This window comes from Oryx dammah, unplaced genomic scaffold (assembly GCF_014754425.2).
Source record: "Oryx dammah isolate SB20612 unplaced genomic scaffold, SCBI_Odam_1.1 HiC_scaffold_2, whole genome shotgun sequence".
Taxonomy (NCBI): Eukaryota; Metazoa; Chordata; class Mammalia; order Artiodactyla; family Bovidae; genus Oryx; species Oryx dammah.
The window spans coordinates 181,218,946-181,291,034 of NW_024070186.1; positions in this window are offsets into that span (position 1 = coordinate 181,218,946).

Genomic DNA, 72,089 nt, shown 5'->3' on the forward strand with positions numbered 1-72,089 from the left:
TGAACTGTGACATCAGTAAAATGGCAGCCTGGGCAGCCGCAAGCTCTGTCCTCTGAAACAGACATCAAAACACAAGCAGCAGCCGTCAGAACCAGCTTGGTCAGGACTTTGGAAAATGATCAGAAGTTTATAGCGACCAAGTGAATGCAGAATCAAGAAAAAGTTTAAGATGGTAGGAGCTTGCACCTCCTCTTGTCCCACTCTGATTAAACGGCTGTGCCTTGGTCACACAAAGGTACTTGTAGCACCTTCTGACACCAACTCCTTACTATTCAAAGTAGGAGTTCCTTAAAACATTGAAACTAGAGCTACTATATGACCCTGCAATTCCATCTCTGGGCATATATCTGGAAAAAAACATAATTCAAAAATATACTTGCATTCCAGTGTTCATTACAGCACTATTTACAATAGCCCAGCCATGAAAGCAATCTAGATATCCATGGATGGAGGAATCAATAAAGAAGATGTGGTACATATATACAGTGGAATATTGCTCAGCCATAAAAAGGAATGAAATAATGCCACTTGCAGCAACATGGATGGACCCAGATATAGTCATACTGAGTTATAGGAGTCAGACAAAGACAAATATCGGATGATGTCACTTATTAATATATGTGGGATCTAGAAAAATGATACAAATGAACTTATTTACAAAACAGATATAGAGTCACAGATGTAGAAAACAAACTTATACCAGGGGGAAAGTGGGTGTGAGGAGTGGGATAAATAAGGAGACTGGGATTGACAAATACACACTTCCATATATAAAATAGATAACTAATAAGGAGGGAGCTCTACTCAACACTCTGTAATGACCTGTATGGGAAAAGAAACCCCACCAAAAATGAATATATGTATGAAAAAAAAAAAGTGAGTGTTAGTCATACAGTCATGTTCAACTTTTTGTGACCCCATGAAATGTAGCCTGTCAGGCTTCTTTGTCCATGGAGTTCTCCAGGCAAGAATACTGGATTGGGTAGACATTCACTTCTCCAGGGGACCTTCCCAATCCAGGGACTGAACATGGATCTCCTGATTTGCAGGCAAATTCATTACAGTCTGAGCCACCAGGGAAGTCAGAATATATGTATGAATATAATTGATTCACTTTGCTCTGCAGTGGAAACAAATACAACATTGTAAATAAACTGTACTCTAATAAAATTAAAAAAAAAAACAAATAGAAACAAACCAGAAACAAACAGAAAACAAAGTGGGAGCAAAAGAAAAATCACTATAATGGAAGGAGTGAAGGGTGAAACTTCCAATCCTGATATCTTTTCCTTAAGTTTCTCCTTCTTGATCTTGACCTTGAAGATCATCATTTCTCCCCACCTCCTGAGTGCATGCTAAGTCACTGCAGTTGTGTCTGACTCTTTGAAAGTCTATGAACTGTAGCCTACCAGGCTCCTCTGTCCATGGGATTCTCCAGGCAAGAATACTGGCATGGGTTGTCATTTCCTCCTCCAGGGGATCTTCGATGCAGGATCAAACCTGTATCTCTTATGTCTCCTGCGCTGACAGGCAGGTTCTTTACAACTAGAGCCAGCTGGGAAGCACAACATCCCCTGACCCCCAGTTTTCCTTTTATCATCAGTCAGGTCTAAGCATGGGCATGGACCCTTCCCTACAGAATGGTTGGCATGGGGTTAAACCACATCAAGTAGACACTATGATTACTTTTATCTTACCAGTGAGTAAACTGAGGCTCAAAGAGTCCCCCACCTACTAAGTGGTGAATCCAGGAATCTGTCTGACTCCAGAGCTAATGTTCTTTAGCACAAAATTTAATGGCACCCTTATCAACATTGAGAAGCAGTGCTTTGTGCAAATACATTGTACCTGAATATAAATTGATCATTTTCCAAGAAAATGGAAGCCTGTTTCACATGAGAACATTTATTTATGGAGACAAGAGTGAAGTGCAGAGTGTCTCCAGAACAGCATCTCAGCCTTCCCTCCATTCATCCTTTGTTCTCCCCATGATGACAAAAAAAAAAAAAAACCTTTTACAGACAAAGAGTTTAAAAAAAAAAAAAGCTTCCTGCAAAATCCAGTCTTGTCAAAACAACAGCCACATCAGTCATTCTCAGCCTTGTAGGCATGCAAGGTGACTGTACTGAGACTTGTCCAAGGCTTTGAGCCAGGCAGACCTAGGGTGGAATCCCACCTCCAACACTTTTGATTCAGGCCAAGTTTGAAGCCTGGCAAGCTATGGTCCATGAGGTTGCAAAGAGTCAAACACAACAGAAGAGATTTAACACATTAGCACAAATTTCTTAACCTTTCAGGGCCTCGGCTTTCTCATGTCACTCATTCATTCACCAGATACTGACTGGTGCCATCCGACTCTGTTCAACTTTGGCTAAGTGCTGTCATCCGCTAGGTCCTGGGGTTTTATAAGAGGATCAGGGGAGAAGGAGATGAAGATGCGCCATAGAGGAGGAGAGAGAGCACAGAAGAGTATTAAGAGTAGTAACTGCTTTGACTCTGATGCAAACCTAGACCTAACCTACTGCCTGTATTAACTGCACTCACTCATCTGCCAAAAAAAAGAGCAAGCGGAAAGCCCTAGGGTGGCCATGGAATGTGATGAATAGATGCACCTTCTCTGGACAGATTCTCTGGGTCCAAATCCTGGATCTCCTAGTAATGGGTCCTCTGATCCTGGGCAAGTAATACAGCTTCCCTGAGCTTCATTTTCTACTTTGAAAACCCAGGGTGCTGACCATAATAATTTCCATCTCATAGAGTGGTTTTGGAAAAAAAATAAAATGAGTTAATTCATGTCAGCCACTTACCTTGTCTGTGGAGAGCTGATTATTTTCAGGACTGAGCTAGGACTTTTTACATCCATGGTTCTGTTTAATTTCACATTGACCACAGTAAGTAGATTTTGTCCATTTGACAAGTAGGAAGCTGAATTCCAGAGTGGTGAAGTGAAAGTCTGCTGACTAATGTTAAAGAACTTGTCACAGAATCAGTAGGTGTAGAAATGAGATTCAGACCCTTATGAGTCAGCCTCCAAGACTTTAGTCTTTTCCCCCACACCCAATGACTCTCCTAAAAAAGGAAATGGGGTGAGTCACCTATGATGTCTTTTGATAATCGTCATTTTCCTTTCTGAGTGTCCACTTCCCTTTGTAGGCCAGTCAAGGATGCCATTGGTTAGAGTAACCATGTTAGTAATAGATGGCCTCTAAGTCTTTCTCAGCTCCCCCTTCTCTTCCATCCTTTATGTTCTGGGCATTCTATCTCTTAAATATCTCTTCCCATTCCCCTCTCCTCTCCAAGGTGGGAAGGGAGGTCATTGCTCACCTGTAGGTCAAAGTAGGCCCCTGTCTGGTCTTCCCAGTTCCAGGTTCTCACCCCTTCTATTTATCTTCACAACAGCTTCCATGTAAACTTCAAAGATGCAGTTATGACTAGTCCTCTCCCTGCCAAGCACCTTGCCCTCAGCTCTGGCTTGCCCTCAGCTCTGGCTATCAGATTTCTTCAACATCTGTCCTCTAAGACATGCCTTGGGAATTTACCTTCATCCCCATTTCCAAGAGCACATCTTGCCAAACCATTACAGGGCTTCAAAACACTAGCTACTGAAAGGATCCTGGGATTGCTAACTCTGAAACATTTAAATGGGTAACTCAGTCTGCCTTGAACAGACAACACCATCTTATATCTTCCACCAGTTCACTTCCTGAAACTCTAAGTGTTCAGCTGAAGATTCACCTCCTCCAGGATGTCTTCTTTGGTTACACTGGTTTAGGTACCCTGCCTTCATGCCCCGCCACAGTGCCCTTTGTTACATCTATCTGCTTATTCCTCCTGCAAAACTTTGAAATAGTTTTAAAGCAAATATTTACTCTCTTTGCCTTCCAGTATATGTGAGGGGAAACAGATCCCTGCCCCACTGATGCTGGCTTGGCCAATAGGATAATAGTAGATGTGAGGCAAGAAGAGGCTTACTTGTGCTTGCCTGGTTAAGCTTGCACTCTTGTGCTCCTATGATCCACTAGGGGAAGAGACTGCCCTGGATAATTGCTGACCTTTCAAACTGGCTTCAAAATGAATATATGGAGAACAGACTTGGAACCAAGCCCTCACACTGGAGCAAAATGCAGCTGATTGGCACCTAAAGCAAAGATGACCATCTGAGCCCAGCCCTAGCCATGTTGCAAGCATGAGAACAAATATTCCTTATTAGTGGTTGATTACACAGCATTGTATGGCAATAATGATGAAGATTTTCTTTTTTAATTGCTTCCCCCCGCCCCTTCAAAACTGTGAGCAACTGAAGGGCAGAGACTGTCTCTTAACATATAAATCTACACCCCTCCCCCCACTTTCAACATATGATTTGCACAAGGAAAATGTCCAATGTATGTTTGAGGAAAGAAAAGAAGAGGAAAGCAGAGAAGGAGGGAGTCAGAGAGGGCAACAGGAAGGAAAGAAAGAAGAAAAAAATAAATGATGATATTCTCAGTAAAGCACAAAAGCCTTTGCTAAAACTGCATTTTATTGGCACCTGAATTTAATGATTAAGCCCCATGCCAATGAAACTGTCAGGAAAGATTCAGGAAAAAAAAAAAAACAGAATGAAATGTTACTGAAATGACCATCTATCAACCTAAATTCATTTTAGAAAGAATGGAACTAGGATACTTCACCATCTTTGAGGCTGTCCAACTCCTATGAAGATGAAATTACTCCTGGCAGTGGCTAGACATTGATTGATACAATGACATTCCTTGAAGGAGATGAAGGGGGTGACAGGAAAGAACGGACGAGAGCCATGAATATGGCTTCCTGCTTCCTTCTCACCACCCCTGCTCATTTGGAGATTATTATGGAATTGGGTGCCATATACAAAAGTTAAGCAGAAGTCAGGGAGAGGAAATTTCTGATAGGTGGATAGCTGTGTGAGAAGTTAGAATTTCGCCCACTGATAACTTGACATGAACCATCTTCCTGAGCCTTTCCATTTGTATAAATAATTTTTACTTTTTATTTTCCTCTTTGCTGACATCTCAGAGAATACCAAGAGAGGTTTCAGATTGCAGATTCAAACGTTTTTCCATTCCCAGGGCTATAATCTCTTGGCCAGAAAGAAGAAAAGCTATTCTAGCCCCCTTTGGAGATTTCATAACTAATATCAAGAATCCAGTAATAATTACCCTGTCTTGAGCACTTAGGTTATGCACTTTACATCAGTTATCTCCTTTAATTGTCACAACAATTAGGGAGACTATGAGGTGGAGATGAGAGGAGGGATAGGTACCACTATTTTCAGATGAGGAAATAGAGGCTCAGAGAGTCAAGTAACTTTCCCTTGATCATATACTTGAGAACAGACAGAACTAAAATTTAAACACAGGACTGTTGAAAGCCAACAGTCAAGTTCATTTCATGATACAAACACCAGCTCTCATCACTGGCTTCAGTCCTTCCTTACGAGGAGATGCTCTTGCCAGCCTGAAGCCGAGTTGAGAAGTTTAGAATGTTCACTTTCTCCAAAACTTAGCATGGCACAAATCTTTTCTTGCCTATGATGACTCTAGTCTCCAGGGAAACAGTGTTATAATGCTATGCCACAGGCAGTAGACAAAACCTGCGTGCAGGTGGATTGCTAAATGCTCAAGCTGGATATAGGAGCAAGCACTGCCCTAGGAATGAGAATGTGAGGTTGCTTATTTCAACTCTGCTGTGTGACCTCAGCAAGTTGCCTGGACTGTCTCAGCCTCACTCTGTTTCTGCCTTTGAAAAATGGAAACGAGAATTTTTGCTCCACATATTCTATGTAGGAAAAGAATTTGAAACAGCATAAATGCCCAACAGCAGGAGACTGGCTGAATTATGACATGCCCATGCAATGACATATCATAGCCATTAAGAAATGACTTGGTGAAATACAAATCTATTTAATATTTGACTATAATCCAGGCAATGTGCTTTCCATGTATCAGCTCATTAAAATTTCCCAAAAATCTATGAGGTTCTTATCAAACCCATTTTATAGATGAGGTAAAGGAATTTGTCTAAAGTCAGAGTTGATGTGTGAAACTGGAATTAAAACTCAGGAAATCTGACCCAGAACTTACTCTTAACCACAACATAATTACATAGAAATATGATCTAATTTTAAGCTTTAAAATGCAAGTTATAAAATGGAACAATTACCAGTTATTTATCACGATATAATTAACCATGCCAAAAAAGTAACAGATTAAAGTAACAACCATTTTTATTGCACTTTATAGCATTTTTGCAGTTCTGCAATCCAGACTGGGCCCAGCTGGGTGGTTCTTCTGGGGGCTTGCTAGTAGACTTTTGCATGGGTGCATTCACAGGGCAGGGCAAAGCAGGTCGGGGCTGGGATCAGCTGGGAGGCTGGACAGACTGGGCCTCTCTCTTCATGAAGTCTCAGGACCTCTTCTTTCCCAAAGTGGTTTCTCAGCAACATATACTTCCTATGTAGTGGCTCAGAGCTCCCAAGAAAGCTACAGTAGAAGTTGCCCAATTTTCTTAATGCTGTGGCCTGGAGTTGTCACAGCCTCATTAGGCAGCATCCTATCGGTTAAAGCAAGTCACAGGACCAGCCCAGAGGCCAGGGGAGGAAACCACACAGTACATAATACAGGACGCACGCTGCACTCTGGGCCACCAATGTAACATACCACCACAGTGTGTGTTAATGGAATCCTAGTTACCAAAAAGCATGTTTATGGAAGAGGTACCCCCAGGGAATACAAGTTAACACATTAACAATGTTTGTCTGGCACAGGGAGAGATTATAAGTAGGATTTTCCTTCTTATATTGATCTATCTGTATTTTCAATATTTAGAATGAATATGTACTAGTTTTATGTAAGTAAAATAATCAAAGATAACTTTTTCTCCTAGGAATAAGAAAATAATTCCTGGTCTGTGTGGTCCAGTCAGAAATAATCACTATCTGCTGCTGCTGCTGCTGAGTCGCTTCAGTCGTGTCCGACTCTGCACGACCCCACAGATGGCAGCCCACCAGGCTCCCCCATCCCTGGGATTCTTCAGGCAAGAACACTGGAGTGGGTTGCCGTTTCCTTCTCCATTGCATGAAAGTGAGAAGTGAAAATGAAGTGGCTCAGTTGTGTCCGACTCAGCGACCCCATGGACTGAAGCCTACCAGGCTCCTCCACCCATGGGATTTTCCAGGCAAGAGTACTGGAGTGGGTTGCCACTTACTATCTAGCGCCTACTATATGCTCACATATATTAACTCTTTTAATTCTTCTGGCCACTACGAAGTAAACCCTATTATTATTCCCATTTTACAGATGCACAAGCTGAGGCACAGTGAGGTCAGATAACTGTCTAAGACTACAGAGTTGGTAACAACTAAAATCAAGACCAGGCAGCCTGGCTCCAGAGCAAGTCTCAGTTCTCAGGTTTCCTTGAGTCTTTTGGATGCATATACTAATATCTAGAGCTTCTTTTCCTGCAAAGTTCCCTTCCCTTTGTGTGAACAGTGTGGTTCACTTACCTATTTTAGGAAACTGAAATCCAGGAACGTCTCCCCCATCCTAGGAAGTCTCCTTAATTTCAGCTGTTCTGGTTGGGATCAGGATGCACAGGTGGACCTCAAATTAGAAATCTCCAGACCCTGGTTGATTGTTTTCCTGCATTTGTTATGAACCATATTAGCCAACAGACAAGCTGAGAATTCCCTCCTCCAATCACGGCACTCAACTACAAAAGTGCATTTATGCACGTGTGAGCTTAGACATGCAGGTATCCGTGTTCGTGCAGTTCGTGCAGTTATGTGCCTGAGGTGGTTTGCACATCCATGCACAAACAAGTCCATCTGGGAAGGCGTAAGCATACATCCACATATCAAGTGAAATCACATGCGTATATATATCATGTACATACATGCAGTCATTTCTAGGAAGAAAAATGGATATATATGTGTGCATTCCCACTCTGATTTAAACGCACATGCATTTACATGCTGTGTGCACCCATGAATGTGCAAGTACATGCATTTGTACATACTTTTAGACCTACCTATGCAGCCATGCAAATCCCTATCCTTGCTCATCTTTTAGGCCAGTTAACTCCCAGAGAATCTCAAATGCAGACAGACTGAAATATTCCTTACCTTCATGGAATAAAAGCAGAAGTCCACCTCTAGGTCTCTAGAAATGATTTTAATAGATTGGTTAATTCATTCACTCAACAAACATTTATTGAATGCTTACTATGTGTCAGGCTTAGTTCTGGGTCTTGAGTATTCAAAAGTGTGAATAAAACATACAAACAACACCTTTCCTTGAGGAACTTACATTCTTAGTTCCCAGATGCATGCAGATAGAGCCAAAGAGATTCACCTTAGCCTTCAGAACATTGTCTCATGGGTACTGCCAGTGACGTTTACTCTCCCAAGACTGTATCCAACTCAGCAGGTATGTCAACGTCAGATAAGGGCATTCTGAAACTATGGAAGTTTGGAACCTTCTCCCATAGCCCCAGTAGAATTCATTTGTGGACACAACCCAATCTATAGGAAGGCTGACACTGGTGGATAAGGCTGGGCAGGGTTGAAGTCCAGGCTGAGAGTGGAACACCAGCCAGTTGGGGAAAGGAAGTGAGGGATCATGACAAAATTGCAGAGATGGGCAGCAGTGCAAACAGGGCTCTGTGACAGGATAACGGAAGCAAAAAAGAGGTGTTTTTTTTTTTTTATCCTTCCTCTGCCTAGTATATAAATACTCTTCACTAGGACCCACGGGAGCTGCTGAGACAGAAAACAAGAAGCGAAATAAGCAGGTAATTGATAAGAACTATGTGTGGGCTGCCTAGATTAACCTCCTGCAACACGGCTATACATTTATGCCCTTTGGGATGATCCAGACCAAACTGATTTCACCTTCCTGGAAGGTATCCTTTTAGTTCAAAAGCACAATTTGACAAGCTCTGTGCTTCAAAGAGTCTAGCATATGCCAGGCATCAGCAAAGATAGTTGAATGAATGAAAGAATGAATGAAAATAAATGAATGGGATTAACAATTTAATAATGCTAATTGAGCCCTTATTTTGTACCAGACACTTAAAATGCTATATGTGAAAATTACATTATTAATATTTCCTGTAATGTTTACAACTGCCCTTTGAAGGTAAAGAAACCAAGACACAGAAATGTTAAATAACTTTCCTAAATTTCTGCTAAGTAGATGGATGGATGCATGGGTGGATGGATGAATGGATAAAGAAACAGTACATAAAAAATGATAGAGATGAACACTGTAAGGCGTTTCATCTAGTTGAGATTGTACACTCCTGCCTGTTCCAGAAATATTTCACTCCCTAGTTCTGAAACACCATTTATTTTAAGATGTGCCATGGATTTATTAACAGCTTTGCAGAGGAAAACAAACAACAGATCAACACACAAGTACACACACACAACTTCAATCACATCAAATACATACATTAATTGTTAGAGAAATCCTGATGCAGAAAGCTTAAATGTGGGAAAATGCGTCTTTGACATTGAGGCCTTGCCCATCAGAAGCCTAATAAACAAGCAACACTGGCAGGTACTCAGCTAACCACACACCTCTAGATTCTGCTTCCACACTCTACCTGGGACCTGACTTGCTGCTGCTCTCTCTCCGCTTGTTTCAAGGCTCACCTCTTGTTTTCTGTGTTTCCAGCTAATCACCTTAAGATACCCTGCTGATGGTTGGGGGTTCTATAACTTTGGGCTAGTTATAACCCCCAGCAGACCAGGGCACAGACTGAAAAGGGGAAGAAAGACCACTCCCTTAGTTGAGAAGGAAATGGCAACCCACCCCAGTATTCTTGCCTGGAGAATCCCATGGACGGAGGAGCTTGTTGGGCTACAGTCCACGGGTCGCAAAGAGTAGGACAGGACTGAGCGACTTCACTCTCACTTAGTTGAGAAATGTAACCTTTTCAAGTTAGGATTTGTGATAAGCGGCTTGTATCTTTAAGCATCCTCTGAGTCCCAGCCCATTCATTTGTGATGCAAATCAAGGAATGTCAAAAAGATAAATGCTTCTCTATACCTGGCCCCCAAATAAGGATCAGAACCTTCTCTCTCTTTTGTGCAGATATGGGAAAGGGGCGGGGATGTTTAATTCTGGGGTTTATTAAATCTTTGTGATGTCACTTTTGCATGCAGACTTCTTATCTTTTTGTTAAAGGAAAACGTTTCCTAAATTTCTGAACACCAATCCTGCACTGATTTACTCCAAAGCTCTCCAAAGGACAACCCTGCTTGAAAAAGAGGTACTAGCACCTGGGATATACCTGACAAAAATTCTCACTTTGATCAAATTCAGGCTCCTCTGAACTGTCTTCTCAACTAGACCCTGATTTGGGGGCTTCTCTGTTTGCCTCTGATTATCTAATTTTAGCAAGACTCCTGCTAAATCGGTTTTGCCAGAATACCCACCCTCAATATCTGATTGGGTTCCTCATCCTGCACTTTCTCCCAGGCGATGGCTAATCACCTTGGGATTCCACCAGCAAGAATCCTGTTAGGTAGGTTTAGCCAGCACCCCTCTTTACCGTGGTGTTTCCCCTTAGCAATCATCCGTCCCTTAAGCCCCTGCCCAGCTCCTTGGCTATAATTTCCCACTGTTCCTTGTTATATTGGGAGGGTGAGATCAATCTCCCACCCCTCGGCCCCCACACTGCCAAGCCCCACTGCAGTGGTCCCTGTACCTCTTGTGATGATTATGAATAAAGTCTGCCTTACAGTTCTTTAACAAAGTCATGAAAGATTCAGTCATTATTTTTCTTTAGCATATTTGATACATCCTAAGGGCTTCCCTTGTGGCTCAGCTGGTAAAGAATCTGCCTGCAATGTGGGAGACCTGGGTTCAGTCCCTGGGTTGGGAAGATCCCCTGGAGAAGGGAAAGGCTACCCATTCCAATATTCTGGCCTGGAGAATTTCATGGACTGTACAGTCCATGGGGTCGCAAAGAGTCGGACACAACTGAGCAACTTTCACTTTCACTTTGGGGCTTCCCTTGTAGCTCACTCAGTAAAGAATCTGCCTGCAGTGCATGAGACCAGGGTTCGATCCCTGGGTTGGGAAGATCCCCTGGAGAAGGAAATGGCAACCCACTCCAGTATCCTTGCCTGGAAAATCTCATGGACAGAGGAGCCTGGTGGGCTGCAGTCCATGGGGTCCCAGAATTGGGCATGACTGAGTGACTAACGCTTAACTTACACTTCTGTAAGTAGCTTCAATTTTAGTTTTCTTAGGACTGGCCCAAGAGGAGGCCACTTTCTGACATATAAATCAGGACACATAAAACAGCACCACAGTTTTCCCCTGATTTCTGAGTAGAGATATGTGAATTTTGTTCAAAAGACTTAGAAGTCAAATCACCTTTCTATGTGGGCTCTTTTTACCCTAAATACCACTGCATGATAAAAATGATTCTAGGTACACACTGCTATATTTAAAATAGATAACCAACAAGGACCTACTATACAGCACAGGAAATTCTGCTCAATGTTATACGGCAGCCTGGATGGGAGGGGAGTTTGGGGGAGAAAGAATACATGTATGTATGTTAGAGTCACACGTTCCGGGAAACAAACTCACTCAGAAGGACAATGCAGAGAGTGAAGTGCAGTTTATTACACTGGTGGGCCCAAGGCAGAGTTTCCTCTTAGCCAAGGACTCCAAACAGCATTTGTGAAAATCTTTTATACTCCATGTGTACGTGTCCGAACCCACCACTCCAAATTCCTAGAGACTTACATAAACAAAGGAAGGGTAAATACAACCCCAATAACCCCATCATTCACATGTTATGTGTTCAAACAGTTAGGCAATTGGCCAATAATCAATAAGCCAGAGGTTACATTCTGATAGGTACAGAAAAATGTATGGCCTATCCGGAGGCAGGGGTGATTCAGTTCAGTTCAGTTCAGTTCAGTCATGCAGTCGTGTCCGACTCTTTGCAACCCCATGAAGCACATCACGCCAGGCCTCCTTGTCCATCACCAATTCCCGGAGTTCACTCAAACTCATGTCCATAGAGTTGGTGATGCCATCCAGCCATCTCATCCTCTGTTGTCCCCTTCTCCTCCTGCCCCCAATCCCTCCCAGCATCAGTGTCTTTTCCAATGAGTCAACTCTTCGCACGAGGTGGCCAAAGTATTGGAGTTTCAGCTTTAGCATCAGTCCTTCCAATGAACACCCAGGACTGATCTCCTTTAGAATGGACTGGTTGGATCTCCTTGCAGTCCAAGGGACTCTCAACAATCTTCTCCAACACCACAGTTCAAAAGCATCAATTCTTCGGCGCTCAGCCTTCTTCACAGTCCAACTCTCACATCCATATATGACCACAGGAAAAACCATAGCCTTGACTAGACGGACCTTTGTTGGCAAAGTAATGTCTCTGCTTTTGAATATGCTATCTAGGTTGGTCATAACTTTCCTTCCAAGAAGTAAGCATCTTTTAATTTCATGGCTGCAGTCACCATCTGCAGTGATTTTGGAGCCCAGACAAATAAAGTCAGCCACTGTTTCCACTGTTTCCCCATCTATTTCCCATGAAGTGATGGAACTGGATGCCATGATCTTCGTTTTCTGAATGTTGAGCTTTAAGCCAACTTTTTCACTCTCCTCTTTCACTTTCATCAAGAGACTCTTTAGTTCTTCTTTCCTTTCTGCCATTAGGGTGGTGTCATCTGCATATTTGAGATTACTGATATTTCTCCCAGCAATCTTGATTCCAGCTTGTGCTTCTTCCAGGCCAGCATTTCTCATGATGTACTCTGCATATAAGTTAAATAAGCAGAGTGATAATATACAGCCTTGACATACTCCTTTTCCTATTTGGAACCAGTCTGTTGTTCACGTCCAGTTCTAACTGTTGCTTCCTGACCTGCATACAGGTTTCTCAAGACGCAAGTCAGGTGGTCTGGTATTCCCATCTCTCTCAGAATTTTCCACAGTTTATTGTGATCCACACAGTTAAAGGCTTTGACATAACTCTCTTGCTTTTTCCATGATCCAGTGGATGTTGGCAATTTGATCTCTGGTTCCTCTGCCTTTTCTAAAACCAACTTGAACATCTGGGAGTTCACAGTTCACATACTGCTGAAGCCTGGCTTGGAGAATTTTAAGCATTATTTTACTAGTGTGTGAGATGAGTGCAATTGTGTGGTAGTTTGAGCATTCTTTGGCATTGCCTTTCTTTGGAATTGGAATGAAAACTGACCTTTTCCAGTCCTGTGGCCACTGCTGAGTTTTCCACATTTGCTGGCATATTGAGTGCAGCACTTTCACAGCATCATCTTTCAGGATTTGAAACAGCTCAATTGGAATTCCATCACCTCTACTAGCTTTGTTCGTAGTGATGCTTTCTAAGGCCCACTTGACTTCATATTCCAAGATGTCAGGCTCTAGGTGAGTGATCACACCATCGTGATTATCTGGGTTGTGAAGATCTTTTTGTACAGTTCTCCTGTGTTTTCTTGCCACCTCTTCTTAATATCTTCTGCTTCTGTTAGGTCCCTACGATTTCTGTCCTTTATTGAGCCCATCTTTGCATAAAATGTTCCCTTGGTATCTCTAATTTTCTTGAAGAGATCTCTAGTCTTTCCCATTCTATTGTTTTCCTCTATTTCTTTGCATTGATCTCTGAGGAAGGCTTTCTTATCTCTCCTTGCTATTCTTTGGAACTCTATACACCGCGACTATTGAGCCTGGGTTTCAGAGACCAGGAGCTGTACTACTGAAGCCCACACACCCTAGAGTCCATGCTTCGCAACAAGAGAAGTCACTGCAAAGAGAAGCCCATGCACCGCGACTGGAGAGGAGCTCCTGTCCTCACAAATAGAGAAAGCCAGATCCACAGTAAAGACCCAGCACAGCCAAAAACAAGTAAAATTATTTTTTAAAATGTTGAAAGAAAAATAAAGCCAATCAGAGGAAAGCACAGAAAGCCATGGAGATAGACCGAGTCCACACTGCATCAAAACTTGCCTGAAGGCAGCGTAAACTTATGCTGCCTGTACACATCCATGTGCCTATTTGTGTAATGTTTGTCTGCCCCATCAGACTAGGAATTTCCTGATGTCAGGGACTCTGATTATTGTGTTAACTCCAGAGTCTATCACTAGGTCTTACCAGATATTTGTTGACTGATTTAATCAATCAATAACTTAATAAAGGAACAGCTTAAGGTTGTCCTGAAGATGAAGTCACTCAGTCGTGTCCAACTCTTTGTGACCCCATGGACTGCAGCACACCAGGTTCCTCTGTCCATGGGATTTCCCAGGCAAGAATACTAGAGTGGGTTGCCATTTCCTTCTCCAGGGGATTTTCTGAACCCAGGGATCGAACCCAGGTCTCCAGCATTGCAGGCAGAAGCTTTACTGTCTGAGCCACCAGGGAATCCTAAGGCTGTCCTAGGTAATCTGAATGAAAGCAATCCATACCCCAATCACTCCCCTTATCAGACTGTCACAGTAGGCCCCCATCCTAACTGCCCCAGGGCCAGGCTTAAAACTCACCATTCAAAAAAAGAAGCACATGGCATCTGGTCCCATCACTTCATGGCAAATAGATGAGGAAACAAAGGAAACAGTGTCAGACTTTATTTTCTTGGGCTCCAAAATCACTGCAGATGGTGACTGCAGCCATGAAATTAAAAGACGATTACTCCTAGGAAGAAAAGTGTGTGAAATCTAGACATTAAAAAGGGTATTAAAAGGCAGAGATATTACCTTGCCAACAAAGGTCCGCCTAGTCAAAGCTATGGTTTTTCCAGTAGTCATGTATGGATTGAACCATAAAGAAGAGTGAGCACCAAAGAACTGATGCCTTTAAACTATGGTGTTGAGGAAGACTCTTGAGAGCTCCTTGGACTTCAGGGAGATCAAACCAGTCAATCCCAAAGGAAATCAGTCCTGAATATTCATTAGAAGGACTGATGCTGAAGCTCCAATATTTTGGCCACCTGATGTGAAGAGCTGACTCATTTGAAAAGACTGATGCTGGGAAAAATTGAAGGCAGGAGGAGAAGGGGACGGCAGAGGATGATGATGGTTGGATGGCATCACTGACTCGATGGACATGAATTTGAGTAAGCTCCGGGAGTTGGTGATGGACAAGGAAGCCTAGCGTGCTGCAGTCCATGGGGTGGCAAAGAGCTGGGCTCGACTGAGCGACTGACAACAACAACAGGCACCAGACAGCTCGGACAGTCCCTATGCCCCAGAGGTCTCCCAAAGCATTAGCCAACACCGGGAGCTCACAGAACCTAGCTAACCCCACCCCACTTGCCCTATTTAAGCTGCCCCCAGAGCTTCAGATTGTCGCCACACTAATCAGAATGCAACTTCCTGTGTGGCCCTGCCTGACACCTCTCCTTTGGAGCCAGAAGAAAAAGACTTCTGCCTCTCATTTCTGCAAGACTCATTGTGTCGTGTCCTGCTGGCAAAAGAATCTAAGTCACGTACAACAATGTCTTTCTTATCCATCTCCATAAGCCATCTGTTGCCCCAAGTAGGGCTTGGTACCAAGCAGAAGATGCTCCTAAATGTTTCTGAGAGAAGAAGACAGAGGAGGAGAGAAAAAGAGAAGGAGAGAGGGAGGCAGGGAGAAAAAAAGGGATGGGGGACGAAGGGAGGAAGGGACAAACGGGAAAAGGGAGGGAGGGAGGAAGAGAAGGAAGGAAGGGAAAAAGAAAGAAAGAGGACGAGAGGAAAGAAAAGAAGGAAGGAAATAATGCAATTCCAGGAGACACAGAGCCAGTCACAGCAGCCCTATGCTTGTGCAGCCATCTCTTCATAGACTGAGACACACAATCCAGTGTACATTTGCTCCAGTTTTGATCAATGGAGTGCTAAAGCCTAGGTGCCCAAATTGGATTTGGTACTCAGTGTCTGGATTCCTGATGGGAAGAAGAATACTGTGATGGTTAAAGGTCAAGCACTGGAATCAAACTGCAGCTCTACCACCTGCTAGGTTTGTGCCAAAGGACGAATTACTTGAACTTCCCCGAACCTCGGTTTTCTTTTATGTATAATAGGAGATCATAATCCCTACTTCAAAGGGCTCATGGGAGCATTTTAAACCATGGAAAATGTAAAGCTCTGAGTGTCGGGGACAAATGGCAGCCCTAGGATGTTCTCTGGGGAGCCGTGAAGCTCTTCCAGGAGAGAAGGGAAGAATTCCCTTTCCTGTTTCAGGCTCACATGGGAAGAAGACAGAAGTACTTTTTATGGTCTTCACATCCAGCATGGGCTAGGTATAGTCAGATTTCCTTTACATCCTCACGAGGATTCATGAGTCGGTTACCGATAATCAGGGATGTTAAGTGACTCATTTAAAAATCACAGAAATATCAAGTGGAGGCACCAGGATTAGTAACCCAGTGTTGTTTACCACTGCATCTTTCTGGGAAGTTTCTAATCATCTCTCACGACCCAAATTTGAGTCTGTCCTCCCTGAGGATACAGGATAATCTCCTTGCTTCTCTGGGGATGGGGTGAAAGGCAGAAACAAACATCACATCTGTTGCTCTTACCAGGGTTTTGTTAGCAATCAGCTTCTTCAAAGATACTCCAAACCAGAGAGAGTCTGATCCGGTCCCCACCCTGGACCTGTACATCAGTCTCCCTCTCAATTCACTGGCCTCCTGAATTCAGTGGTTTCTGCCCATTCGGTGTAACTGGAAGGATGAATGGCTACTTCTCCACTGAACAACATCCCCCCTCTCCGGCCCCGCCCCGCCAGTCAGTTTGGCCCCCACCATTTCCTCCCTTGGAATTCCCGAGGGCATTCTCTACACAGCAGGAGGTGACCAAGGAAAAGGGAAATAGATGGGACTTAAGATTTCCATTATCTTGCCTCTCAGGATTGAATCAACATCAGTGTAGCCTCCTATCCCTCTTCCCTTGACCCCTACCCTATGAATTCTCTGTTGACTCACCTCACCGTACAAGAATTGGGTTAAACCCCTTCTTAATGTGCAGTGAAGAAGCAGGAAGAATAGAAAAATAATAAGGATGAATTTGTATGAGACAGAGGGAGCTCTAGCCATGCTTCTGCTAGAAACTAGTTTAACTTCTCTGAGCTTTAGTTTCCTCATCTGGAAAATGGGCACGTGAGAGTGCCTACGGCAGAAGCTGGGAGGATTAAATGAGAATGTTCTTTTCAAGGACTGTGTTTATCTGAATGTCACAGTGTCTTAACCAAAATTGGTAGATTTTTCTCATAAAATGAGAACCATAAAGGCAGGCAATGCATGGCACTATCATCCTCAAGGTTCTTTGGTTTTCCTGCACTGCCTTCCTTAGCATGAGTGCCTTTTCCTCTTGATCACAATATAACCGCTTCATCCTGACCACATTCCAGGCAGAGAAACAGGAAGAGAAAAGGCAAAAGGTCAGCTTTCTTAGAAGGACCATTAAATGGAACTCTAGTCTCATCTCATTGACTGGAACTATATCATATGGTCGCCTTTAGCCACAAGATACTGTAGGAAAACTTTTTCTGTGCACATGGCCATTCTGAATGAAATCACAGGCCCATTAATAAGGCATAAGGGAAGAATGTCTATTAGTATGCAATTGGCAATAACCGCCATAGTAGGAAAGTCATTTTACACAGTTCCTGACACATGATAAATGCTTAATAAGAATTAGCTGGTATGATGGTGATAACAATTTATGATCTTTATACAATCCTAGCTCCTCTTGGGACTGGAGCCTGACCCTGAAGCCTCATTTATTCTCTTAATATCCAGGATCTGTCATCCTCCTGAGGTCCTGCCATCCTCACCCGAGGATGAGGGGGTCTGTTTTCACTGTCCCTGTCATTACTCAGAATCAATCTGCTGTGGTTTTAAGCATCTCCAAGAACACAGCCTCTGGTCCCACCATTTGCTGCCATGCACTGCCCCCTTGTTTCATCTGCCTAGGTTGTACCCTGGACCATCCAATGACTAACTAGGTACATAAGTTCTTCTGGGAAGTTACTAGAAACCTGGATGAGAAACAATGATTCCTTTCAGCATCTCTTACTTTTGATATGTCAGGAGTCACATGGAAACTGGAAGATGCCCTTATTTTGGACCCGTTCCAGTCTCTGTTTGAGCTACATGCCTCCATAACGGGGAAGATTGCCTTAAGGAGCATTGTTGAGAGTGGATGGAGAATTCCCTGGAGTTTGTGCTCATCTTCAGACTGCATGGAAGCCAATTTCTCAGCTAGAGCAAAATCTCCACACAAATAGTACCAATAAAAACATCTATATCCAAGTGTTCTTGTGTAAACGTATAAGCATTTCTTTAATGTATAAACTTAGGGAAGAAATTGCATGATCATTGCATACACACATCTTTATATTTCCAAATTATTTACCAGAGTTGCTCAAATTGATAGTTATACCAGTTGTGGATAAGATATTCAGTTTTTCAGAACCTTCACCAACACTTAATATTGTGGGAATTTTTAATGTTTTGCAATTAAAAGGGTGTGACATGGTGTCTCTTTGATGTTGTACTTTACATATCCATGTTTACTGAAAGAGTGGATATCTTTTTTCTTGCTTCTTAGCCATTTATAAACTATAGAATTTCATAGGCATGAATCTGCCTGCAATGCAGGAGACTCCAGTTTGATCCTTGGGTTGGAAATTCCCCTGGAGAAGTAAATGGCAACTCACTCCAGTATTCTTGCCTGGAAAATCCCATGGACAGAGGAGCCTGATGGTCTACAGCCTGGTCACAAAAGTATCAGACATGATTTAGAAACTAAACAACAACAACAAAAAAATTTGTGTATAACCATGTTATCAATATATAACTATGGATTTTAAACTATGGAGGAGAAATTTCCATTTATTTATGAGATCCAGGACCTCCATGGGTCCAGTAAAAAGCAACCTTTGTTAAGAAGAGCCCGTGGACCTGCACTTGAGTTCTCTGAGCTTAAGGATCCAGGTCCAGGGAAGGAGAGGCAGGAGTGAGCCAGGTGGAGAGGGAACAAAGAAATCAGAATTTCAAACTAGGAGCCATCAGCCCAGCAGGAATCAGCTTAATTTTATTGGATACCAGCCAAAGGCCAAGCAAGGTTTTAGAGATCTAACTGGAGTTGGAATCCAAGGTGGCTTACAGATCAGCTTCCTGACAAAGGAGAAAGTTGGGGAGTGGGTGCTAGGTGGGTGGGAGCCAGAGACTTTGCCTGAGTTTGTCTGAGCTGGGCAGCATCCTTGTACCACAGAGTCAGCGCACAAGGAAGGGACTGTAAGCAGAATAATGGCACTCACTGGGGAAGGGATGGCCTGTCTGAAACAGATCTTATGGGTTGCGTGAAGGAGCGGGAACATGAAATGACCAAGATGGTGAGAACATATTAGTTTGAGGAGAGCGGGTGCAATGTGGCAGAGACTGCTGTATGCCTACTCAGTATCAATTTTCTCCTCTTCCACTAAAAGTAAACTCCTATTTTTTTGAAGTGTCCCAGTGACAATATTAGCATTTTAAGGTTCTCTTTGCAGCTAGGCTTGGCCAATGAGTTGCTAGGGGAAATCATTGAGTGGAGTTTCTGGGAAGTCCCTTTAAATGGGTCTTACTCAGGAGAAATAGACTTGCCCCATGCTCTTTCTCTTCTGATTGCTTGATATGTACCATGAAGGCTGGTGCTCCAGCAGCCATCAAATGACTTTGAGGATTGTGGAATAGAAAATAGAAATTTCCTAATGACTCTGGGAAGCATGAAACCAATTCTGAACTACTCATGTCTGGATTTCTTTTATGTAAAAGCATAGGCCCCCTAATTTGTTTAAAGCACTGTGAATGAGTCCCCTTTAGTAGCAAAAGTACATAAGGTATTTAGAGTCACTGGAACCTCAGCACATATCAGTATATACAAAGAAAGAAGATGTTATTGAGAGTCATAGCAGGATGAATACAAGGTTCCATTAATGTGGCATGTGTTCAGTCATTTCCAACTCTTTGCAACCCCATGGACTGTAGCCAGCCAGGTTCCTTTGTCCATAGGATTTCCAGGCAAGGATACTGGAGTGGGTTGCCATTTCTTCCTCTAGGGGATCCTCCTGATCCAGAGATCGAACCCAGGTCTCTTGCATCAGAGCTGTCAGAGAAGCCCACAGGATTCCATTAAATATCTGAAAGACACATGAGCAGAGGCTGAAATTCCTATTTGGGCTTTGCATCTTTCAATGTAACACCATAGTGGGTCTGGTCAATAGTGGTCAAGGATTTCTAAGTAGACGTGATCAAGAAATTATTCCAACCTTCCAATTGCAATTTAGAAATATTCCAACTTTTTCATTTTGCAGATGGGGAATCTGAGTTACAGCTAGAGGATATTATTTGCCCAATGTCCAAAGACATCTGAAAGCTGGGTTTCCAGATTCCTCCAGTATCCATGCTGATACCTCACCCCTTGTGCCTCAGTCTTCCTGCCTCTAAAATAAGATGATCAGGGGAGTGTCTTTCAAATGCTATAACTTTATTATCCTAAGGAACCAGCCTTCTGAGTATCAAGCAAGTCCTGCATGATACTGGGCACTGTTTCCTCAGACGTAACCCTCCCGTTGACACAGAATTCTGGCGTTCCTTCAAGTTCATTAAAATGGGATTTTTGCTGCATTTACCTTGTGTCTGAGCAATAACCAGTTTCGCTCTGGGACCTTTGTTCTCAAGGAATTTCCACATCCTATTGTTGCTTGGATATAATGTGCTACTCCAGCATGTGGTGCAAAGAATTTGCTTATGCTTCAGATGAAAAGGGACTAAAGCATTTGCCCTGAATACCGTTGACCTGTGCTCATACCCACACACCCCTCTATCCTGGTCAGCATCATTGATGTCCCATGCTGCTCCTCACCCACCCAAATCCTGGGATTATTCAGGTCACCCTGGAATAGGTCCTTTCCATGGCCAGCTTAGGAGTGAAATTCACATGGGGAGGGGGAGCAGGGGATATGCTTGTTAGGACTGTGCTGGGTTGGGTGGCACCAACTGGACACCTGTGTGGTCTGAGAACTGAGTCCAAAGGGAGAAACAGTCTCCCTGCTGATTTTGAAGTTTCTCATCTTCAGGTTCCCTAATCCTTCAGAGCCTGCTCTATCTGGGTCTCTGGAGGAAGTCAGACATTCAGCCGTGAAGTCAGTCTCCATAGTTCTGGGAGATCTGCTCTCACTCGCAGCTATTTGGAAGAATCAGAGACAAGGTTAAGAGTGAAGGAAGAGGTGTGAGGGGACCTCCATGATCAGCACTGACATCTCTGCTTAGCCGTTGTTGACCATCAACTGCAAGAAAAGTGGGAGGAAGAGGGAGGGGAGGGAAATGGGACACACCTGGCCGGGAGTGTACAATAGACCAGGACTTCAGCCAAATGGATGGAGACCCACGTGGACATCAAGAATCCAGCTTGGGGTGTTGGATTCGAGGTAGAATAGCCTCATGGGTGAGTTGGGTCCTGTCCTAGCAAAGATCCCAGCTCAGGTGCCTGGACATATGGGTAGGAGACCTCAGTGATTGAGCACGTGCGTAGCTCTATGATGATGGAGACCACAGCAAACTGGAGAGCATGTGCCCTGGCCAAAAATAATCCAATGACCTGTTTGCCAAAGCATCGATCTGGTCAGATAAAACAGTCACATGCAGGCCCCAAAACTGTGACCTCTGATGAGAGGAGTATTTTGGGAGAGGCTGAGAACCTTGCAATTAGGAGAACACCTCAGTCCCCAGGCTTTACATGTGGGGTCCCGGATACAGTTTCTGATGGGGATCACTGAATCCGAAGGGCAAGACTGATGCTCATCACCCATTCAGTCATTAATTTATTTAACACTTATTGATCAGCTCCTCGGCATCAGGCCACGTGCTGTGGACACAGAGGTAGGCAAGGAGGGACAATGGATTGGGCAGCAAAACATGCATGCTCAGTTGCTAAGTCGTGTCCTACTCTTTGAGCCCCAGTGGACTGTAGCCTGCCAGGCTCCTCTGTCCATGAGATTTCCTATTTTCCTCCATGGGAAATGGACTGGATGGCCATTTCCTTCTCCAGGGGATCTTCCCGACCAAGGGACTGAACCCACATCTCCTGCATTGGCGGGCAGATTCTTTACCACGGAGCCACCTGGGAACCTCATGGGAGCAGGGAGGGTGACTTAATTGGGCAGGAAGGGAGGCTATTGATGAAGATTGGCTTGGAGACCAGAAGAGCCAGGAAGTATATCTGTAGAGTCAGCCCTGAGAACCTGAGCCAGACAGAAGCAGGAGCCCCTGGTTGGGAATCCTGCTCTCGAGACAAAACCTGAGCAGGACTCTGCAGCCTTGATTAGTCAAGTGAGGGAGGCGGGTCCAATTAAAGTGGCCACTGTAGGAATTTAATAAGCATGGGAACGTTTACAGAGACAGCTCCCTATTGGAGAACATGGCCTCATTTCTGAGCTTTGAAATGTTTGATGTTGGACATTCGACTCTGTTCCAAGTTCCCAGCCAGCTTCGCAGAGGGCCCGCATCCCAGGGAGCATCCTTTGAAGGATGCAGGCTGTCAATGGAGTTGTACTAATTAGGTAGACGGGAGGGGCCGCCGATGCCTGTCCTCATCTGTAATTCAGTGTGTCTTTAATTTGCCAAAAAAATAAAAATTAAAAATCCTCTGTGTAAAATTATAGCCAGTTGGTGAGACAGACTATCTCAACCACCACGTATGAGGCATTTAAAGTACCAGGCAGTGGCTAAACATCCTATACTCATGCTGTAGGTAGGTATTATGGGTTTGATCCCCATTTTAGAGATAAGGAAACTAAGGTTTCACTGTTGGTGAAAATGACATACTAACTCAATGGTCACGAGCCGGTAAGGGGCAAATTCTGGATTTCCTTTACTGCATTTACAGCGGTGATTCTCAACCAAGGTGATTTTGTATCCAGGGGGGACATTTGGCAATATCTGGAGACACTTTCAGTTGTCGTGACTTAGGGAGGCATCTCGTGAGCGGGGTTGGAGACTCTGCTAAGCACCCTGTAGTATGGAAGATGGCCCCCCAACCCGGAATCTCCATAGTGCTGAGCCAAGACTGACAATTCCTGATGATGCCAGAAAGGATGGATAGATGTGGTCGCTTCAGTCGTGTCCGACTCTTTGTGACCCCACAGACTGTACCCCTCCAGGCTCCTCTGTCCGTGGGATTCTCCAGACAAGAATACTGGAGTAGGTTGCCATTTCCTCCTCCAATGGATCTTCCTGACCCAGGGAACAAACCCAGGTCTCCTGCACTGCAGAAAGAGCAGATTTTAAATCTGCTGGCCTGACATCAATTGTGAGATTTGGGGAAAGTCACAACTTCTCTGAGCCTCGTTTATCATCTTTAAAACAGAAGATGTGAAAAATATAAAAGGTAACATGTGAAAGTAACCATGTCTCTCTGTCTCTCTCTGTCTCTGAAGACGGGAGTCTATGAACCAGGAAACAAGCTCTCACCAGCCACCAAAATGGCTGGTGCCTTCATCGCGTACTTCCCAACATTTCAAACTGCGAGCAAGTCTGTTGTTTAAATCACTCTCTGTATGGTATTTTGTTTAGCACCTGAACAAATTGAGACAGAATTTCTGTGCAGGAGACCACTGTTTGTACTGTGTGTTCTTATCAGTCTTCAGACATTTGGGCCCCTTTCAGCTGTGGCCACTATGGATGTTCTTGTGTGTGTTTCTCAGCGCTCATATGCACACATTTCTAGGAAAAGGCTAGGTCCTAGGGCATGTGTGTGATCACTGAGGGCATCCCAACAAGCAGTTTTCTTTAGTGACTCTTGTGAAAATGCACACACCGTCCTGCAGTGCGGGAGGATTCTGATGGTCTCAGGTCTGCACCAACAGGTGTATTATCTGTCTTCTTTGCTTTAGTTACTCTTGAGTGTGAACAGTTGATGTTCTTCTGACTGTACCAGTTCTACCCGACCTGAGACCATTCGGTTCAGTTCAGTTCAGTCACTCAGTCGTGTCTGACTCTTTGCGACCCCATGAATTGCAGCACACCAGGCCTCCCTGTCCATCACCAACTCCCAGAGTTCACTCAGACTCACATCCATCGAGTCTGTGATGCCATCCAGCCATCTCATCCTCTGTCGTCCCCTTCTCCTCCTGCCCCCAATCCCTCCCAGCATCAGAGTCTTTTCCAATGAGTCAACTCTTCACATGAGGTGGCCAAAGTACTGGAGCTTCAGCTTTAGCATCATTCCTTCCAAAGAAATCCCAGGGATGATCTCCTTCAGAATGGACTGGTTGGATCTCCTTGCAGTCCAAGGGACTCTCAAGAGTCTTCTCCAACACCACAGTTCAAAAGCATCAATTCTTCGGCGCTCAGCCTTCTTCACAGTCCAACTCTCACATCCATACATGACCACAGGAAAAACCATAGCCTTGACTAGATGGACCTTAGTCGGCAAAGTAATGTCTCTGCTTTTGAATATGCTATCTAGGTTGGTCATAACTTTTCTTCCAAGGAGTAAGCGTCTTCTAATTTCATGGCTGCAGTCACCATCTGCAGTGATTTTAGAGCCCCAACCAATAAAGTCTGACCCTGATTCCACTGTTTCCCCATCTATTTCCCATGAAGTGATGGGACTGGATGCCATGATCTTCATTTTCTAAATTTTGAGCTTTAAGCCAACTTTTTCACTCTCTTCTTTCACTTTCATCAAGAGGCTTTTTAGTTCCTCTTCACTCTCTGCCGTAAGAGTGGTATCATCTGCATAGCTGAGGTTATTGATATTTCTCCCGGCAATCTTGATTCCAGCTTGTGTTTCTTCCAGTCCAGCATTTCTCATGATGTACTCTGCATATAAGTTAAATAAGCAGGGTGATAATATACAGCCTTGACGTACTCCTTTTCCTATTTGGAACCAGTCTGTTGTTCCATGTCCAGTTCTAACTGTTGCTTTCTGCAGATTTCTCAAGAGGCAGGTCAGGTGGTCTGGTATTCCCATCTCTCTCAGAATTTTCCACAGTTTATTGTGATCCACACAGTCAAAGGCTTTGGCATAGTCAATAAAGCAGAAATAGATGTTTTTCTGGAACTCTCTTGCTTTTCCCATGATCCAGAGGATGCTGGCAATTTGATCTCTGGTTCCTCTGCCTTTGCTAAAACCAGCTTGAACATCAGGGAGTTCACGGTTCACGTATTGCTGAAGCCTGGCTTGGAGAATTTTGAGCATTACTTTACTAGCATGTGAGATGAGTGCAATTGTGCGGTAGTTTGGGCATTCTTTGGCATTGCCTTTCTTTGGGATTGGAATGAAAACTGACCTTTTCCAGTCCTGTGGCCACTGCTGAGTTTTCCAAATTTGCTGGCATATTGAGTGCAGCACTTTCACAGCATCATCTTTCAGGATTTGAAACAGTTCAACTAGAATTCCAGCCACCTCCAGTAGCTTTGTTCATAGTGATGCTTTCTAAGGCCCACTTGACTTCACATTCCAAGATGTCTGGCTCTAGATTAGTGATCACATCATCATAATTATCTGGGTCATGAAGATCTTTCTTGTACAGTTCCTCCGTGTATTCTTGCCATCTCTTCTTAAAATCTTCTGCTTCTGTTAGGTCCATACCATTTCTGTCCTTTATCAAGCCCATCTTTGCATGAAATGTTCCCTTGGTATCTCTAATTTTCTTAAAGAGATCTCTCGTCTTTCCCATTCTGTTGTTTTCCTCTATTTCTTTGCATTGATCGCTGAAGAAGGCTTTCTTATCTCTTCTTGCTATTCTTTGGAACTCTGCATTCAAATGCTTATATCTTTCCTTTTCTCCTTTGCTTTTCACCTCTCTTCTCTTTTCACAGCTATTTATAAGGCCTCCCCAGACAGCCATTTTGCTTTTTTGCATTTCTTTTCCATGGGGATGGATCCCTGTCTCCTGTACAATGTCACGAAGCTCAGTCAATAGTTCATCAGGCACTCTATCTATCAGATCTAGGCCCTTAAATCTATTTCTCACTTCCACTGAGACCATTTGAACCCTCTATTTTGTAGATATTCAAAAAAGTTTGCAAATAAAAGAATGATTAAATGACTGTGACTTAGGCACCTTGGACTCCTGCAAGAAGTATCAACATGAACATCTAGAGTCCAGCTTCAGAATCACAACTGATGGATGCCCTCTTATTGGGATAATATGGTGATGCATTTATTAATATCTCTTCTGCCCCAATCTTTTTTTTTTTTTTTTTTTTACTCCATGGCCTGCCATTCTTTGACAGTCAAACCATGAGACACCAATAGCCTCAGGAAGGATTTTAGAGCATGGGAAAGAAAAAAAAAAAGGAGAAAAGTGATTTGGGAGTATCAGTAGCCAGAGTCCTGGGACTTCTGGAAGACTACAAGATCCCAATAATTTTTTTACCACAAGTTTCCAAGGCTTTCAAGGCTTCCCTGATAGCTCAGTTGGTAAAGAATCTGCCTGCAATGCAGGAGACCCTGGTTCCATTCCTGGGTCAGGAAGATCTGCTGGAGAAGGGATAGGCTACACACTTTAGTATTCTTGGGCTTCTCTTGTGACTCAGCTGTTAAAGCATCCATCTGCAATGTGGGAGACCTGGGTTCAATCCCTGGGTTGGGAAGCTCCCCTGGAGAGGGGAAAGGCTACCCACTCTAGTATTCTGGCCTGGAGAATTCAGGACTATACAGTCCATGGGGTCACAAAGAGTTGGACACAATTGAACAACTTTCACTTTTTCAAGAATGGTAGACAATTCCAGGACTAAAGAGAGGGGATAAAGAGGAAAGACTTGTATCCAGCTTGTGGTTGGCAGAATAATAGTACCCACCTTCCTCCAAAGATGTTCATGTCCTAACCCCTGGAACCTGTGAATATGTTACCTTATGTGGCAAAAAGGACTTTGGAGATGTGATTACGCTGAGGATCTTGAGATGGGAAATTACCTTGGATAATCGAGGTGGGCCCAATGCCGTCACAAGAGTCCTTATACTAGGGAGAGAGGAGGGTCAGAGTCAGAGAAGTAGATGTGATCACAGAAGCGGAAGGCAGAGCAGTGTGACTGATGGCTTTGACCTGGGAGGTGGGGGCCATGAGGTACAGAAGAGGGTGACCTCTAGGAGCTAGAGAAGGCAAGGAAACAGTCTCCCCTAAAGCTTCCAGAAGGAATGCAATCCTGTCGCAGCTTGATTTTAAGCTCAGTGAGAACCACTGTTGATGTCTGCCCTCCAGAACTACAAGGCAATATTAATACATTTGCATTTTTTTAAGCCAGTGAAAATGTTAGTCGCTTAGCTGCATCTGACTCTTTGTGACCCCATGGACTGTAGCCTTCCAGGCTCCTCTGTCCATGGAATTTCCCAGCCAAGAATACAGGAATGGGTAGCCATTCCTTTCTCCAGGGTATCCTCCTGACCCAGGGACCAAATTGAGGTCTCCTACATTGCAGGCAGATTCTTTACTATCTGAACCATGAGGGTTTAGGCCAGTAAATCAGTGCTAATTCGTTGCAGCAGCATTAGGGCACGAGCTCAGGGCACTAGTAGAGCTTGGGTCCCCATGGAGAAGATGGACTCAGCATCCTGTGCCTCTCAGCCTCCCTTCTCTCAAGGGAGGGTTGGCCAAGGCCAAGAGCCAATCAGGGCTAAGTCTTCACCATGGCCCCGATATCCACTGGCGTAAGCCTCACTGAGAACACTGGTCAGGTCTTCATTCAGTGACTCACTGACCATCTAGCAGGATGTCATCTATTTATTCCATTATCCAATCAACACCCAGTTTGGCTCTGTCTGGACAATCCCCTTTCCCCATCAGAGGGGACTGACATGCCTTAGTTCTGATAATTAAATGGAGGTTGGCCCGGGCACCTGTTGAGGCAGAGATTGAAATGAACCCTCACCCTACAGGTATGTATCCATCATAGGCAATCTTAGTTCAATATGTTGCTCTTTTTGTAAAAAAAAAAAAAAAAAAAAATTATTGGAGTATAGTGACTTTATGATGTTGTGTTACTTTCTACTGTACAGCAAAGTGTATCAGCTACACGTATACATATATCCTCTCTTTTTTCATTTTTCTTCCCCTCTAGGTCACCACAGAATGTTGAGTTGAGTTCCCTGTGCTATACAGTAGGCTCTCATTTGTCATCTCTTTTATACATCTTATCAATAGCGGGTATATGCTGATCCCAATCTCCCAATTCATCCCAACCCCCTTCCTTTTCCCTTTAGTTTTCTCCACATTTGTGTCTCTATTTCTGCTTTGTAAATAAGATCATCTATACCAGTTTTTTCAGATTCCACTTTATATGTATTAATATACAACACATGTTTTTCTCTTTCTGACTTACTTCATCCTCTGTGACAGTTTCTAGGTCCATCCACTGCATTACTCTTGCTGGAAAAAGTGGCGAGCTGTTACCTCATAGAGAGTAGCAGGGAATCATATACACTGCTGCTGCTGCTGCTGTCACTTCAGTCCTGTCTGACTCTTTCTCATCCCATGGACCGCAGCCTGCCAGGCTCCTCTGTCCATGGGATTCTCCAGGCAGGAAGACTGGAGTGGCCCTGCTTCAGAGGATCTTCCCCACCCAGGAATCCAACCTGCATCTCTTATTCCTCCTGCACTGGCAGGGAGGATCTTTACCATTAGCACCACCCAGGAAGCCCAACATATACATTACCATATGTAAAATAGACATCCAATGGGAAGTCGCTGTGTGACTCAGGGAACTCAAACCAGGGCTCTGTAACAACCTAGAGGGATGGGAAGGGGTGGGAGGAGGGAGGGAGGTTCAAGAGGGAGGGGACATATGTATACCTATGGCTGATTCATGTTGCTGTATTGCAGAAACCAACACAATATTGTGAAGCAATTATCCTCCAATTAAAAATAAATAAAAGTTTTAAACGATACTGATACCCAGGGAAGGTTTAAGTAAGGTGGGATTGCAAAACTTTCTGCTGGCTTCATCCATCATTTTACGTTTCAAGAGAGAAAATCCCATTGAATGTTCTTAAAAATCCAACAATAATAGAAACAAACAAACAGTGTGAGGTTGAAGTGGTTTCTGGAGTGTGTCTGACCCTGTACCTTCATTGTATAGATGAGGGAACTGGGTCTTCAGGGAGATGTAATTTCTCAACATGGAGTTGGATGGCTGAAGACTGGAATCTGGCCATCTCATTTTGGTCTGAGAGGTTCCCCGCCCCCTCCCCCCAAAAATATCATGCTGCCCAGAATCATATTTTAAGCTCACACACTTATTTTTTGTTGTTGTTACCAAACCACAAGCAGTGTAATATGATTATAAATCTCAGAGGCATGGCATGGCATTACTTTGGAGCTTTGTTATTTCATCTAACTGATTTTAGCAGGCCCACTGTATTTTAATATGTATTTCACCTTTATTTGATTTCACGGACAATTGGTTTTTTTGAAAAGCAAAAGAAAATAAAAAAGTTTTCCCCTGTTCTTCCCAGCTTGCACATTTTCCAGGGAAAGGAAGTCCATTAGACTTTGTGGAAGGCTGATCTGGGGAGTCCATCTTTTCATCTCTAATGATATTAACATGTTATACACCAGGGCTCTTACCAGCTGCTCTCAGGGACACAATACCAACAGTGAGCACTAAAAATTTGGGCACCATGGGAGTGACCAGCGGTCAGTGCCACCTGGCTCCTGCAGGGCAAAAGAAACCAACCTCTAGGACTTATAAGATTGTTCCTGACAATATGGAAGAGCTGGAATCAGCAGGAGACAATCTCATTGATAAAAGTAGGAATGAGATGTGAGAAGCAAAGCAAATCAGCATCATCCGTCTCTCCTGTGACTGGAGGTTAGAAATTTACACCAGGGTACCATTCTTAGCATAGCAGAGGGGCACTCTTAACAAGGTAGCTGGGGCTGAAAACATAAAAAGAAAGGGTTTTGTTCTCACCTGTACAGAGTCTAAGCATGAAAATAATAACAATGACAACAAGATCAACTAATATCTATTGCATACTTGTATGTGTGTGTGTGTCTGTGTGCACACTCAGTCTGGCTGTTTGTGAGCCCCATGTACTATAGCCCCCAGGTTCCTCTGTCCACGGGGAGTCTCCAGGTAAGAACCCTGGAGTGAGATGCCTTGCCCTCCTCCAGGGGATCTTCCCAACCAAATCCGCATCTCTTGCATCTCTCCCATTGGCAGGTGAATTCTTTACCTCTTTGCCACCTGGTAGGTTCCAAATGCTCTGTGAAGAATTCTCATGCATTACTTTACCTACTCTGTTGCTTAATCACCTTATATAATAAGTGCTATTATCATGTTGATGAAATGGAAAGTGAAGGTTAAAGGGATTAAGACGCAGCCAAGGTTACCATCCTGTAGATGTTATGATCTTAGGTTGAAATCTAAGCAACGTGGCTCAAAAGCCCATGATTTTGACCATTCTTTCACCCTCCTTTCCACAGCTGGGTTAAGTGGATATACCTCTTCTCATTTTAAAGATGAGGAAACTTATTCAGTCCCTCAGTTGTGTCCAACTCTTCCTGATCCCATGGACAGCAGCACACCAGGCTTCCCTGTCCTTCACCAGCTCCTAGAGTTTGCTCAAACTCATGTCCATTGAGTCACTGATGAAACTGAGACTCAGGTTATTTAAGCAGGACCCAACTTGGGCATGGCTTATTACTGAAACTGCTGGGAAAGATATTTCCTTTCTCCACTTGCATCTCTAAGCTGGTTGGATAGTTTTGGGCCATCTCATAGTGTCTGAAACCTTAGCCATCTCCTGGGAAAGCGGGGCTAGAGGTGTTTTGGAATCAGCAATGCCTGAAGATAGTTCTACTCCCAAAGCTGATGAAATCTCTCTTTGACTTAATTCAGTTTGAGCTGGCAGACTGCCTGTCTTCTGTGTTCCATTTGGACTCATTGACCTCCCGACTCCAACTTGGTCACCACCCAGGACGCTGACCTGTATGGGCTTCATCAGCACTTCTGAGGCTTCTAGCTTCCAGTAGAATTCAGCCAACAGGGCACACTGGCAGGGTATCAGAGGGAGGGGGCAGAGTGAGGCCGGAGTTTTAGTCCCTGGCTCCCTGGCTGCTGCATCACTGAGGGTGGGTTGAATAACCTCAACCAAATATAGCAGATGGCACTGTGCTCACTGCTTCTGTCTCTCCCTCTCTTTCTCCACCCTCCCCACTTGGATAGGGCAATAGTTTCTCTCTCTTGCCATTTCAGACCTACGTATAGTAATGGCTTCCCTGGTAGCTAAGTGGTAAAGAATCTGCCTACCAATGCAAAAGACTCGGGTTTAATCCCTGGGTCAGGAAGATCCTCTGGAGAAGGAAATGGCAACCCTTGCCTGGGAAATTCAGTGGACAAAGGAGCCTGATGGGCTACAGTCCATGGGGTCGCAAAAGAGTCAGACGTGACTTAGCTACTAAAACAACAAGAGTAATGGTACTTGCTGTTACTGGCTTCCCTAGTAGCTGAGCTGGTAAAGAATTCACCTACAATGCAGGAGACCTGGTTTAATTCCTGGGTCAGGAGGAACCACCGGAGAAGGAACAGGCTACCCACTCCAGTATTCTTGGGCTTCACTAGTGACTCAGCTGGTAAGGAATCTGCCTGCAATCCAGGATACCTGGGTTCGATCCCTGGGTTGGGCAGATAACCTGGATAAGGGAAAGGCTACCCACTCCAGTATTCTGCCCTGGAGAATTCCATGGACTGTGTAGTTCGTGGGGTCACAGAGTCGGACACGTCTGAGCAACTCTCACTTTATTGTTATTATTGCCTAGGTGCTCTCCTATTACTTATGGTTTTCCTTACAGTTGCTCCACACTTTTGTAAATAGTCCCTTTATTCAACTCTACCTCTATGACCCAAATTGAATGTTAATCTGCTTCCAGCTGAGACCCTGACCAATACAGATGGTTTTATGTCACTTACAACAAATAATCGCAGTTATTACAGGGAAATAAAATATTTCAAGTACCTGCTGTGTGGCAAGCCTTGTGTTAAGTCCATCACTTACTTTATCCCCTTCACTTCTCATAATAACCTCCTTTGTTAGTCACACAGGTCTTCGTAGAATGACTCAGTTTATCAGTCAAACTCAATGTTTTTCATGCCTGTCAACACTGAATTAACTGTTGATCTCTTTTGTATAGGCAAGTCCTTCTACATGCATGCTCCTATCTCTACTTCACATTGCCTTTCCTGATGCATTCCTAGTTGTTCCTTAAGACAATGCTCAATGACACCTCCTCCTTGAAGCCCTCCTCTCTGTGCTACTCCCCTAAGTGGAGTATGCCTTCCTTTCTCAATTGGCTTCCTTCGATCAGAGAGCTTAAAGAATTGTACAACTTCTGATGAAGAAGTCTTTCTCTGCACACAGACGAGAGTAAACCGAGGGGAGGGAATGCCCTGGACTTTCTCTTTAATCCTATTGCTTACAAAAATGCCTGACAGGGAGCAGCTACTTTGTGGCATGCACTGGGAGGGAGGGTGATTCAAGTTACTGATAGGAGCCCAAAGATGGTACTAAATTAAGGTATCATTCATGCAAAGTGAAAAAAAAAAATGTGAAAGTGTTAGACCCACTCCTGTCTGACTCTTTGTGACCCCGTGGATTGTAGTCTACCATACTCCTCTGTCCATGGAATTCCCTAGTCAAGAATACTGGTGTGGATAGCCATTCCCTTCTCCAGGGGATCTTCCCAACCCAGGGATCAAATCCTGGTCTCCTGCATTGCAGGCAGATTCTTTACCATCTGAGCCACCAGTGAAGCCTCTTTGTGCAAAGGAGGTTGACTGAATTTCTGGAAACAAAAACTTACTTGTTGAGAGTGTAGCCCATTTCTACCACCTCAGTTGAATTTAATTTCCTGAGTGCAATTCTACATTAAGACATTATCCCTGGGACTTCTCCAGTGGTTCAGTGGTTAAGAATCTGCCTTCCATTGCAGGAAACACAAGTTTAATCCTTGATGGGGGAACTAGGATCTCATATGCCATGGGGCAACTAAACCCTTGCACTGAAACTATTGAGCGTGAGCACTCTAGAGCCTGCATGCCACAGCTAGAGAGATGCCCGTATGCCACAATTAAGACCGGATACAGTCAAATAAATAAATAAACATTTTTTTAAAAAGCCATTATTCCTATAGATTCTAACTGGCTTGGTTTAAGAGAATATTTCCTTCGATGTCAGCACAAAGACCCTGGCCATCCGTGGGGCTTTGAGGTCCCCAAGATCCCGCATCAGAGCTTTCCCATCCTGGCCCAGCAACACTGATTCCCACCCCAGCCTTTGGGCCAATCAGGAGAGGTGGCCTCTCAGTACCCTTCCTCTGTTAGCCTTGCCCCATGTGGAAGCCACAGCATTCTCTTCACCCCCACCAAGTACCAAGCCATTGATTGACTGCGACACTCAATTTCAAACCAGCAGAGAACCTGGCAGGCCTTTGATCAATATTTTCCTCAACAGACCACTTCTCTATGATAAATTCACTAGTTGAGAAAAAGAACAGATTAACCTTTCAGCATGGGTAGCAGGCAGCAACTTAGGAAAAAGATGGCTCAATTCTGTTGGGAAAAAGAGGATGGGGCGTGTTGCCCAAGCTCCCCATGATCATATTTCAGCAGCAGAGACCATGAATGAGAAGAAAGTTCATTCCTAGAGGGTCTTGGAGCTCTCTGCCACTAATGCGAACCAGCCTGTGCACCTTCTGCTCTACTGCTTACCTGTGTTTGACTCACCGGAAGGTAGCAGAGAGAGGGAAGGATTATATCTATATATACACAATCAGGGTAGCTGATGGATGAGGACTGGGAGGAGGGGTGATGTAGCATGTGGGCGCAGAGGGAAGAGGAAAGTCCCCAAGAAGGGAGTCTCACCATCCCATAAATCCTTCGTGCTGACAAACAGCGTAGGAACAAAGTAATTCAGCACAGTGATGGAACCGGTTGCCTCAGAGATCTTACAGCCCCACAGACAGCAGGAGGGGCACGTGGAGAACAACAGACAAGATGTTCAGTGATGAACAGGTCATACCAGGATCCCAGGGAGACAGGATGGAGCTGAGCACTCCTGGGACACCCAGCTGTGACACTTGGAAATCACAGTAGATGCATCCATTTGCTCATTCATGTACAAATATATTGTTTGGTGATAAATAGGTGTGAGGCAGTGTTGGCAAGATTTAGACTCTCTTTCCAAGTTTCTTAAATAATAATACTTGCTGTGATGAATGACGACTCGGCACCCCATATAGACTGTTAGACACTAAGGTAAGGCAGCCTCCTCCATTAGCTGATGGACCAGAAAGGAACTGGTCACAAGTGAATACGTCTTAGAGTTTAAGGTGGAATCTCAATGAAATTAAGATAGTATAGAGTCAGATGCCTAAGCACTGTCCCAAACCACAAACACCTGTCCCATGAGAGCCCCAACTGAGTTATCAAATCAAAGGGTAAAGAAAAATGGGAGATCCAACCACTATTTCAATATAAATTAGACATGAACCCAAACGGCCAGGGTGAACCATGTTGATAAACCAGCTGGAGCCTGTCGTTTGAGCCTGCCGTCTTTAAGATACTCCCTTTCCCTCCCATCCTAAGTCCAAGAGAGGCTACCAGCTGGCCATCCACATTAGACAATAGCCTGAAGGGGCGAGGGTATACCTTTGCAGGAAAACAGAGACATCTAGGCTGAACTTCTCCCTTTAGAACTACATTTTAGCCTTACATTCTGTGAGAAGTAGAATGCAGAAACACTTGTCAGATATTTGTATTGATTACCTTTTCTCTCCCAGTGGCCAACCCACTGAGAAACAGGCCCAGCCACTGTCCTAGCCTAGAACCTGATGCTATCGGAATATTCTCCTTCTAAGAGGTGGGCTCAGCAGTGGCCACAGGACTGGAAAAGGTCAGTTTTCATTTCAATTCTAAAGAAATCCAATGCCAAAGAATGCTCAAACTACTTCACAATTGCACTCATCTCACACGCTAGTAAAGTAATGCTCAAAATTCTCCAAACCAGGCTTCAGCAATACGTGAACTGTGAACTTCCAGATGTTCAAGCTGGCTTTTGAAAAGGCAGAGGAACCAGAGATCAAATTGCCAACATCTGCTGGATCATCGAAAAAGCAAAGGAGTTCCAGAAAAACATCTATTTCTGCTTTATTGACTGTGCCAAAGCCTTTGACTGTGTGGATCACAATTAACTGTGGAAAATTCTGAAAGAGATGGGAATACCAGACTACCTGACCTGCTTCTTGAGAAGCCTATATGCAGGTCAGGAAGCAATAGTTAAAACTGGACATGGAACTACAGATTGGTTCTAAATAGGAAAAGGAGTACGTCAAGGCTGTATATTGTCATCCTGCTTATTTAACTTATATGCAGAGTACATCATGAGAAACACTGGACTGGAAGAAACACAAGCTGGAATCAAGATTGCCGGGAGAAATATCAATAACCTCAGATATGCAGATGACACCACCCTTACGGCAGAAAGTGAAGAGGAACTAAAAAGCCTCTTGATGAAACTGAAAGAGGAGAGTGAAAAAGTTGGCTTAAAGCTCAACATTCAGAAAACGAAGATCATGGCATCCGGTCCCATCACTTAATGGGAAAGAGATGGGGAAACAGTGGAAACAGTGTCAGACTTTATTTGGGGGGGCTCCAAAATCACTGCAGATGGTGATTGCAGCCATGAAATTAAAAGATGCTTACTCCTTGGAAGGAAAGTTATGACCAACCTAGATAGCATATTGTAAAGCAGAGACATTACTTTGCCAACAAAGGTCCGTCTAGTCAAGGCTATGGTTTTTCAGTGGTCATGTATGGGTGTGAGAGTTGGACTGTGAAGAAAGCTGAGCACCGAAGATTTGATGCTTTTGAACTGTGGTGTTGGAGAAGACTCTTGAGAGTCCCTTGGACTGCAAGGAGGTCCAACCAGTCTATCCTAAAGGAGATCAGTCCTGGGTGTTCATTGGAAGGACTGATGTTGAAGCTGAAACTCCAATACTTTGGCCACCTCATACAAAGAGTTGACTCATTGAAAAAGACTCTGATGCTGGGAGGGATTGGGGGCAGGAGGAGAAGGGGACGACAGAGGATGAGATGGCTGGATGGAGTCACTGACTGGATGGACACGAGTTTGAGTGAACTCCAGGCGTTGGTGATGGACAGAGAGGCCTGGCGTGCTGGGATTCATGGAGTCACAAAGAGTCGGACACGACTGAGCGACTGAACTGAACTGAACTGAACTGAAGAGATGGGCAGGACTTTGTGAATAGTAAACCCAAATGCAAAGAAAAAGAGAGCACAGTCTAAGAAAGACTGCCCGACGGAATGTTGCTTGGCCATAAAAAGGTACAAAATTGAGTCAGTTGTAGTGATGTGGATAAAACTAGAGCTTGTCATACAGAGTGAAGTAAGTCAGAAAGAGCAAAACAAATATGGTATTAACACATATACATGGAATCGGTGAACCTCTTTGCAGGGCAGGCGTAGAGATGCAGAAGTAGGGAACAGACTTGTGGACACAGTGAGGGAAGGAGAGGGTGGGACAAATTGGGAGATTAGGATTGACCCATATACACTACCATGTGTGAAACAGATAGCTAGGAGGAAGCTGCTGTATAGCACAAGGAGCTCAGGCTGGTGCTCTGTGCTGACTCGAGAGGTAGACTGGGGGAAGGGAGGAAGACTAAGAGCGAGGGGACATATGTATACATGTAACTGCTATAACGTATAGCAAAAACTAACACAACATTGGAAAGCCATTATGCATATGTGCTAAGTCGCTTCAATTGTGTCCAACTCTTGTGACCCCATGGACTGCAGCACACCAGGCTCCTCTGTCCATGGGGATTCTCCAGGCAAGAATACTGAAGTAGGTTGACATGCCCTCCTCCAGGGGAATCTTCTTGACCCAGGGATTGAACCCACATCTCTTACGGCTACCTGCATTGACAGGCAGGTTCTTTGCTACTAGCGCCACCTGGGAGTAATTATATTTCAATTTAAAAAAAGAGGTTGATTGTATTAATCTTCTATTGCTGTAACAAATTACTATCTTGTGTGTGTGTGTTCAATTGTTTCATTCATGACAGACTCTTTTTGATCCTATGGACTATAGCCCACCAGGCTCCTCTGTCCATGGGATTCTCCAGGCAAGAATAATGGAGTGGGTTGCCATTCCCTCCTCCAGGGGATCTTCCCAACCCAGGGATTGAACTCATGTCTGTCTGTGTCTCCTGCATTGTAGGCGGAATCCCTATCCACTGAGCCACCTGGGAAGACCAATATCTTCAGTTCAGTTCAGTTCAGTTGCTCAGTCCGACTCTTTGCGACCCCATGAATCGCAGCACACCAGGCCTCCCTGTCCATCACCAACTCCCAGAGTTCACTCAAACTCGTGTCCACTGTGTTGGTGATGCCATCCAGCCATCTCATCCTCTGTTGTCCCCTTCTCCTCCTGCCCCCAATCCCTCCCAGCATCAGGGTCGTTTCCAATGAGTCAAATTTTCACATGAGGTGGCCAAAGTATTGGAGTTTCAGTTTCAACATCAGTCCTTCCGATGAACACCCAGGACTGATCTCCTTTAGGATGGACTGGTTGGATCTCCTTGCAGTCCAAGGGACTCTCAAGAGTCTTCTCCAACACCACAGTTCAAAAGCATCAATTCTTTGGCGCTCAGCTTTCTTCACAGTCCAACTCTCACATCCATATGTGACCACAAGAAAAACCATAGCCTTGACTAGATGGACCTTAGTTGGCAAAGTAATGTCTCTGCTTTTTAAACCTGGGGATTGAACTCACGTCTGTCTGTGTCTCCTGCATTGTAGGCAGAATCCCTATCCACTGAGCCACCTGGGAAGCCCAATATCTTAGTGGCCATCAATTTATAGATTCCAGTTCTGAAAGGCAAAAGTCTGACACAGCCTTGTCAGGATAAAACTATGGTGTCAGCAGGACTGTGTTCCTTCTGGAAGCTCTAGGAGAGAAACTGTTTCCTTGCCTTTTCCAGATTCTAGAGGATGCCTTCATTACTTGGCTTGTGACTCCTTCCTCCATCTACAAAGTCAGGTACTTCAGGCTGAATCCTTTTCATGTTGCCATCTCTTTGGATCTGTTAGACAGAAGATATATTGAATAATATCCTCCAGATCAAGAGGAAGCTTCGAGACCAAAAAAACAAAGTTGTTCAGTCACTAAGTTGTGTCTGACTCTTTGTGACCCCGTGAAATGCAGCACACCAGACTTCCCTGTCCTTCATTATCTCTCAGAGTTTGTGCAAACTCATGTCCATTTGGTTGCTGATGCCATCCAACCATCTCATCTTCTGTCATCCCCTTCTCCTCTTGCCCTCAATCTTTTCCAGCATCAGGGTCTTTTCCAATGAGTCAGCTTTTCGAATCAGGTGGCCAAAGTATTGGAGCTTCAGCAACATTCAAAGTGGAGACAGCAACCAACCCCATAGAGAGGGAATGAGATTGAAGTGAGACAAAAATATATATGAATAATTATGAATCCCAGAGCAAACCAGTCCCTGAGGAGCATTCTCTCCATTATCATGCCAGTTTTAAGTTCTCTGCACATCACTACATTTTCCAGCCACTGTTTTTCATAAGATGCTGGAAGCAAAATAATCACTTCTGTCTTTAGTTCCAGAACATTCATTGCCTTGTCCTCCATGCAATTTTCGAAATCACAAGCTAATTAAATACTCCAGCAAAGGGCTAAAAGTAGATGAAACATTGATGCGGGCATCTATCGATTGGTGCATTTCCTTGACTCTCGGTGCAATATATCAATAACATTAAATAATCTCTTAATAATATTTCCTCCTCGAGTTACCACTCCCCTCCTTGTTCACTCTTTCTGAAAATGTGATTGCGGGGAAAAATAAACATTCTTTCTAAACGGCTATCAATAAATGCCAAATAGGATGAGAAGGACAGAGTAAAGGAAAGACCTCTGCCGCTCACTGTTTTGTGGCTGTTTGATTGTATTACAGTCAAAATGCATTCAGACAAACTAACCTAGACAGCACTAATTTAGGATGCGAGCATGTCTCTGGGTTATACTTTTTGTGTTTTATTTTGGACAGGACTTGCCTGTTTGGTTCAGCAGGAATTCAAAAACATTTACTCAATGCCTAATTGCAACAGCTAACATTTATTGAAACAGTGACTCCATTTCAGGCTCTGTGCTAGGCCATGTTGGCACCCATGGCCTTATGTATGCCTTCCAACAATCCAAGGAAATAGGTCCCAGAATTATGATATATTTTAATGAAGATACTGAGACTTGGAGGAATGAAGGAACATGCTTGTGGTGACACAGAGAGTAATTGTTAGCAGCAGGAGTTAATCCAGGTCTGTGTGATTCTGGAATTGAGGATTTTTTTTTTTTCTAGAAATTTGATTCTTTTATATTTATTTATTTGTTGACTATGTGGGATCTTCATTGTGGCACTGGGGATTTTCATTCTATAATGTGGATCTTTTGTTGAGGCTCACGGACTCTCTAGTTGTGGTGTGTGGACTCATTAGTTGCAGCCCATGGGGTCTCCAGCTTTGTTGTATGGGCTCCAGAAAGTGCAAGCTCAGTAGATAAGGCAGGAAGACTTAGTAGCTCCATGGAATGTGGGATCTTACTTCCTTGACCAGGGATTGAATCTGCACCCCCTGCATCGTGAAGCAGCTTCTTAACCACTGGACCACCAGGGAAGTTACTGGAGTTGCATTTCTGACATCTCAATGCTGCCTGCTTCATGACAGACCATATGCTGAGAGTCTAAGATGTGACCATCAGTAGTAGTAGGTTCTTGCCCCAGAAAAAGCTGAAACCATAGTGGACTGCCATCTATACTTGCAGAACAAATATGTATTTAGTGAATGAGTTACATGGTCAGAAGTTTTAAAAATGCAAAAGGATAGACAGTGAAGAATGAGATTTCCTTTCATTCTTGCTCCAGAGTTCCTAGTTATTTAGTTTCCATTAGATGATAACCATTGGAGAAGGCAATGGCAACCTACTCTAGTACTCTTGCCTGGCAAATCCCGTGGACAGAGGAGCTTGGTAGGCTGCAGTCCACGGGGTCGCTTGAAGTCAGACACGACTGAGCAACTTCACTTTCACTTTTCACTTTCATGCATTGGAGAAGGAAATGGCAACCCATTCCAGTGTTCTTGCCTGGAGAATCCCAAGGACGGGGGAGCCTGGTGGGCTGCCATCTATGGGGTCGCACAGAGTCGGACACGACTGAAGCGACTTAGCAGCAGCAGCAGAAGATAAGCATTAAACTACCCTCCTGTTCCTTCTAAAATAATGAACACTTTGAAAGCACATGGAACATGTAAACAAGATCGAAAGGAAATGTATATTGTCCTGTCTTCATCGTGCTTTATTGCTGTTGAGCTGAGACAGGCTAAGTTGAAAGAAAGCAGCTGAACCACGTATCCAGGCTAGAAGAACACAGGGAAAGCATCAAACCCAAGCCAAAGGGAAGAGAAGGTGAGGTCTATTGGTCAGGTGGGACAAACTGCAGCTACAAGTGATTGTTTTCTATTTCTCATATAGCATGTGGATAAGGGTCTGCTCCACAGAGTCATTCTGGGACTCAGACCTCTTCCATCTTGTAGATCTTCCTTTCTCAAGGCATTTGGGATCCTCCTATTCTGTAGCAAGTCAATTCCCCAGGGAGTGTGGATGATGGCAACGGAAGGATTTAGTGGGCCGGTAAGAGCAGGGGGTACATCACCTAAGCCCACATTTTCTGAAACACGTTTTTGTCTCATGGCCCTAAGTAACTGTAAAGAAGTCTGGGTACTGGAATCTAGCTGTGCGCCCAGGAGGAAAAGGAAAATGGGGTGAACACAGAACTATCTCTGCTACTGCATGGATCCTGCTTGGGGCCAAATCCTGTGACTGTAAAGAGAAATTCTGAATAGAGTTATCCATGGAGCACTGTCTGCCCCCCACCTTGTGGCTTAGCTGGTAAAGAATCTGCCTGTAGTGAGGGAGACATGGGTTCAATTCCTGGGTTGGGAAGATCTCCTGGAGAAGGGAAAGGCTGCTTCTGCTGCTGCTAAGTTGCTTCAGTCGTGTCTGACTCTGTGCGACCTCATAGACAGCAGCCCACTAGGCTCCTCTGTCTCTGGGATTCTCCAGGCAAGAACACTGGAGTGGGTTGCCATTTCCTTCTCCAATGCATGAAAGTGAAAAGTGACAGTAAAGTCGCTCAGTCATGCCTGACTCTTAGCAACCCCATGGACTGCAGCCTACCAGGCTCCTCCATCCATGGGATTTTCCAGGCAAGAGTACTGGAGTGGGGTGCCATTGGCTACCCACTCCAGTATTCTGGCCTGGAGAATTCCATGGACTATATAGCCCATGGCTTTGCAAAGAGTCAGAATGAGAGATGTTCAAATAATCAAAGAAGCAACACAAGACTCCAGTTGAACAGAAGTCAAGAGCTAGACTCTGGGACTTCCCTCCCTGGTGGTCCAGGGGTTAAGAACTCGCCTTCCAATGCAGCGGACAAAGGTTTGATCCCTGGTTGGGGAACTAAGATCCCACGTGCATCAGGGCAACTAAGTCTGTCCACTGCAACTAGAAAAGCCCATGTGCCTCAACTACCAAGCCCATACTGCCCAACTACCACAACTGCTGAGCCTGTGTGCCCCAGAGCCCACGCGCCACAGCTAGAGAGCCTGTGTATGGCAACCACTGAGCCTGCATGAGAGTCCAACTAGAGAGTCCATGTGCCACAATGAAGGATCCCGCAAAATGCAATTAAGACCCAACACAGCCTAATAGATATAGTTTTTAAAAAGACCTAGCCATGAATGTTCATACCAGAGTAATTCATGATATCTCAAAGGTAGAAACAACCAAAATATCTATCAACAGATGAATAGAAAAATAAATTATGCTACCTTCATTTAATGAAATACTCCTTACCAATGAAAAGAATAAAGCAGTGATAGATAAATCTTAAAAAAAAAAAAAAAAAAGCAACACTGAATACAAGAATCCAGGTCCAGAAGACTACATACTATAAGATTCCATTTATCTGAAGATCTACAATACACAAACTAATGTATGGCAACAAAAAGCCCATCAGCGGTTGCCAGGAGTAGAGGGGGCATCAACTGTAACATGGCAGGAGGGAGTTCTGGGGGTGATGGATATATTCTGTAGCTTGATTTGAAGAAGTGTTGGTATTTGTCAAAACTCATTGGACTGTGTACTTAAAACAGGGGCTTTTGATTGTTTGCAAATTATAACTCAGTAAAGTGATTTAAAATATTTAAAAACTCCCTTTACATGGTTTTCTATCTCATTCACAATAAGTTCCAAAGTGCTTACTACAGCTCCAAGGCTCAGAATCCCACTCCCCTTGTACCCAGGTACACTGGCCTCCCTGTTGGCCCTCTCTCATCTCAATCCTTTTGCATTTGCCTCGAGATGGACAGTTCATTTCCTAGATGTTTTCATGGTTCCTATCCTCACTTCATCCAGGCCTCTGCTCAAAGGTCACCTCCTCAGTGAGTCCTTCCTAAAGAAAACTAACACGGGGCACAAGCACGGAGAGTGATTTGTGTGTTTAAGGGGGTTTGGGGGATGGTGTACCCAATGACAACGTCTCTGAGAAGGTGATTCTGAGTCTACATTTAATAGAAGAGTGAGTCATGCTGTGATCTGGGTAAAATCATTCCAAGCAGAAGGAGTAGCAAGTGCAAAGGCCCTGAGGTCAGCACTTGCTTGAGGTGTTCACTAACAGTGATGAGGTCAGAATAGCTGAAATAAAACAAGATGCACCCACACTTTGGCCCCTAATATTCCCCATCACTACAACATCAGTTTCCTTTCCATGGTTATATTTTTAGCAATTTGAACTCACATAGCTACTTAACTGTGTTCACTGTTTGTCTCTTCCACAAGCCTGTGAGTTCCACGAAGGAAACACAGTATGTGTTCTATTAGACAGGATATATCCACACTGGAGTGAAGTCGGGCACATGGTGAATGTATACTCCAGTAAATGGTGAAAGTAAGACTTGTTTAATGAAGGCAGGAGAGGTGGAGGTGAGCCAAGGTGCACCAAGGTGGCCTTGAGCAAGGAGCTTGTACCTTTAAGGTTCCAGATAAGAGTGCTGACATATGGTGGAGGTAGGGCCACATTGAGATTCTGTCCACAGTGGGGGTAGCACACAAGGAACCTCGTGGATTGAGTCAGATGGTTTGGCTAGATGGCAAATAAAGTCCCTTGCCATCCATCCCAGAGGCGTGGTTTCTGTGGACACGTGGTTTCCACCAATGCCTTACCTTATTTGGTTACATGGAGATGTCTGAGATGTTTAAAGTAATGTACTGATCCCTGGTGGCTCAGCAGTAAAGAATCTGCTTGCAATGCAGAAGCCCCAGCTTTAATCCCTGGGCTGCAAATATCCCCTGGAAAAGGGAAGGGCAACCCACTCCAGTATTCTTGCCTAGGAAATCCCATGGAACCCAGTGGGCTACAGTCCGTGGGGTCACAAAGAGTCGGACACAACTGAACTCCTAACGCTTTCACTTTTCACTCACTGCTCCTTGACGTGTTTTGCAAGGAGACGAATACACCATCCTACTCTGACGTCTCTAGAACTCTTCTTAGTTCTAGACTTTCCTTACCTGAAGAATTATTTTTCCTGATGGCCAAAAAGTTACAATGGTAATATAAAACACACAGAGATACAGACAGACAGACACACATACATATAATTCACCCACAACTCACCACATAAAAGATAACCACTGTTGACATCCTGTCCTAGCCCATTCTATTCTGAAGTGCATCCTTTTTTAAACACTACAAACATCCCACTAGAAATGCTATTTTGTAACAAGTTTAAATGCTGCAACTTACCTTAATGACTTCTGCATCACTGAAGAGTCTAAACCCAAACTGTGGCGCTGCTTCACCAGGGTGCTGTTAGTTCATCGAAACGATGCCCTGGTCTTGAGCAGTTAGGTTTGTGGCTGGTTTTGTGTTTACACACTGTCGCAAGGGAAATCTCTGTGCGTATCTTTTCCTCACTCTCTGGGAATCTTTCTGGGAGGTTGTTATGGGAACAGAGGAGGGAACACACGTATTTTGAAAGTTCTAGCTGTACCGTGCAGTTATTATCCAGAAACGTTGGAGTCCCCTTTCACCAAGAGTACCTACATTTCTCTTTCTTCCAAACTTTCCCCTACTGTGTTACCTTTTTATTTTTAATTACTTATACCTGAAGCAGCCACTGAAAAATTCATCCTTTGCTTGCTAACCAGCCATTTTAATTTTTATCAGTGCGATTCATGGATGAGAACATAGATTAGAAGAATTAAAAACAAAATAGCAAAAGCTTGCACTCCACTTCTCTGCATCCTCAGGGCAATCATCCATGGATGCTGTCTTACACGGTCAAGGCTTTTATTTCTTCTGGTGATTACCTTTATAACATGGTATTTTGTATATATGTATAGGCGGGCATTTATTAATCTGTCATACTTAGAAAATGCTTATTGTCTCCTAGATACTAAATGTTACAATTTAGCTCACTTACACTACACCATTCCCTTCTCCTCCCCTGAGCCCTATGTTTCATCACTATATTATTTCTGCTGCTCTTTTAAAATATAGTTTTATTTCTCTCTTTCCTGATGGATTTTTGGCTGTCGTGCATCTTTGTTGCTGTGCAGGCTCTTCTCCAGTTGCAGAGGGCCCAGGCTACTCTCTAATTGTGGGGCGTGGGCTTCTTCTTGTAGTGGCTTCTCTTGTTCAAGCTCCCAGGTTCTAGAGCACAAGCTCAGTAGTTACGGTGATTGGGTTTTGTTGCTCTGTGGCATGTGGGATCCTCCCAAATCAGAGATTGAACCTGTATCTCCTGCATTGGCAGGTGGATTATTAACCCCTGATCCACTGGGAAAGCCCTATTCCTGTTGTCCTAGTGGCTACTTTTTTTGAGCCTTTTGTTGTGAAATAATTCCAAATAACAGAAAAGCTGTAAAAATTTTAAAAAGAATCTCTGTATACTCAGATGCCACAAGTAACATTCCGTCTCTAAATATATATATCATAACATGTTAATAAGGATTTATACCCCTTTTATTTGATATTAGTTTCTGAACTGTTTGAAAGAAAAGCACAAAAATGATATCCATTACTTCTGCTTTAGACTGAAGGTTTGTGCCCCCTCACCCCCACTGATATGTTGAGATCCACAAGCGGGGATTTTGGGTGGGGATTAGGTCATGAGGGTGGCATGCTAAGTGCTAAGTCGCTTCAGTCGTGTCTGACTCTGTGATTCTATGGACTGCAGTCTGCCAGGCTCCTCTGTCCATGGGATTCACCAGGCAAGAATACTGGAGTGGGTTGCCATGCCCTTCTCCAGGGGATCTTCCCAGGGATCATACCCGGGTCTCTGATGTCTCTTGCATAGGCAGGCAGGTTCTTTACTACTAGCACCACCTGGGAAGCCCCCATTAGAGTGGAGCCCTCATGAACAGAATCAGTGCCTTCATAAAAGAGTCTTGGCAGAGCTCCTTTGCCCTTCTGGCCTGTGAGGACACAGAGTCAGTAATTGGGTGGAGAGCCCCCACCAAAATACAACTATGTTGCCACACTGACCTTGGACTTCCAGCCTCCAGAACTGTGAGCAACACATTTCTTCTAAGTCTCTAAGCCATCCTGTCTATGGCATTTTGTTATAGCAGCCTGAACAGAATAAAACAACTTATAAACTCTGTAGTGTGTATTTTAGGAAAATCAGGACATTTTCTTACATAACTGCAATATAATTATCAAAATAAAAAAATTACATGGATATAACATTATTGCCTCACCTATAATCATATTCAGATATCACCAATTGCCCACTAATGTCCTTTATAGTGCAATCAAGGATAACTATCTGCTTTTCAAACTTTAAATAATAAATAGAGATATTAATCTCTTATTTCATTTTTTTTCATCTTTTACATCCTTCAGTAAGTGTAGTGGTTTTTCTTATAGGGCCTGTGCAATGCTAGTAAGTTGTATTCCTAGATATTTTAATTTGTTTTTGCTGCTGTTATTCTGAATAGTATCTATTAATCTTTTATATTGTACCTTATTGAACTCTTATATTGGTTCAGAACATGTTTTAGCCAATTTTCTAAGTAGACAGCCGTATTACCTGCAAATAATGATAATTGCATCTCTTCCTTTCTGAAATTTTAGCTCATTTCTTTATCTTGTCCTTCTGCACTGGCCACAAAATTTAGCACACGAATTGTTCCCATTAATTTTCTAAACTTTTTTACTTGGAATAATTATAGATTCATAAGAAATTGCAAAGAAGGATTCTTGGGAGGCCCCTTGCACCCTTCAATCTGCCTCCTTCATATTCCCATCTTTGCTAATTGTAGGATAATAACAAAATCAGAAAACTACCATTGGTACAACCCATAGAATTAATCAGATATGATTCCTACATTCCTTTGTGTGTGGTGTTGGAGAACTGTGTTATGCAATTCTATCATATATGTAGTTTCCTATAACTAACACTATAAACCATTTGAAATTTATTTTTTTTAATTTTATTTATTTGTTTGTTTCCTTCTGAGATTTATCTGGAGATCAGCTGCCTGCTGGTGTCCTTCCAGCTGCTCAAACCTTTCATTTACTTATTTTTTTTAATTAATTTTTCTTTGAAGGTAGTTGCCTTACAATGTTGTGTTAGTCTCTGTGTGTGTGCATGCTCAGTCACTTCAGTTGTGTCCGACTTTTGTGACCCCGAGAACTGGAGTCCACCAAGCTCTGTGTCCATGGGATTTTCCTAGCAAGACTTACTGGAGTGAATTGCCATGCCCTCCTCCAGGGGATCTTCCTGACCCAGGGATCGAATCTGCGTCTCCTGCTTGGCAGGTAGCTTCTTTACCACTGAGCCACCTGGGAAGCCCACTTGAGGCAGTTACATGAAGCTTTTTTGATAGATGAATTCTGCCCAAATCATGCTCTGTAAACGCAACCAGCCACATTCCAAGACAAGAAAGCAAAATAGCACAATTTTCCCAATCATACAGATTAACATTTAGAACTGTATCAATTTTACTGAGTAAGGTTTAAGGAAAGAAAAACAAGATGTAACGGGCATTTGGAATAGCCTCTCCTGGATTTAGGGAAATAAGACTTATTTTCACTTCAGCCTTGGGCTTCTCATCACTATGCTACCAGTCCTGCCTCTTCTGTTTTTTTTTTCCATCCTAATCCTTTACTGCTGTGAGGCAGTATATACAGGACACAGCTTCACCTATTAAATACTCTAGGGAAAATATTTTACATGAATCTAACTGAGCCTCTAATTCTCACTTCTATTGATAGTTTCTAGGAAATACAAGGGATACAAGAACAAATTAAGGGAAATACACAGACAAAGCCAAAATATGGGGCAGTCTTCAAGGCAATAGAAGAGATGGGTTTTCAGATTAAAAGGAAATCAGAAAACAAATAGGATCTGTCACAGCCCAGAGGAGCCTAAGGAGATACGATGACTGAATGTAATTGATATGTATCCTGGATGTGACTGTGGGACAGAAAAAAAAAAATTCTGCAAACAATAAATATTGAAGAGGATGTGGAGAAGAGGGAACCCTTCTGCCCTGTTGGTGGGAATGTAAACTGATACAGCCACTATAGAGAGTCCTTTAAAACACTAGGACTAAAACTACTATATGACTCAGAAATCTCACTACTAGGCATATACCCTGAGAAAACCATAACTGAAAAAATCACATGTACCTCTATGTTCATTGCAGCACTATTTAAAGTAGCCAGGACATGGAAGCAGCCATTGACAGACGAATGGATAAAGAAGCCGTGGTACATATACAATAGCATATTCAGTTCAGTTCAGTTCAGTCACTCAGTCATGGTCAACTCTTTGTGAGCCCCATGGACTGCAGCCAGACCTCCCTGTCCATCACCAACTCCCGGAGCCTATTCAAACTCATGTCCATCACGTCAGTGATGCCATCCAACCATCTCATCCTCTGTCATCCTCTTCTCCCCCTGCCCTCAATCTTTCCCAGCATCAGGGTCTTTTCAAATGAGTCAGTTCCTCACATCAGGTGGCCAAAGTATTTGAGTTTCACCTTCAGCATCAGTCCTTCCAATGAATATTCAGGACTGGTTTCCTTTAGGATGGACTGGTTGGATCTCCTTGCAGTCCAAGGGACTCTCAAGAGTCTTCTCCAACACCACAGTTCAAAAGCATCAGTTCTTTGGCACTCAGCTTTCTTTATAGTCCAGCTCTCATATCCATACATGACTACTGGGAAAACCATAGCTATGACTAGATGGACCTTTGTTGGAAAAGTAATATCTCTGCTTTTTAATAGGCTGTCTAGGTTGGTCATGGGGCTTCCCTTGTGACTCAGCTGGTAAAGAATTTGCCTGCAATGCAGGAGACCTGGGTTCAGTCCCTGGGTTGGGAAGATCCCCTGGAGAAGCAAAATGCTACCCACTCTAGTATTCTGACCTGGAGAATTTTACAGTGAACAATAGAATATTACCCAGCCATAAAAAAGAATGAATCGGAGTCAGTTCTAGTGAGGTGGATGAACCTAGAGTCTGTTAAACAGAGTGAGGTAAGTCAGAAAGAGAAAAACAAATATCACATATTAACACATATTTGGGGCTTCCCTGGTGGCTCAGATGGTGAAGAATCTGCCAAGGCAAGAGACTCATGTTCAATCCCTGGGTTGGGAAGATCCACTGGAGAAGGAAATGGCAACCCACTCCAGTGTGCTTGCCTGGAGAATTCCGTTGACAGAGGAGCCTGGCAGGCTACAGTCCATGGGGTCACAAAGAATCAGACATATATATGTAATATAAAAAAATGGTATTGATGACCCTATTTATATTCCTATGTTCCAGGAAAGGGATGGAAACATAGATACAGGGAATGGACTTGTGGACCCAGTGGGGGAATCAGAGATTGGGATATAATGGAGAAAGTAGCATCGACATATATACCCTACCATGTGTGAAACAGAGAGAGCTGGTGAGAAGCGCAGGGAGCCGAATCTGGCGCTCTGTGATGACCTAGAAGGGTGGGATGAGGGCAGTGGAGGGAGGCTCAAGGGGGAGAGGTATATGGATAAGTACGGCTAATTTGCTCTGTTGTACAACAGAAACCAACACAGCATTATAGAGCAATTTTCTTCCAATTAAAAAATAAATTAAAAAAAAATGACTATGGGACACAGAAAAGACATTGGGTAAAAACTAAGGAAACCTGCATACACATAGACTTCAATTAGTAATAGTGTGCCAACATTGGTTCATTCACTGTGACAAAAAGTACTGCTCTAATGCAAGATGTTACTTATAGGGGAAACTAGATGTGGTGTATATGAGCTCTCTGTATCATCTTCCAATTTCTCTGCAAATATAAAACTCTTCCCAAATTCAAGACCGTATTTTAAAAAATGAGAAGGATTGGGAAATTTTTAATAGAAACAAAAATAATTGTAATAGAAACTATTATCTAATTACACAAGAGAATAATTACTCATTTATTAGGTAGAATAATTGGGCTGAGTTATGAGGATAATCCCCTCACTTTGGGGCAATGCATGTTGCAAGTATTTAAAAAAATTTTTTTTTGAACCAGAATTGATTTACAATGTTGTATTAGTTTCTAGGCTGAAATCAAGTAATTCAAAGACTGTGTGTTAGTTACTCAATTGTGTCCAACTGTTGGCAACCCTATGGACTATAGCCTGCCAGTCTCCTCTGTCCACGGAATTCTCCAGGCAAGAATACTGGGGTGGTTTGCCATTTCCTTCTTCAGGGGATCTTCCTGAAGATCCAGGGAGCAAACTCAGGTCTCCCACATTACAGGCAGATTCTTTACCACCTGAACAACCAGAGAAGCCCTCAATTCTAATACTAACTATACGATAATATTCAGAGAGTGTTATTATTTTTGGTGTGATAGTGACATTGTGATTATATTTTTGAAAGAGGCTTTATCTTTCAGAGATAGCAACTGAAGCATTTACAGATGAAAGTATATCATGTCTGGGATTTGCTTCAAAGCAATTCTAGAATCAGGGTGGAAGAGGCAATGAGTGACAGAGGGAATGGATGAAACGAGATCGTCCGCAAATGGAGGATGCCAAAGTTGGGGCCACTGCTTTTATTCGGAGTGGATACTTTACAAAACAAAATCCTTAAACAATGGCTTTGCAAATAAAAGGTGAAGCCCCCAAAAATAAGATTAAGGTTGTTGAATACAGTTGTAGATATGCATACCTACAGATTCCATTCAATTCAATCGTACCATCCCTTCTAATTCTCTGCATATTTGATCAATTTTGTAATAAAAGATGAAACATGCAGGACAGAACGCGTGAAAAAGTAGAATAATCACACAAAGAACAGGAAAGAGGCAACCTTGCAGGGAAAAGAGCAGAGATGGAATCCGAGAAGTGTATACAGAGCTGCCAAGGTGGAGAATTTTCTGTTTCTTAAAAATGCAGACCCTCACAGATGTTCATTTCATTAATGTCCTGTAAGCTGCGCATGCATGCTCTATTCACAATTCACTCTTATGTATGATACCAAATATTCAAAAATACATTTTATTTATTTATTTTTATTTTTAAAAATAAATTTATTTTAATCTGAGGATAATTGCTTTACAGTACTGTGATGGTTTTTGCCATATCAGCCACAGGTATATATGTGTCTCCCCTATCCTGAAGCCTCTCCCCCCACCTGCCTCCCCACCCTAGCCCTCTGGATTGTCCCAGAGCACCAGCTTTGGGCGCCCTGCTTCAGGCATCGAACTTGCACTGGCCATCTATTTACATACGGTAAGGTACATGCTATTCTCTCAAATCATCCCACCCTCTGTTTCTCCCACTGAGTCCAAAGTCTGTTCTTCACAACTGTGTCTGCCCTGCATGTAGGATCATTCTTTTTCTAATGACCAATCAGAGTGTGTCAGAGGGTTTGCGATGCCCCTACAAGTCTTTCCGTGGCCCTGGGCTCTCAGGGAACCTCCATGTGCGTACCCCACCCCCAAAGTCAGTGCTGGCTTAGGGACTGGGTGTGGGAGTCCCTAGCTTTCCTGTGAAATCTGACTTCACATCTCTAATTCTTTCCAGGAAGAAAGTGAAAGAGAGTTCCTGGTGGTGGGAGTTTAATCAGAACTAACCAAAGAAAGGGATAAACGCTGCAGCCTTTTCACTCGATGATTCATGATCACCCCCCTCCCTCCCTTTCTCTTTCCTTCTTTTTTGATGAAATTAAATTTCAAAACGTTCCAACTAGTTTCCCATCTCCCTCAGAGGAAAAGCTTACACTTAATGAATTTTGAGGATAATAATAAGAACAAAGGGTTTTTTTTTTTTTTTTATGCATTGTGAAAATACAAGAGCTGGCAGCCTCCGTGGTGTGACTAAGTGGGAAAGATTGATCCAGAAGAGGCGGCCAGTAGGAGGCTGAAACAGGTCAGTCACAGAGGAGAGAGAGGACAGAGAGCCAGGACCTGGGATGGACCACCTGATTCCAGCAGCATGAATGAGGCCCCACCAGAATGGCGCCGTTGGTTCCTGCTGTCTGACTTCTGACCAGTCACTCACTCACTCTGAATGGTGATTTTTTTCCTCCTATAAATTGGAGTCAGTCAGATGCTGAAAAACTACAAGGGACAGGCCAAGAAAGCAAATGAGGGAAGTGGGTTGGGGGGTGTCCAGGTTATCTGGGGCACATGTACCTAATCTAACAGGGCAGTCAGCTGCAGGCAGCAATGGAGGCTTAAATGGGGCCAGAGTCTTCATTTTTATCCGAGGAGATTTGAAAGTGAAACTGCAAATTCTGGTCATTAATTCAATTTAAGGAGAAAACAATAACAACAACAAAAAATTAAAAGCACAAAGCAAAACTGTCCGGCTCCAAACTGAAATCATCTGCTCGTTGAAGATGGGATTCTGTTTGCGAATCTCAATTTTATCTCTTTTTTAATTTTACTATTGGAAGATAATTGCTTTACAACGTTGTGTTGGTTTCTGCTGTACAACAACTGTGAATCAGCCATATGTATACACGTATTCCCCTCTCTCCAGAGCCTCCCTCCAACCCACCCCCACCCCACTCTCCTTGGGCATCTCAGACCACTGACCACTATTGTCTGATCTCTGCATTAGATAATAGATAATATCGAAAAAATCTTTTTTTTTCAAGTTATTTATGTAATTTTTATTTTTTCTACTTTTCTTTCTACATCCATGGCAATGCATGTACCAAAAGAAGTATATAAAGAACATAAATTGAAAATGATCAATGGGTTAAAACCCTGAGGTTTTAACAACCTAAAAGACATGCTTGGAAGTCAGAAAGAACTTGGTTCAAACCTCAGCTGACTCTTCCTGACTCTGTGAACTTAGATAGGTCCCTTAACCTCTCTGAGCTTCTGGATCCTGCCCTGATCTCATGTATCTGCAAAAATGAGATGAGAAAATGTGCCTATCTGTAGAGTACTTAGCACAGAGCATGTGCTCAGTAAATGACAGACATTTAAATTCTCTGCCTTCAACAAAATATGATAGCTGCAAACATTTAAATTCAAGTGACTGTAAGCAAATAGGTAATTGGATCAACTTCTGGTTGCATGGGTTCCCCAGGGAAGTAACACAGGAAATTCCACTGGGAGATATCGTCCTTGACACAGATGATGCAAAAAGGTGTTGTGACAAGTACTGCAGCTGATGTGTTGCTCTTGAGTTTATCTCCTGGATCACAAAGTCCAGGGAGCTAGAGGATTTGCAGTCCTAGGGGTAAAAAACTAGGACCAGTGCCTACAACTAGCTAAGATCAATTCAATATTTCATTGACAATGATCATCATTATTTTGCTTTTGGAGCAATTTTAGATTTACAGAATGGTTTTAAAAATAGTACAGAAGATTTCTATGTACCCTCACCCAGCTCCCCCTATTAACGTGTTATGTAACCATGGTAAATTTGTCACACCTGAAAAATCAACATTGTGGTTGTTGTTGTTCAGTTGCTAAGTCATGTCCGACTCTTTGCAACCCCACGGACCATGGTATGCTAGGCTCCTCTGTCCTTCACTATCATCTCCCAGTTTGCTCAGGTTCGTGTCCACTGAGTCGGTGATGCTATCTATCTCATCCTCTGCCATTCCCTTCTCCTTTTGCCTTCAAACTTTCCCAGCACCAGGGTCTTTTCCAATGAGTCAGATCTTTGCATCAGGTGGCCAAAGTACTGGAGGTTCAGCTTCAGCATCATTCCTTCCCATGAATGTTCAGGATTAATTTATTTTAAGATTGACAGGTTTGACCTCCTTGCAGTCCAGGGGACTCTCCAGAGTCTTCTCCAGCATGGTGATTCAAAAGCGTCAATTCTTCTGCTCTCACCCCTTTGAACTAAATTCTAGATTCCATTTCAATATCACCTGTTTTCTCATTGATATCCTCTTTCTGTTCCAAAATCCAATCCGGGGTACCATGTTGCGCTGAGTGGTGTGATTTCCCAGTCTCCTCTGATCTGTTATAGTCCCTCAGTCTTCCCTGGACTTTTATGAAGTTATAGTCTTGAGGATACTGGCCAGGTGCCTTGAAGAATGTTCTCCAGTCTCACTTAGTCTGATGTATTTCTCACAATCAGACTGGAGTTTAGAGTTTGGAAGAAGACAACCACAGGAGTGGGGTGCCCTGTACATCACATCATATCAGGGGGTAGGTGATAGCCACCTGATGTTCACGGTGATCTTAACCTTCATCATTTGGTTCAGGTAATGTTTTCTAGATTTCTCTGTTGTTTGGCTACTATTTTCCCCTTTCTATACTCTATTCATTGGAAGCAAGGCACTAAGTCAAGCCCATCCTTGGCACAGGTTCAGGGGAGATAAGAAAGATTCCAATGTGAGCAAGGTGCCTTCCAATGTGGGCAATGCCTACATATATCAAAAAACTCTTCTGTGGGTAATGCGCTTTCATCTTGTGTGGCATTGCACCCTTGTGTGGCATTACAGAAGTAAAACTGGAGACCTGAGAATGTTGAGAAACTTGCCCAATATAGTTAAATGTATAGATAACAGGGTCTGGGTTTAAATCTCAGTCTCTCTGACTCCAACCCCCATCGTCTTTCCTCCATGACCCCATGGGGTGCCATACTCTCTCATCACTGTCCTCTCCTTTTCTGCTTCAGTTTCCTCATTGGTAAACCCTGAATCTTTGGTGATGTCCTCTTTACCATCTCCTTCAGTCTAAAATAGTCAGTTTCTGTCAGCTATGAAGTGAATTAAATCAGCGACACATAGATCACCCTGGTGAGTCTTTCTCAGAATTGCGGTGTCCTTGTCACCAAGCCCAGATAAGGACTGAGTCACCCTGGTTTCCAGGTACTGGTGAGATCCTGTGGGGACAGCTGCCTCTCTATAACTCAGTGGGGTACAAACTGTACTTACCAAGCCCTTGACACCCTAGGAAGTAAAATGCACAAGGATACATGGAAAATATTATTTTTATTACTGCTTGGAACTTCATGGCAATATTCGGCTAGAGCATTTTTCTAGCTGAGGCACATTCACAATGCTTTAGTTCTTTACTTCAGTTCAGTTCAGTCGCTCAGTCGTGTCCAACTCTTTGCGACCCCATGGACTGCAGCACGCCAGGCCCCCCTGTCCATCATCAACTCCTGGAGTTTACTCAAATTCATGCCCATCAAGTTAGTGATGCCATCCAACTGTCTCATCCTCTGTCATCCCCTTCTTCTGCCTTCAATCTTTCCCAGCATTAGGGTCTTTTCCAATGAGTCAGTTCTTTGCATCAGGTGGCCAAGGTATTGGAGTTTCAGCTTCAGCATCAGTCCTTCCAATGAATATTCAAGACTGATTTCCTTTAGGATGGACTGGTTGGATCTCCTAGCTGTCCAAGGGACTCTCAAGTGTCTTCTCCAGCACCACAGTTCAAAAGCATCAGTTCTTTCTTTATAGTCCAACTCTCACATCCATACATGACTACTGGAAAAACCATAGCTATGACTAGTTGGACCTTTGTTGGCAAGATAATGTCTCTGCTTTTTAATAAGTTGTCTAGGTTGGTCATAACTTTTCTTCCCAGGAACAAGTGTCTTTTAATTTCATGGCTACAGTCACCGTCTGCAGTGATTTTGGAGCCCCACAAAACAATCCTTTAAATTTCACTGATCAGGACTCTAGTTGCAAAGGTCAAAAAAATCCAACCTAAGCTGACTGTAGCAAAAATGAGAACCTATCATTCCTTCTAAGTGAAACAATAATTGTTGTAAGTAGGCTTAATTTAGAAGTTATCAAGATGTAAGATTCTTCTTTCCCAACTTTGTTTGATTCTTCTGTTTTAACTTGTTTCAGGCAGGCTTTCCCTGAAACTTGTATCTTGTCAGCACAGCAACTCCCATAGAAAAATAAATAACTTTCTTCTAATTGTTCCAGGGAAAGTCTCTATCCCAAATCTGATTGACTGAAGTGTGGTCACAGACTGTACTAGCTTTTTACTGCCACAAAAAGATTGAGCAACAAACTACTATAAAACTTCAATGACATATGAAAATCCATTTATCCATCATGAATCTGGGATCAGTCTTGGGTCAGTTGCTACCCCTACTGATCTTTGGTGGTCTTGCTCACATAACTGGAGACTGGTTGGCTACCAGCTGAGGCAACTGGGGTGGTTCAGCTCCATTCTACATGCCTTTCCTCCCCTGGCAGACCAGCCAAGGCCTGTTCTCATAGTGATGGCAGAGGTACAAGAGTAGCAGGCGGATGCATGAAAGACTTCACTGGCATCATGATTCACCACTCTGCCACTGCCGGTTGGTCAAAACACATCACATGTCAGCCCCAATGTCACAGTCCACCATTTTGGTAAGAGGAATGCCATGGCACACATGCAGAGTGAGAAACTGGTTCCATTGATACAGTCCTCCCCCTACCCTGGACTGAGATGAGCCAAGCGTAGGCCATGTGCTCATTTCTGAGTTGAAATGTAAGAATCGACTTCTTCTAGGAGGATGAGTGGGATAGGGCTATATCCCCGGAGGAATGCCGAGATGCGAACAACAAAGCACAGGGCAATATCTCAAAACCCATTTCACAAACGGGGAAAGAGACTCAGTTAAGACCTTCATTTGGAGCAGGAGGTCACAGCTAGATGGTAGCCAAGTTGTGTCTAGAGCCCAGACCTGTCTTCCAGCAAAGTCTGCTCATTTCATGTTCCATCTCACTTTTCCATTCCCACAACTCAAACATTGTTGTGGATCCATTTAAGCATCCTAATAAAGTGAATTTTCTTTTTTGCCTTATACGTATTATTTCATTTTGTCAGATTTTTCTTTCTTTTTTTTTTATCAGGGTGATGGACACATTATAAATTTTTGCTGTTTTTCAAAAAGACACTATTCAGCTTAATTTTTTTCATCATGCCATTATTTTATAAAATTCACTTGATTTTAAGCGGGAACTAGGGAGTCTTGTGGAGAAGGAAATGGCAACCCACTCCAGTGTTCTTGCCTGGAGAATCCCAGGGACAGAGGAGCCTGGCGGGCTGCTGTCTATGGGGTTGCACAGAGTTGGACACGACTGAAGTGACTTAGCAGCAGCAGCAGCAGGGAGTCTTGATGTCAGGGAGTTTCAAAGATAACAATCCCCAATTGGTAAACAAGAGTGACAGCATCTCCTTCCCCCTGATGAATTTTGTGCCTGGGCTCTTTGGACCTTCTTGGCAAAGATGCACCTTGTCATTAAATGCCCAGACATTCCTCACCATCTTCCTGAAAACCAATCCTCCAGGACAGGCCATAGCTTTCTGAAGCTAGCAAAAGCCTTCTAAAGAGACAACTTGAATTTCATTCCTATTCCTAAGAGTGTTTAAATGGGACCGATATTGAAGGGTTTGGCAGCATCCCATCTCGGCACTAAAATTCTCCTGAGAGTTGAAATCTCTCCTCCTGCAGGAAGCTGGGCTTCTCAATTAGTTTGTGATGCAGATGCTGAGAAGGTGGGAGGGAGGACAGTGAAAACACGAGGAACCTTCACCCAGGCCCAGGGAATCAGAGCCAGAACTTAAATGTCAACAGAGGAGTTTCCAAGACAAGCAGCTGTGCCCTGGAAAAGCTTCAACCCTGAAAACAATTCCATGTGTGGCCAAAGGAGGCAAAGAAGAACTCTGTTCAGACATGGTGGGCAGTAGTTAGCTCAGGCCCCCATTTTGTATGGAGTGTTGACCCCATGCTCTTCTAGCAACTACAGAACTGATTTTTTCTTTAATTGACTCAACAAATGTTTTATTGAGCACCTCCTTTGGGCTTCCATGCTGGTTCAGCAGATAAAGAATCGGCCTGCAGTGCAGGAGCCACAGGAACCTCAGGTTCAATCCCTGGGTTGGGCTGATTCCTTGGAGGAGGGCATGGAAACTCACTCTGATAATTGCCTGAAAAATCCCATGGGGAGAGGAGCCTGGAGGGCTACAGTCCACAGGGTCACAAAGAGTGGGACACAAGTGTGTGACTAAGCACAACCTCATATAGAAGTGTGAAGCCCTAGAACACGGCCATGGGCAAGATGGAGGAGATCCCTCCCTCATGGAGCTGGGGACCTCGTCATCTCTACAAGGAAGAAGTCATGGAGTGTGTCTGGAAGACTGGGACCAGGGAAGGAAGAGCAAATCATGGAAACTGTAAGTCACTGGTGAGGTCTGCAGCCAGACGAAGCCTCAGTTACCAGCCATGATCAAGTCAGGTTGGATGGAGGGAGCCTGGAAATCAATGGATATGGGTCAGGGCAAGTGATGGTCAGTTATATGTTCAGCAAATCCTCACCAAGCATCTTTCTTTGTACCAAGCATTACTGCTGCTGCTAAGTCACTTCAGTCATGTCCAACTCTGTGCGATCCCATAGATGGCAACCCACCAGGCTCTGCCATCCCTGGGATTCTCCAAGCAAGAACACTCGAGTGGGTTGCCATGTCCTTCTCCAATGCATGAAAGTGAAGTCAGTCGCTCAGTAAGTGTCTGACTCTTCGTGACCGCATGGACTGCAGCCTACCAGGCTCCTCTATCCATGGGATTTTCCAGGCAAGACTACTGGAGTGGGTTGCCATTGTCTTCTCTGATGAAGCATTACTAGACATTGAGAATACATAAGGGACCAAGATGCCTGTGATCATCGCCTTTATAGAGACTACAGTTCAGTGAGGGCAACAGATAGGAAATAAGGCATGGCCCCTAGGGTGACCAAGAATGACAATGGGGCTCTAGGGGCAGAGGCAGGGGGACAGTGTCATAATAGGGAAGAAGAGGCGAAAGAAGGTGGTGATGATGGCAGCTGAGGCCAGTAAACATGCAGGGAGTGAATGGGAAGGGTACCTCTGGCAGAGAGCTCACCTTCAACAAAACCCCAGACAGAGCAAGCCCAGCACATTTCAGGTCCAGCTCAAAGTCCCGTCCAGCTGCATGTAAGACATAGGGTGAAAGACGAGGCTGGAGAATCAAGCAGCCGCTCAGACAAGAAGCATCTTTGAATCTTTGTGAAGGAGTTTAGACTTCATCCTCTGGTCAATAAGAAAAGACAGGAAAGGGGGTAGATTTTCAGCTCTGTGTGACATGGCCAGAAGAATTTCCATGTCCTTAGTGTGCTCAGCGGATAAGAGAGGTGATGTGATGAGTCAGTTAAAGAGAGCTTATTTTAGCCTGGCAGAGGGCTGCTATGCTGGGAGCATGTGAGCTGGGCCTGCAAGATGCTCTGGGGCGCCAGGTTAGCAGGAAGCGCCCCCTCCAACCCACAGAGCAGTGCATTTCAACTGGTGCAATGCAGAGCCCCAGGGAAGATGGGAATAGGATGGGAAATTAAAAATGGGAATTAGGGGGTCAAATGGTGAGCGTGGTATTATTTAGAACTCAGCAGGGCGCATCCTCATCACAGAGGATCAGATGGCTGGATGGCATCACCGACTCAATGAACATGAGTTTGAGCAAGCTCCAGAGTTGGTGATGGGCAGGGAAGCCTGGTGTGCTGCAGTCTATACGGTCACAAAGAGTCAGACACGACTAAGCGACTGAACTGAACTGAGGGCATCCCTTCAACCTGAAGTGCTTTATCTATTGTATGTAAGTTTTGGTTGGGAAAAATATATAGATTCAACTACTAACAAAAAATGCTTTTAGATGACTAAAAAGTTGGACTGGAAGATTCTTCAGGGCCCTCCCATCTAGATTCTCAGGTTTTATAATCATAAGCACAGAGAGAGGGGACGACTGGACTCCTGGAGGCCAGGGGTGTGAACTTGTGAGCTAGGGTCCAGCAGAGAGGACAAGAAGATGTCATCAGTGAAGCATAGGCCCTGGAAGACGCTGTCAGGGCCCCAGTTATGCTCTCAGCCTCCAAATGATTATTAAATAAATATACGTAGGAAAGAGCGAGGACCCTCTAGGCAACTGCTTCACAGGCAAAACCTCCCAAAGCAGCGATTCTGACTCACAGAAGAGCATCTGGCGTTGAGGTGGAAAAGCCTGTATTAGGAAACAGGGCAATTAAGGGTTCCAAGAAGCAGTTACATAAGCTGGAGGATTTCCTCGGAGCTGTTCTGAGTAAGGAGAGTGAGAGGAAGAGGCACCGGAGGAAGAAATCCCCCCGCTGCTTCCTGCTGCCAGACTCGGGTGGCCTTGACCGGGTATCACCAGCAAATGCAGGGAGAGCTGGTTATGCTTCTCCCTCAATAAACCTGCCCAGAAATACTGGGACATGGGTGGGTCACTTTAGGGAGGTGCCCTCCCTAGAGCCTGGTTACTGGGTGGAGATACCCAACTCGACCCCCATACATACAAGGTGGTATCAGCATTTATTGCCCATCTTCACCACTTTTGGTGACAGAGGATGAGATGGTGGGATGGCATCACTGAGTCAATGGACATGAGTTTGAATAAGCTCCAGGAGTTGGTGATGGACAGGGAAGCCTGGTGTGCTGCAGTCCATGGGGTCGCAAAGAACTGGACACGACTGAGCGACTGAACTGAACCACTTTTGTTGGCCAAGTAGATTTATCCCGCTGCGCCTCGGTTCCTTCAGGTGCAAATGGATTTCTAAGAATAGAGCTTATCTGCTAGGGTTGATGCAAGAGTAAATGAGTCAATGCAATGTTCAATGCTCAGAATGGTGCCCAGCACTTAACGCCAGTCAGTGTTGCCATTTAGTCGCTAAGTCCTGTCCACCTCTTTGCAACCCCGTGGACTGTAGCCCGCCAGGCTCCTCCACCCTTGGGATTCTTCAGGCAAGAATAATGACCTGGTTGCCATGCCCTCCTTCAGGGGCAATCCAGGGATTGAACCTGTGTCTCCTGTATTGGCAGGCAGGTTCTTTACCACTGAGTCACTTGGGAAGTTATTATTATTAATAAATGGAAGGTTAACATCATATATATTTGGAACAGTGGTGCTACTTATGATTTGCAGTGGACATATCTCAGAATTGGAAAGGAAAGAAAGGCATATTCTTCATCCCTCCAGACAAAAGAGAGATTGGGCCAAAAGAGTCTGGCGTGAACCAGGGTTTCTGACAGCTCCACGCGGCCAGGTGGCAAAGCCAGGCTGATTCCCCAAACACAATACACCTGAAATTATGCTACTTTACCTACCTATCCAAGAGGCATTGTTTATTTTCCCCCCTCTGCAAAAAGGAGATTCTCATTGCCTGGAGAAAATAATAATAATAATAAAAACTCATATGCCAGGCATATTGACAGAACCTTCTTTGGAAAACAACACCCCCCTCCAACTTCTTATCAAGGGTTCTTCATCCTGTTTCTAAACATTCACAAGAAGGCCAGGCTGACATTTTACACATGATTGACCCAGAGAGCTAGCTATGCTTGCCTCTGGGTGTGTGTGCATGTATATGAGAATGTGTGTGTGTGTTTACCTGATATTGTAATTCAGCCTCAAGAAAGATTCAAACTAGTTTATGTGTAAATAATGAGTTGGTGGCACAGAAGCCCACTTCCTGGGGTCTATTTGCAGAGGCTGATTTGCATGTGTCAAAAGAAGATGGGAAGACAGGAAGGAGAGGACAGGTCCAATGACTGGTTCTGGGGTAGAAACCTGGTGGCCGCAGGACAATGCATCCTCCTTCTTGGTCCCCTGGTTAGTTGCTTCTCAACCTGAATTAATGCATTGTTAGTCTCCCCTACTAGCATACAGGACCCCTCAAGGCAGAGACAGTGTCTGTCTTGGTGGCCGCTGTCCCCAAGGCCGAAAATACTTCCTGCCATAAAGCAGTTTCTCATCAGTATTTGTTGAATGAGTGAGAATGGATGAGTAAGGTGTATGACATTCACCCCATCTAAGTGAACCTCAGTTTTCTCCTCTCTGCAGTGGGTATAGCCGTGATATTCCACTCAGTGGTAGAAATTAATGAAATGGGATCCTGTATGAAACATGCAAGTGCTCAGAGGGTACATCAGTGTCCACTTCCTTCCTGTCTGCCCGCCAACCCGATTCTCTGGGGTAGCAGCCAGGTGAACCTTTGCATGTGTGCATGCTAAATCACTTCAGTCCTGTCTGACTCTTTGAGAGTCTATGGAGTGTCGCCCACCAGGCTCCTCTGTCCATGGAAATCCTCCAGGCAAGAATACTGGAGTGGGTTGCCATGCCCTCTTCCAGGGGATCTTCTGGACCCAGAGATCAAACCTGCATTTCTTATGTTTCCTGCTTTGGCAAAGGGGTTCTTTCACCACTAGTTTCACCTTAGGAAGGCTCAGGTGAGCCTTACTTCGAACTGAATTATAAACTCAGAGCTATCCTTTAGCTCTGAGGCTGATGGGAGCCTGTCAGCCTTAAGGTGCCACACTTCCGACCACACGCACTGAAAAATTAATGTCCCTGGAAGGCATGGTCTCTCTTCCCGTAGACACCACTGACCTCCTCGCCTGTCTGCACAGGCTCTTGCTTTTCTTCATCTTGGTGCAGCTACTGATGGGAAACTGATCAGGGCTGCAGGACTGATGGGAGAGAGAGAGAGGAAGCTGACATCCTCTTGAGAGCAGTGGCAGAACCTGGCATCCAGCCTGGAATTTCATCCACTTTGTGGGAGAGTCTTGGGTGAGGGTGAAGGCCCAGGGGAACCTCTGGTTTAGCCTCAGAGCCCCATCACCCAACCCAATGGACCGTCAGAGGGCTGACCTTAGACAGGGCCCAGGGAAGAGAGGAGGGCTGGGCTTCAAGGGGCTGGAAGGACTTGTGCAGTGAGGCAGAGGAGGCCAGCAATCTAAGCTCCTAGATTCTTGTAAATAGCAGATTCTCTCATGGCCTTGCATGAAGCAAGCAGACGATTTCACTGCAGTTCTATAAGGATGATGGCAGAGGTAAGTTGGCATCTTACAATGAGTCACCTTGGCCTCTACCATTCCCAGGGATCTAGAGTATCACTTGCTCCCTCTTCTCCTTGAGCTTCCCAGTGGTAAAGAACCTGCCTGCCAATGCAGGAGATGCAAGAGATGCGGGTTTGATTCCTGGGTTGGGAAGATCCCCTGGAGGAGGGCAAGGCATCCCACTCCAGGGTTCTCACCTGGAGAATCCCCATGGACAGAGGAACCTGGTGGGCTACAGCCAAAGAATTGGACATGATTGAAGCAATTTAGCATGCAAGCAGTCCATGTTGGCTAAGACCAGTGTTCTAAACTGACTGTCCGAAGTGTGACTTGCAACCAGCAGTATCAACCTCACCTGGGCATTTCTACATTGTTAGAAATGTAGACCCTTGGCCCTGCCCCAGGCCTCCTGACTCAGAACCCGCGTTTCAACAGATGACTCCTATGCACATTCAAGTTGAAGCTGCGGCGAAGATTAATTTTAGACTTCCCCAGTGGCTCAGCAGCAAGGAATCTGCCTGCAATACAGGAGACACAGGAGACTTGGCTTTGATCCCTGGGTTGGAAAGATCCCCTGGAGGAGGGCATGGCAACCCACTTCAGTATTCCTGCCTGGAGAATCTCACAGACAGAGAAGCCTGGTGGGCTAGAGTTCACAGTGTTGCAAAGAGTTGGACATGACCGAAGCAACCGAGCATGCACACATGAAGGTTAATTTTATGGGTCAACATAAGGGATCCCCAGATGGTTAAACATTATTTCTTGGTAAGTCTGGGAGGGTGTTTCTGGAGAAGATTAACATTTGAATTGGTGAACTGACTAAGTCAGGAGGCCCTGCCCTGTGTGGGTGGGCATCATTCAATTCTTTGAGGGTCTGAAGAGAACCAAAAAAAAATGGATGAAGGTTAAAATCACTCTTCCTGACTGATGAACTGGGACAGGAGCCTTCCCCTGCCCTTGAACTCTTGGTTGTGAAGTGTTCGGACTCAGACTGAAATCTACACCATCTGTTCCCAGGCTCTCTAAGCATCCAAGTTTGTGAATTATTTACCTCCTTCTCTTTTTTGCAAAAATAAATAAGCTTAAACAAATTTGAGTTAACCTTAAAATAGGGGCACACATCGTGAAGACCATTCTTACAGGGGAGGGGCTTGGCCAAGGGGAGTTACTGTTGTTTTTCAGCCACTCAGTCATGTACTATTCTTTGCAACCCCATGGACTGCAGCACGGCAGGCTTCCCTGTCCTTCACTATCTCCCAGAGCTTGCTCAAACTCATGTGCATTGAGTCGGTGATGCCATCCAATCATCTCATCCTCTGTCATCCCCTTCTCCTCCTGCCCTTAATCTTTCCCAGCATCAGGGTCTTTTCCAGTGAATCGATTCTTCTATTCGAGTGGCCAAAGTATTGGAGATTCAGCTTCAGCATCAGTCATTCCAATGAATATTCAGGGTTGATTTCCTTTAGGATGGACTGCAATCTCATTGCTGTCGAAGTTACCCTCAAGAGTCTTCTCCAGCATCATAGTTCAAATGCACGAATTCTTCGGTGCTCAGTCTAACTCTCTTTATGGTCCAACTCTCACATCCATACACAATTACTGGAAAACCCAAAGCTTTAACTATATGGACCTTTGACGGCAAAGTGATGTAGCTGAGAGAGTGAAAGTGAAGTTTCTCTGTCATGTCCGACTCTTTGCGACCCCATGAACTGTAGCCTGCAGGTCTCCTCTGTCCATGGAATTCTCCAGGCAAGAATACTGGAGTGGGTTGCCAATTCCTTCTCCAGGGGATGTTCCCAACCCAGGGATCGAACCCAAGTCTCCTACATTGCAGGCAGACTCCTTACCATCTGAGCCACCAGGTTAAGTCCCTGATATGAGGGACACCAGGAATTGTCTGTGGACAAAGGAATCAGTTATTCAGGTCAGAACTGACATCCTTCAGAAGCCCAGTGATTTCATATTATTTACAGAGCCATGCTTTTCCTTAATTACAAAATAAAGGACGTGTTTTATCAAAATCTAATCATGGTGGGACCACTGTGGAGGCAGACTGGACGGATGAGAAAGTCCTGTCGAATGTGTTGCAGGGAAAAGAAGGCCAAGGATCAATGATTTAATCTGAAGTTGACCAGCCCTGTGAGCAGAGAAGGAGGGAGCAGATGGTCAGTGGAGCAGTGTGAGGACAGGAGAAGGTGATGGAGAAGAAGGAACGAGGGGCAGGATGTAGGAGCCAGAGGGCCCTAGGGGTGGGGAGCATTAGGGTTCTGTTAGCTTTGGGGTTAGGCCTGGCAAGGGTGAATTAAGACTTAGAATTAAGGCTCTTTTTAAATCAGCAGTTCTTGACGTTACTGTCATCTGGGGAGATTTTTTTTTTTCTTCAAGCTTTAACTTTTTATTTTGTATTGGGGTATAGCCAATTAACAATGTTGTGGTAGTTTCAGATGAACAGCAAAGACACTCAGCCATACATAGACATGTATCCATTCTCCCCAAGGAGATTTCTGTAAATGACAAAACCTAGGACTCATCCCCAAAGATATGAGTCAAGTGGTGGGAACTGGTCATGAGCATTTTCCAAAAGCATCCAGGGCTGGAGACCCACAGAAAGCATGGAGAAAGAGATAAGTGGTCCAAGAAAGAGACAGGAAAACTGCTGAGCATTCAGTCAGCTAGCCTTTCATCCACTCCAGCCATGAGTGGTCAGCTTTCACCCTTTTAATATGAGAGACCTCAAGCCAAACCCCAAACAATAGTGATGAGTGCTCCAAGTGGGGAACCGACATTCCCTTTGATTTCTTTTACCAGGTCAAGGAAAGGGCAGGGCTAGAACGAGATTTTACTCCTAAGAAGCTTCCGGTCAACGCCATTTCAGAGAAGGACTCAGTTCGAACACCTGTGTGTTTGGTGTCAGGTCTCAATGTGAAATTGATTTCTCTCTTTATGCCTCAATCCCTTGTGGAGGGCTGTTGTTAGGTTGGGCTGGTATCTTTAGAAAGTGCCCCTGGGCTTTCTTCTGCTTCCAACAGAGGATGTCAGCTTTTGGAAACACAGAGATTCACTCTCAAAGGAGAATTTTAGCTCCTAAGTAAAATAAAATTTCAAAATGTAATGAAAACAGACCCCTACATATATAATATACATATATATTACATCACATATAGTGAATGTGTATATGTGCTTGTGCTAGTCACTCAGTCGTGTCTGACTCTTTTCTTTGCAACCCCATAGATTGTAGCCCGCCAGGCTCCTCTGTCCATGGGGATTCTCGAGGCAAGAATACTGGAATGGGTTGCCATGCTCTCCACGAGGGGATCTTCCCAACCCAGGGTTCGAATGGGTTTCCCATATTATAGGAAATTCTTTACCATCTGAGCCACCAGGGAAACCAAAGAATAGTGGCATGGGTAGCCTATCCCATCTCCAGGGGAACTTCCTGACCCCAGGAATCAAACCAGGCTCTATTGCATTGCAGGCATATTATTTACCATCTGAGCTACCAGGGAAGCCCAAATGTGTGTGTGTGTGTATTTTTTTAACTTTCAAATCATGTTTGATTTTGATGGAAACCCTTGGCTATGAATGTCTCTAAGAAAACGTCCTTCCTTAAGGCTTTAACTGACTCTCTTCATTTTGCCCTCTTCCCCTAAACCTATAGAGAGATTGAACCAGTGAAACAGAAAAATCTACAATTAAAAATTAAGCAACATCAGAGTCCAGGTGCCATGGGCAGATATTACATGCTAACACATTGCCATTTTAACAGGATTTCCTGGAAGGGGAGTCGTGACACATAATCCCATCTCGCAGATGAGCACATTAAGGTCCCAGAGGTGAATTGACTCATTTAAAAAATTCAATGGATCTCAAAGTCTGGACAGTCTTACCTCTTGCTTAGAGCAAAAGTTTGCTTCAATCTCAGGGGGCAGGGCAAAAGAAGAGGAAAACCACAGTATGCTCATCTCTGGTCTCTGGTGTCAGTTTCGCTCCTCATCCATACAGGCTGCCATGAAGTGACCGTTGGTGTGTGACCAAGATCACAGAAGCAGAAACACATGACTACCTGCCCCCTGCCTCCGCCATGACCACAAAGCATTCAGGGGTCTGCACCCCAGCCCCAACCCCACTTCCGCCTTTGCCCAGCCCCATCAAGTATGGCAACAAATCATCTCATCTGAGTCTCCCTTGCCTGAGTGCTAAGTTGCCTCAGTCATGTCTGACTCTTTTTGACTCTATGGACTGTAGCCTACCAGGCTCTTCTATCCATGGGATTCTCCAGGCGAGAGTACTGGAGTGGTTTGCCATTTCCTACTCCAGGGAATCTTTCTGACCCAGGGATCAAACCTGGGTCTCTGGTGTCCCCTGCACTGGCAGGCAGGTTCTTTACCACTAGCACCACCTGGAAAGCCCTCAGCTGATACTAATGATTCATAGGGCCCTTACCGTGTTTCTGGTGCTGTGTGAACTCTGCCATTCATTTATTCATTCATTCACCCTGCAAAAACTTTAAGTACCTACCAGTTGTCAGGTGCTGTTCTGAGAATGTACACATTATTTCATGGAATTCTCATTTTTGAAATACCCTAAGGTAGGACTATTATTGGCTCCATTTTACAGGTATGGAGACAGAGGCTAATGCAGGTCCTGGCTTGGTAGCATGAGAAGGAAGCAGGATATTCGTTCAGGTCCACTGCAGATAAAGCAGGCCAGTTAACACCCAACCTTAGAGGAAAGCCAGGGGCTCCTGAATTTTGAGGGAGGAGAAAACCTAATTAGAATTGTCTCATTTATGCTTTAGAATTTTGGTGCTGAAGAAGACTCTTGAGAGGCCCTTGGATAGTAAGGAGATCAAATCAGTCAATCCTAAAGGAAATCAACCCTGAGTATTCATTGGAGGGACTGATGCTAAAGCTGAAGTTCCAATATTTTGGCCACCTGATACAAAGAGCTGACTCATTGGAAAAGACCCTGATGCTGGGAAAGATTAAGGGCAAGAGGAGAAGCAGGCAACAGAGGATGAGATGGTTGGATGGCGTCATTGACTCAATGGACATGAGTTTGAGCAAACTCTGGGAGATAGTGAAGGACAGGGAAGTCTGGCATGTTGCAGTTCATGGGATTACAAAGAGTCGGACATGACTTAATGACTGAACAACAACATCAGCAACAATGGGAAGCCACTACTATCCTATAGAGACAGGGAGGGGCAGTGAGGAAAAAGAGGGAAACAGGGAGAGCAGGGCAGGAGAGAGATTAAGGATGAAAGAGGAGAGAAGAGAAGGGAGAACAGTGAGATCTGGGGAGAGGAGAGAAAAATTGGGTGGGGAGAAAACAGAAATAAGAGGACAGAGAGAAATGGAGACACAGACAGGCTTTAAAAAATCAGAAAAGAGGAGAAGAGCAAAAGGAAAAAACACTGAGAGAAGAGCCTGACAACAAGAGGGGAGAAAGAGAAAGCATAAAAGACCTCCCCCGCACACCACACACACACGCGCACACACACACATGCACACACATACACACACATACACATGGGCTCCCGAGGTCTGTTTTGTTTTGTGTTTTCTCTGAAAAGATCCTGGGAGCAGCCTTCCCTGAAGCGCCACCCTTAAGCTGAACCACGGCGAAGGAGATGAGTATCAGACAGCCGCTCTGTAAAGGAGCTAGCTCCCCAGGTGAAATTGATTTCATGTGTTTGTTTGTTCTGACCTTGAATTTTCCCCATCGCAAGCCCAAGAAGAAGCATTGGAGACACAAGGAAGTACAAATGTACTGGTACTGTGGTCAGATTCTAGCATCTCCACTTGCCAGACACCATGGGGTCACAGCCCACAAGTGGGTCTGCTTGCCCTGTTCCAGGGGCAGGGTCTGCCTAGGGGACCACAGGCTACAATGGGCCTGGGGTCAGTGGGATTGCCAGCATCCTCTGAGTCAGCAATAATGATCAAGGGAGGAGATGAGCATCAGAAAAGAGGAGAGAAATGGGCAAACCAACAAGGCTAAGATCCCAGTGGGTGTGCACTCAGTCCCTTCAGTTGTGCCCAACTCTTTGTGACTCTATGGACTGTAGTCCCCCAGGCTCCTCTCTCCATGGAATTCTCCAGGCAAGAATACTGGAGTGCATTGTCACGTCCTCCTCCAGGGAATCTTCCCGACCAGGGATCAAACCCACGTCTCTTGTGTCTCCTGCACTGCAGGAGGAGTCTTTACCACTGAGCCACAGGGGAGCAATGGCCGAAGGAGACTGGCCAGCACTGACATGGGCAGCAGCATCTTCCTATTTTGACTTCTTACTCAACACTGACACTATACCAAGAATTTTGTATCATTTAATCCTTACCTCAAATCTGTGTAGTGTCCCCATTCTCCACATGAGAACATTGAGGCTCAGAGAACTTTCCTAAGGTCACAGACCTAGTAGATAATGCATTGGGTCTTGACCTCTGGTCTTCTTGGCTTGCACACTCATTCTTGCAGCAACTTCCCGTTGCATCCTTTGGGTTCCCTGGATACCGAGTCTGGGTATCCAGACTGTTTCCAGGCAGCAGAACTTGGCTTAGACATGCAGGCATCCAAGGCTGCCAGTGCAGGGGAAATGAGGCCAGGCCCAAGGGATGTACAAAGTCAGGAGGGCAGAGGGAACGTGATTTGGGGTAATTGTTTCTCAGGTGGACTCCAGACAGGGTTTGGGGAATAGGCCTGGGGCTGAAGTCTTAAGGGAGTTACGGCTCCTTCTAGCAGACAAGACAGAAAGCCAGAAGGGAGAAAGACATGCAAGCCCAGAGGTAGACAGGGGCAGTGAGCCTGGGCACACAGAGGCTCTGGGCTCCCAGAGAAGCAGCTCTATGGTAGCAAGACTCCATCTAGTGGCCTGCCTCCAGATGGACCCCCTTGCCTGGTCAGATTGTCTCAGGAAATATGCAGGGCCAAGCCTGTAGGAGAAGGTGTTGGGGGCTGCAGCTGGCAGAGGCTGAGGTTCTTGACAAGTGAGAAACCAAAACCCATCAGCTCATAAGGGAAATAACCCCTTTTTGTTGTTATTTAGTTGCTAAGTCATATCTGACTCTTTTATGACCCCATGGACTGTAGCCCACCATTCTCCTATGTCCATAGGATTTCCCAGGTAAGAATACTGGAGTGGGTTGCCATGTCCTTCTCCAGGGGATTTTCCCAACATGGGGATCTTCCCAACCCAGGGATCAAGCTATTTTCTCCTGCATTGGCTGGAGAGTTCTCCACTACTGAGCCACCGGGGAAGCCCTGACCCTTCGTTGCTTAACCTCAAAATCTCTAGGACCAGAATGCCCTTGTAGAGTTACAATTAGATTTAATAGGTCATTATAAGCTAACACACTACATAACACATGAGATGGCCTTGCTAAGAACTAAGGAAACATATAGAAAGGGAGATATGCTGAGCCTTCACAGAGCTGGACCCAGCAAGTAAGTGGAAGTCTTCAGGGTAGAGTAGATAAGGAAGGGGAAGTGCATGCCTGGGGAGACCTGAATGGCTCTTGGACGTTCCTGGAACGTCTGCATCTCCTCAGAAAGCAAGGGCTAAAGGGTGAGAGGGTGAAGTGGGGGAAGATAAACCTGGAAATGACGGTTGGGCACAGATTTTGTAGGTCCATGTAGACTACACATGGGATCTTCAGGGCTGTTTCAAATGCTTAACATGCAGACACAGACAGATACCCACAAAAGCAATTAGCATGCGAAATCCTAAAGTCTAAGTAATATTCTCCCTGCCCCTTGACCAGGGTCATTACCATAATATTCATCCCAGAAGCTAATAATGAAATTTCAAGAACAGAGATTTATCATTCCCCTAATTTGCTTTGTAGCCCACCAGCCCACAGAACAAATTCTTTTATTGAATGATATCAAGCTCCCAACTCCTATGTCTGTTTGAGATTTGGGTTTTCCCCTCTCTCTAAGATCCTTCTCAGCACTCCAGGTTTATCACAAGTCTATGTCCAAATGGAGGCAGAATTTGGGAGCAATACTTTAGGAATAGGACCTAGAATCTTGGAGCTTAGAGACAGTTTTTAAAGGATTTTAGAGATTCCCACCACCACCACCACCAATGAATCCACAGACCCAGAGATGAGGTCGTGAAAAGGAAAAGGCCTCTTCTTTCATATCAGGGCATCAGCCAAGATCCTACCCAGCATTAGGTAGCTCAAAGGATAATGTGAGGAAGCCTTTAAAAGATCTAGGACATGCTCTGAATATGGAAGGACAAGAAGCTGATGATAGGGGAATTTTTGATTTTGTTGTTGCAAACTTTCACTCATTGGTGACCTCAAGATTACCTGAAATTGCATAAGAAGAACAAAAGGAAGGTGTTAGAGACATACCCTGCCTCGAGATCTCCCGGGGCAGATGGATTTGAGGCACTCGATCTAACCTGAAGAAAGGCACCAACTAGACAGAGATAAATCACATGCCTGGATGGCATCCACCCAAGTGTTTTGAAAGAACTCAAGGGTGAAACTGGGGACGTGTTGGCTGAAATGTGGAGCAGATCTTTATAAATGGCTGCTCAGCTTGAGAACTGGAGCAGAGCCAGCCTGACCCCTGCCCACAAGGCAGCACCCAAGAGTCCTGGGTGAGTGACTGACTGAGGTCAGGCCTAGGTCACCCCCTACCAGACACCCTAGGAGGGACAGAAAGGTGAAGAGAGGATCAGGCCTGTCCATATAGACTAGAGTGCTAGGAGACTAACACTCCTTGTTTCTCCAAACAAATCCAGCCTGATCCATTTGCTCATGTGAAGTGGGTTTTCCAAAGGAGAGTGAATCAAAGACTCTTGAATCAAGAGAAACTAGTGTGAGGACTGAGGTTTTAATACAGCTTTGAGACTGGTTTATGGATAATAAGAATCCCTATACTTTTCTCATTACAAAATGGAGATTTGCTCCTAAATTAATTATAGACAGGGAGCCCTGTAGTCCATTCATAGGCTCTATGACAGTCTGAACTTCACCTCCTTTCGGTCACTGTCCCAGAGCCTGTTGTGGACACCTCACTGCCCCAGATGTGGATATCTTAGCATGGTCCTTGCACCTATGGACTGTCCAAAGTATCTACTGCCTGAGTCCATCCTTCATTGGCTTTCATTTCAAGGACTTGCTAGAATTTATGTTTGCCCCCAACTTTTTTCTTACGGAAATTCTTCTTTCTTCTATCTCAGTTCCCCAGTCAGAATCTCTCAGCCAACTATCAGATCATCCTCATCAGGCTAGTCCTGAAATATGTATGCTGGTTCCTGGTGTACATTCTAAAATGGAGCATTGACAACACTGGGTCTTATTGAAAGTTACAACCAAAGTGAAGAAGAGCTGTAAACCATGGGAGGTTGAGAGAAACAGGTGTTTGGCATAGACAAAAGAGATAATTTGGAAACGGTCCAAATGAGAGGAACCTGAGTTCACTCAGCCATCAATTCTTTATTTCAACAAAGGGCAAGAGGAGAAGTGGGTGACAGAGAATGAAGTGGTTGGATGGCAACATTGACTCAATGGACATGAGTCCGAGCAAACTCCAGGAGGTAGTGGAGGACAGGGAAGCCCAGCACGATGCAGTCCATGGGGTTGCAAAGAGTTGGATACAACTTAGCGACT